Consider the following 52,982-nt stretch of genomic DNA (forward strand, 5'->3'; position numbering starts at 1 on the left):
GAGAAAAAAAAATGAAAAAGAAAATAGAAAAAAAATAATATGAAAAGAAAGAAAAAATAGAAATAGGAAAGAAAAAAAAAGAGAAGAAAGGAATAAAAAGGGGACAAAATGCCCTAAAGCAAAGTGCAGCTTAATAAGATCAATGCATAAGTGTTGTGAAATGAAAAAAAAAAGAAAATACATGAGTATGTGAAAAAGTGAAGAATGGGTAGTTAGATTAGAACTCAATTGTATAGGATGTCATAGGTTAGTGGAAAGTTTAAAGCTTATCAAAGATTCAAATTTCAAGCTCACTTAACCATATATGCATCCTACCTTAACCCTAGCCCCATTACAACCAAAGAAAAGACCTCATGATAGATGTATGCATGCAGGAAATATATGTTGATTGATTAGATGAGGAACAAATCTTGGAAAGCATGATTAGGAGAAAATTGAGAGAATCAACCCTAGACACTCGAGTGAATAGAGTGTAAACACTTCCGGTGAGGGTTTGAAGGCTCTAATTCATGATTCCCGGCTCTCACGAGCATGCTTCATGCAAAGTTGCATATATTGCACTTGATGCTCAAAAATTGGTGAATCCCATATATTGATCGCCACCGTGCCCTATATGCTTGCATATATCTTAGGAAGGTTGATTTGTTCCTAACCAAGTAGATGGTAGCACTAGTCGTAGTTGCATTCACGTAATTAGGTTGCACCTCATGAGTCTTATACCTCTATGATCCTTCGGTCTTTTGAGTTTCTCTTGCATTTCTCTAAGCATGAGGACATGCTAGAATCTAAGTGTGGGGAGGTTGATAAACCCCATTTTGAGGGTTTATCTTGTAACGATTTTAGGGGTTTTATCAATGATTCCACACGCTTTTCATGTGAAAATACAAGACTTTGTGTTTCTTTCCTAACTTTTGCCTCATGGATGAAAACATGCTTATTTTGCACTAAATTAGATACATTTCTAATCTTCTCTTGATGCCGTTCGATGCCGTGACCTGTGTGTTAAGTGGTTTCAGAATATAGGGCAGGGATGAACCAGAAGAGAGAAGGAGAATGAGCGCGAAGGAAAGGAGCATGAGAAAGTGAGCTTTGGAAACTTCAGCAAGGGCGCGTGTGCGTACTTGACATGCCCGCGTGGATTGCGCAGCTAGAAGTCAAAGCCAGAAGCCAAGCCACGAGCCGGCTTGTGTAGCGGCTAGGCCATAACCCCCATGCGCGCACACCCGTACGCTGCGCCTCCGTTCACATTGCAAGATGCCCCAGTGGCGCGCACGCATGCTTTGCGCGTACGCGCCGATGCTCGAACATGATTTTTTTAGAAGTCACGTGACCTGGGCGTGGAGACAGTTGGAGATCTCATCTTGGGGGAAGTGCCTTGGCGGGAAGAGCTTAAGAAGACCAAGGGTTGAAGGGTTAAGGTTTTTTGGCTCATTTTTAGATGGTTCTAGATTTTTTTGGCTATTGTTAGTTACACTCTTGGGTAGAGAGAGAGGGAGACTCCAAGCTCTCACTAGGGTTCATCTTCATCCATTTTCTGAATTTCCAAATCACACTTTGGTGAGATCCATTGCAATTCTCAATTCATTTGTTCATGTTATAGATCTTCTTCTCCAATCTCAATTAGTGCTTGTAATTGCTCAATCCTCATAGATCCTAGATTCAACTTTGTAGTTTTGGATTTTTTTCAATTTCTTGAGAAGTTCATTTCCGTTGTTGTTCTTTGTTAATTGTTGTTAGTTTCTTGTGTTGAAGCACTTTCAATTCTACTTCCTTCTCATTTTTTTTACTATGCCTTTTATCCTTGCTCATTAATTGTTTGATAAAATGCCAACATTAGTTATGGAGTAAAAGTTTCTTACTTGGCATAGGGCTTGAGTCATTAGAAAGAGTTGAATAGTTTATGTCAATTGTTGATTTGGAATTAGAAATTGCTAATTGACTTGGAGTGCACTAAAGCTAGATTTCCCTAAGGTGAAAACTAGGACTTGTGACTCAAGTTAGTTACTCTCATTTGACTTTCCTCTATACCTAGGGGTTAACTAAATGAAGCAAGGCCTAATTGTTGTCATCATTGACGGGATTATAAGGATAGAATTTCTAATGCCAACCCTAGGCCAAGTCTTTTATAAATTGATTGCTTGTTTGCCATTTATTTTGCTAAACCTTCAAAAGAACCACAACAAGGCTTCCTAATCGATAAGATGCATGCTCTAGCAATTCCAAGGGAGGACGACTCGGGGGACTAGTACTCTCGGTTATAGATTGTAGGATTGTTTGATGCGAAGTTTGAATGTCGATTAGACTATACTCATGATTATATCCGTTATTGAATTCTATATCGGCATGATAAATTTCGTTTATCATGCACCGGGTCGTCCAAGTAATACCTGAGCGAGTCAGGGTCGATCCCACGAGGATTGTGGTTTGAAGCAAGCTATGGTTATCTTGCAGATCTTAGTCAGGTGAGTAGGAGATGTTGGTATGTTTGTTTAATTGCATAAAAGGAATAAAGAGAAAAAGGTTACTCAGAACTCAGAAGTTTTCTGAACCCCATGGTTAGTGCGGATCCAGTCTGATTGAAGATGAAGCTCCTGTAGTTCATTCTCCTTGGTGATCCTACTCAAAATTCCACAGAGAAGGTTGAATCTTCTGGATCAGAGGATGCCACGCCTTTGGGTTCTAACCTCTACCACAGAGACCCTAATCTTCCCGTACTTCGGCTGAACCGGTGTATCGAGAAGTCCCCAATGAAGTCGTGGATTAGCCGTCTAAAAGATGTATAATCAAGCTGGTGGTTCATTATTATCCGATGAAACTCACTCTGAACCCATGTAGAATGTGATAACCTTATGCCAGTTCAACGCATTCATATTGATGAAGAATGAAGATACATCTTAGAATAGAGAATCAAACACGAATTGAGAAAGAACAATAGTATTTTTATTAATCCATAAAACTCAGCAGGGTTCCTCCCCTCAACCTAGGAGGTTTAGAAACTCATACTGATAGAAAATACAATGATAAATGTGTAAAGTGTGCGTCCCCCCTTTGATGAGAGGTGTAAAAGTTTTTAAATACTAAACTAATGACTAAGGATTACATAAGAAAGGGTAAAATAATCTTTTAGTGCTAAAATCCACTTATGGGGCCTACTTGGTGAGTGTTTGGGCTGAGCTTTGATAAGATCCACGTGCTAGGAGGCCTCTAAGGCTTTGAACACTGGCTAGGGGGTCCTCTTTGGGCATTTGGACGCTGGTCTCCTCCTTTGGGCGCTGGACGCCTGGAGTGGGGCAGAAGGCTGGCGTTGGATGTCAGTTTTGGGCCTTCAATTCTGAAGCAAAGTATGGACTATTATACATTGCTGGAAAGCTTTGGAAGTCAGCTTTCCATAGCCATTGAGAACGCTCCATTTGGACTTTTGTAGCTCCAGAAAAGATCTTTCTAGTGCAAGGAGGTCAAATCCAAACAACATCTGTAGTGCTTTCTCTGTCTCTGAATCAGACTTTTGCTCCAGCTCCTCAATTTCAGCCAGAAAATACCTGAAATTGCATAAAAACACACAAACTCAAAGTAGAATAAAAAAATGTGAATTTTACACTAAAACCTATAAAAACTTAATAAAAATGAAACAAAACATGCTAAAAACTATATGAAAATGATGCCAAAAAGCATATAAAATATCCGCTCATCAGCTGCCACTTCTCATTCTTGCATAGAAGGAGATAAAGCCCTTTCTCTTCCTTCATTAGTGGCTTAAATAGCACAGTTCTATGATAAAGATGGAGCTTTGAGAACCCCAAACCCAAATGCAGAAACCTCTAGTCTCTGGTCTCCTCAGGTATTTCTGCCATTCTTAGTTAATGGAGTATTGTATTCCTTTTTAGGTCCTATGGCAACCAAAGAACAAATTGATTCTGCGAAAACATCAAGACTTCATACTTTACTGGTTGAGTTTTTAAAATTGTTCCCCCAAGGGATTTGAGTCCTCTTTTTTTGACCTGGTGTTCCGAGGGTTACCTGAAACTGGAGGTCGATCTCGGATGAGATCTTCTGTACTGGTCGAAGATGACGTGTCTGGCTGGCTGATGACGGTCGGAGCTATTGTGTCCGACTTGTTGGACTTGCTGCACTGCTGATCCTTGGCCACCGGAGGATGGAGGGTACCTGCAAGAGACTCCGATGCTTAAGTTAGCACGGGTATTAAGCAGGTTTATTGTAGAATCAGAGTATGAGTTATACCTGGGTGCTCCAGTGTATTTATAGTAGTGTGGACTGACCTTTATGATAAGATAAGTTAGTTATCTTATCTTATCTTTATCTTATTTGGGGTGAAGTCAGCTTATCTTCAAGGGAACTGCCTTTATCTTTATAGGCTTAGATTGCCTTTGGATGTGGGTCGTGTTCCTCTATTTGGGCCCTTTGTTGGGATTTCTTGTCGATTTGGCCGACCTCTTTGAGAAGAGGTCGGTCGCTTTATCGCCAATCATCCCAGGTCGGGTAGCGCGACCCAGGGTATGAACAGTGCCACTGCTTGAGCTCGGTCTTTTGTCGAGGTCGAGTCTTTGACTTTGGTCCTTTGAAGCCAAACTCAAGCATTTTGTCGCTTTCTTTGTAGAAGCTTTTGAATGTAGAACATTTTTCCTCTAAATGCGCGCGCTTCGGGAACGTGCGAGGGTTTAATGTTTTCATTAATTTTAACATTAATTGCCCCATTTCCCTTTGGCTCTTTATTTTGATTTTGAAAACCCAGAAACGGTTTCTCTCCTTCGCCCTTTTCGTAACTTCTTTTCTCCGCTCTCTTTGCTCTCTGTTTTTCGTTTGCACTTTCTGCTTTCTTGTGTTGTGGCGTTTGTTTGGCAATTTTTCTGGGCAGCTTTTATTTCTGCACCTCCATTTTTCTTCCTCGAAGCTTCTTTCGTCTCCAGGTTAGTCCCATTTCGTGCTTTCTCTTTGTTTTTGTGATGAGGTTTTGATTTTGATTTTTCTTTAGAGAAAGTTTGGATCTTTCTGTTTCCACCGTGCCTTATTGTTGTTGAAATGTGCGTTCTGGGGGTTTCTCCACCTTCTGCATGATCCTTTTTGTTTTTGCTTGATGCTTTTAAGGCTTTGCATGTTCCTTGTTGGCTCTACTCTGGTACCGCTATCCGCATCTGTTCCTTGCTTTATTTGACGGTTGCTTTCGTCTAATTCTGAAAAAGGTTGTATCTTTAATGGTTTCTGTTTGGCATGCTTGATGTTTAGGGATGGTTTTTGCTGGCTTAGACTGAAAGGCAATGTTTTTGAAGACTTTTGTGTTTTAATCTGATGGAAAATGCTTGCTGTTTGAAGCCTTCTTTTCTTGTTTTAAGAGGTGCTGAGGTGCGAGAAGCATATTTTTACCAGAAACCTTGCTTTATTATTGCCTCCAAAGGATGCCCCAGGACTTTGGTTTGAGTCTTGGGGTTTTCCTTTTCTATGTGTTCGCCTGTATCGTATTGAGTTGTTTTCTCCCTTGTCCGAGATATTTTTAGTAATCTCATCTTCTTTTCTTACTTGTAGGATTAGTTGGCCTCATGTCTTCTCGCAATAACATTGTAGAGATGTCTTCCAGAGTTCCCGAGGGGATGTCCGATTGGCTGGACTCCCTTGTCTTGTTGTGTGTTTCTGTTGTGGATGCTGAATTTTGCACAGAGCTGAGGAAGCGCCATAGGATTTGTGGTAACAGTGCCCGCGAGGGGGATTATGAGCTTGTTGCCCCTGATTCTGATGAGAGAGTTTGTTTTCCGACTTCCATCGAGGGGGAGCCTCCCTTCTTCTATGCTTATGAATACTTCTTCAGCCAATTAAACGTTACTTTTCCTTTTATTGCTTTTGAAACTGACCTGTTGTGGTCATGTAACATTGCTCCGTCCCAGCTTCACCCGAATTCCTGGGGTTTTATCAAAATATTTCAACTACTTTGCCAAGAGTTAGGCATAACACCTTCTGAAACTCTTTTCCTTTATCTTTTCGTCTTGGCCAAGCCCAGAGGTTCCTCCAAAAAGAAAGCTTCCTGGGTCTCTTTCAGATCGGCCCAGGGGCATAAAGTTTTTGCCATGTATCATGAGTCATTTAAAGATTTTAAGAACTATTTCTTTCGAGTTTGTGCTGTTGAGGGGGTCCGCCCCTTTTTTCTTGATGAAAATGATGAGCCCGCTTTTCCTCTAGAGTGGCAAAAGAATGTGAGAGTGCCACGTTATACATGGGAGATGCTTAATGAGGTTGAGCGGGCCTTTGTAGTTGTTCTTAAAGATTTGTGGGGGAAACCTCCCCATCTGGATATGAAGAGATTCTTGAGTGATTTATCTTTGGTTCGAACTGCTTTGGGTACTGTCTGACTTGTTTTTATACTTGCTTCTGAGCTTTTCTTCTCCTATGTTGTAACTTGTCTTTTGTGGTTGATTCTATATTTTCAGAGATGTTGAAAAATAATGATTCTATGAAGGCCTACAAGAAGGCAAAGAAAGCAACTGCTGCTCTAAACATCTCGGCCAAGGCGGCCGGAGAGGGATCTTCTTAGGTTCCAGTGATGCCTCCTGTGCCCAGTTCTCTCGGACCGAGGAAAGCAATTCCTATTCCTCGGGTTCGTCTGGTCGATCCTCCACAATCTTCTGCTACAGCTTCTAGTGCCCCTCCTAGTAAGAAGCAAAAAACAATTGAGCCTTTCAACCTTGATGCTCCTAACTTTGATGCGGTCGAGTTTGTAGATCAACAAATCGGCCCTTATGGTGTCCTCCCTATGGACGACGTGTCGCTTCTTCGTCATTTTGATTATATAACTCGGAGTAGTATCAAGATGGCACACATGGGAGCGGCCCTATATCGAACTGCTCAAAGTCTTCCTCTCCATGCCACTAAAGCTTTTATGGAGGAGGCCAAACAGGAGTTTGATCGGATGAAAGGCTTGAAGGAGGAGCTTGAAGTGAAGGTGGTCAAGTTGGAAAAAGATTTGGAGAATGAGAAGGCGAGTTCCATCTCTCTGGCGGCTTCTGTGAGGCTGGCCAAGGACACGGCTATGAGACATAAGGATAGTTATGTGACATCTTACCAGGAGGTGTTGCGCCTGAGGGAGGAGTTGGAGAATGCCCGAGCTAATTACTCCGAACTCCAAGGTCATCTTGTTGGTAGTGTAACTGCTCCCTATGAGAACCTGAAGGAACAAGTTCGGGTTATTGCTCCCGAGGCCGACCTGACCCTCTTTAGCTTAGATAACGTTGTCAGGGATGGCAAGATTATCCCTGATGACGAGGATGATGATGATGATGTTGAACCTCCCCCTGTGTCCTCTGCCAAGGTGTCAACTCCTGCTGTTCCTGCCGAGGTCGGCCCTCCCGCTTCTGATCCTGACTGTCAGATCTTAAATCGGGATGATGGTACTGTAGATGCTATTCCTCTCCAGACTCGCCCTCCATCTCCTCGGACTGATGCTGCTAAAAAGTCTTCTGACCCTTAGCCCATTTATTCTGGATATTTATGTAGTTGGCCCGGCTTGTGGGCTTTTTAAACTCTTTATGTTTTGTTAACTGCTGGTACTTTCTCGTTTGCTTGCCTAGCAACTTTTTGTTTTGACAAACAAAAGTAACTTTCCAGCTTTTGAGGTAGATTTTGGTGGCCTCTGAAGCTTTATAACTTTGTAGATTATATCATGCTTTTGCACTTAACTTGGTATTTTTTTTGTTTTCTGAGGATGTTGGAACCCTGCCGCTCGTCCTCTTCGGATTTGCTTTATTGTTTGTAACTTGGATCTTTTGAGGTTATGGCTATGTGGGTCCGACTTGTTTTTCGATTTTCTCACTCTTGCTTGTATTTCTAACGATTTATAACCGATTTCTTCAAGTTGGTTCTCCAAGTTGTTTTGGTAGTCCTTTGTCTCGTCTTTCTCAGGGGTTACCTTTGTAACTTGCTTTGTAGTAGGGCGACTTCTTTACGTCATCCTTTTCTAAGTTATTTTTGTAATCCTCTTTCTTGGATCTTTGTCAGATCTCTTTAAGGGATTGCTTTTATAAATTTTTAGTAGTAGGAGTCCGACTTCGTTATGTCGGTCTCCTTTAAGTTATTTTTGTAATCCTCTTTCTTGGATCTTTGTCAGATCTCTTTCAGGGATTGCTTTTATAACATTTTAGTAGTAGGAGTCCGACTTCATTATGTCGGTCTCCTTTAAGTTATTTTTGTAATCCTCTTTCTTGGATCTTTGTCAGATCTCTTTCAGGGATTACTTTTATAACTTCTTAGTAGTAGGAGTCCGACTTCGTTATGTCGGTCTCCTTTAAGTTATTTTTGTAGTCCTCTTTTTTGGACCTTTGTCAGGTCTCTTTCAGGGACTACTTGTATAACTTTTTCATTTTGGACTGACTTTGTTATGTCGGGCCCTTCTAAGTTAAAGTAATCCTCTTTAATAGGGTTGGCCAGACCTCTTTCCAGGGTTTACTTATAACTTGGGTTGACTTGGTCCAACTTCTTAACGTCGGCCAGTCTTTAAGTTATTATTTTAGCAATCCGTAAGACCTCGTCAGGTTCTTTTTTAGATCACTTTCGATAACTTCTTGTATTATTCTGTGTTCATCTTTGCCGATTTGTAGAAAGTGGTTGTCATCTCTAGATCGTCTTTTGGGTGAATCGCGTTTTCACCTTTATCGGACGGTTATCTTTATCGTGATCGTGCAGTGAAATTGTTTTTCACTTTCTGCTGATCTGTTGCTTTATAATCGGACGATGAATGCTTCAGATTAATGCGTCTTGAAATCTTGTAGAATATCTAAAATATATATTTTATTCAAAGGAAAGTGCAAATATATACATGTGGGAATTTTTCATCCCTTTATGTCGAATAGTGTTTGAGTCTCAACTTGGTGCCTCATTAAAAACCTTTTCAGAAAAAAGAGTGCATCCAATAGTGAGATCTTTTACTTTTCTAGCTGTAGTACCTTCTTAGGTTGCAGGCATGCCATGATTTGGGAAGCACTCGTCCATCGAGTTCGGACAGTCTGTAGTAGCCCTTCCCAAGTACTTTTATAACTCGGTAGGGTCCTTTCCAGTTTGCTGCCAACTTTCCTTCTCCTGGTCGAGTTGTTCCAATATCATTTCGGATTAGGATGAGATCGTTCTCCGTAAAACTTCTTGGCACTACCTTTCGATTATATCTGGAAGCCATTCGACGTTTTAGTGCTTCTTCCCTGATCCGAGCTCTTTCCTGAATTTCAGCTAGTAGGTCGAGTTCTTCCTTCTGGTGTTCCGAGGGTTACCTAAAACTGGAGGTCAATCTCGGATGAGATCTTCTGTACTGGTCAGAGATCACGTGTCCGGCTGGCTGATGACGGCCGGAGCTGTTGTGTCTGACTTGTTGGACTTGCTGCACTGCTGATCCTTGGCCACTGGAGGGTGGGGGGTACCTGCAAGAGACTCTGATGCTTAAGTTAGTACAGGTATTAAGCAGGTTTATGTAGAATCAGAGTATGAGTTATACCTGGGTGCTCCAGTGTATTTATAGTAGTGTGGGCTGACCTTTCTGATAAGATAAGTTAGTTATCTTATCTTATCTTTATCTTATTTGGGGTGAAGTCAGCTTATCTTCAAGGGAACCGCCTTTATCTTTATAGGCTTAGATTGCCTTTGGATGTGGGTCGTGTTCCTCTATTTGGGCCTTTTGTTGGGCTTTCTTGTCGATTTGGCCGACCTCTTTGAGAAGAGGTTGGATAGCCTGACCTGAAGAGGTCAGTCGCTTTGTCGCCAATCATCCCAGGTCGGGTAGCGCGACCCAGGGTATGAACACCTGGATATCTCGACTTACACCCATATATAAGCCGAGTTGGGAATCTTTAAATATTGTGCATGCTTTTGAATTAGCTACCTTTGATCTCTCTTATATTGCTCCTTTACTAGGGGCCAATTTGTACTTCTGGTGCCTTGCCACCAATGACTTTCATTTTTCTTATGGAATGATGGGTCTGACTCTGACGGATATTTCAACCCTGATCGGTTTACCAATTGATGGTGAAATCGTGTCATGGTCGATCGATTATCCTAAAGAAGATTTTGATATCAACTTTGACTCGAATTTCATATTGAACTTCATTCAAAACAACATGGATACTGACAGAGATCTTGTTTCTGATAGTGAGCATGTTGCTTTCCTCTTATTTTGGCTCAATATTTTGTTTTCTGCTCTAAGTCAGCCAAATTTAAAAGAACAACTACTTTTCCATGACCATTATGCTCCATCACAAAAACTCATCGACCTTCCTGCCTTGATCCTAAGTCAACTTTATGAAACTCTTTCTTTGATTGTTGGTAAAATTTATCAAGGAAATCCTTCGATCAACCCTTTTAGTCCCCTTTGGGTTGTGAATTTGTGGCTCAAACCCGTTCTTGAACCTCATTTCACAACCTCTGACTTGAAGGTTCCCAATATTACAATTGACGGTATTCATCTTTTCTAGCTTTTTTGGACGAAACCAAAAACCATGTCTCTCATTGGTGCTTTTCGATACTTTGTTAGGCTTCTACTTGACATTAATGAAGACAACAATGTTTCTTATTTCCCAAATCTATTCACATTTCAACCCAGTTATGTTTCATGCCTTAAATCTTTTACTAGCTCTCAACTAGAAAACTGAGTAATAGTTGATGATATGTGGGCTAGGATCTTAACTCCTTAAGTTGGTTTACCTCATGAGTCAACATGGGCTCTAAAAAAAACTAGTTGTTTATTCACCTTAATATGTAGTTCCACAATTTAGCTTAGCCCAAGCCTTACCTTCTTCTTTGTCTCTCGGCCTTGAGGCACAAAAGATTCACTATGAAGTGTCAGAAACAAAAGAATTTGACGAGATGTTAGAGATGAATCACCAATAGATGTCAACTCAATATCGACGTCTGAATATCAGTAGTTTTTTATCAACTCTTAAATTTCATACATGGTGGTCAAAGTACTTTTCTGCCCATTGTACATCTGTCGATCAAGTCCTCTCGAATCTGGTCTTCTCTCTTGCATAGATAGCGTCTAAGAAAACCAGAGGTAAGTAAAAGAAATCTTTTTCCCAAGTACGTAGTACTTTCATAAGCATAATTTCGATACTCAACTCACTTTATCTTTCAATTCCTTTACTCAACTCACTTAGTACTTAGTATTTTCCTATTATTCAAGTTACTGCTAGCCCATAATTAGTTGATGAAAATTGGGATACACAAGGTAGAAGTCAGAGCAAAGGACGATTGAGTGGTGCAACCCTTACCTCCAATAAGCATTATGTAAATCCCGGTTAAATAGTAATTAAATAAGTAATTAATTAAATATGGGCCAAAGGGTTGGAATAATTTAGAATTCATTATTTGAAATTTTAATGATGATATTTGGATTCGGAGAATTTTTTCAAGTGAAAAAAATGTAATTATTTCGGAAAAATGCGTAAAAATGCGTACTGGTATTTTAGCTGGTAGTACCGGCTTAAGTCTGTCCAGTATTGCGTATGAGAAAAATAAAACTGCTGAAATGACCAGAAAAATATTTAGAATATGAATAAAAACACCAATCCTAAAAGTTTTGGCTGAAAATTGGGCCAATGGGATAAAACAAGTGAACCGGAACCAAGTGGATCTAAACCCACGTATATATAACACTTCAAACTCACCAATTTCAGCACATTTTCACATTTGAGAGAGGGAAAGCAGGTTGAGAGGAAGAGAGAAAAGAAGAATACAAACCCTAACTTTTTTTTATCTTTAATCCTTCATTACTTTTTCTCCGGAGCTCCGATCATCGCACCGTTTGCGACCACGCGAAGCCCGTCTCCTCCTCTTCATTTCTATTCAATAATTTTAGTAAGCATCTCCCTCACAAAACTTCATTTTCTTTTTTCCCATGAGAATCACATTTTTGGCTTGTGTGTTCATGAAATTTGGTAATTCTTGTGTTTAGGGGGAGCCCTAGCTTGAGTTGTAGCTAGGTTTCATCACCAATTTTAGTGGATAAAGGTAAGAGTCACTTTTTTCATGTGTTCATGAAGTTTTATGAAGCCTTAGTGATTTAATATTGTGTATATTATATGAAAATAGTGTAGATTGGTATTAGAGGCATTAAGTTGATCATTCGTGGTGCTTGAGCTTGGTGGAGGTGAACTTGGAGTCTAAACTTGGTGAAATTTAAGAATTGAGGGCTTGATCTTGGCTTTCTAGAGGTATAATTTAAGTTCCATTTAAATACTATGTAATGTGATATGAAATCCTAGGCTTGATGCCCCTAGGAATAAGCTTGAATTGTATAATTGAATGGAATTGATATGCTGAAATTGATACATTGTTAAATTTGATTTTGGTTGATGATTGTGTGTTTATGAATTATGAGTTGAGTTGATGAATTTTGGGCTAGAGGCCGTGAAAGGTAAGCTTGATAAGTTGATGAAATACGTTGAATGTTTATGCATGAAATTGAGATGTGAAAATGATGATTTAGAGGTAATGTGTAAATTAAGTATGATTGAACTTGGTTGATAGTAAAGGAGTGAAAAGGGATAGTTGGGAGGAATTATATTGATGTAGAAAGCTGATGTGGCATGTGAACCTCTTGAAAATTGGTAAATTCTATTTTTGGGTAGCAACTGGTTTTTGGCCAACTTTGACGGGCTGTAACTCGGTCCTCGAAGTTGAAAATTGAACAAATTAGATTTTATAAAAATTTATTCAATGATCTTTCCAATGGTTTAAGAATGGATAAAAAATGAGTTTTGTATAAAAAGTTATGAAAGTTTAGAGTTTAGGTTGAAAAACTGAATTTCCGCAACATATTAGCTTTTTGAAAATCTGGCAGTCATGTGTACGTGACAATGTCACACAACGCGAGTAAATGGTTCTGCTCAATACTCTCACGTACGCAAGTGTGGTCTACATATGCGACAATGCCATTTTTAAAACCGTCAGGACTTGGTGCTTTCAAAGAACCCATGCTGTCTATGACTTGTTTAACTTCTAAAAAGGACACTAGTTGAGTGAGGCAGTCACACGCTTCCTGACTAAGCACAGGAGAAGGGACCATACCTATGTAATTGACGTCAACTTGCTCAGTGGAACAAAAGAGATTTTTGTAGAACTTTAAAGCCTCACTTTCCAAGATGTTAGGATCCATAGCCCAAGAACCATCATTAATGAAAAGGCCATGAATCTGGTTAGATTTCCTTTCTGCATGTGAAAAAACTTAGTATTACGATCACATATTTCACCCACTGCTCCTTGGATTTTTGAACCAAAAAAGCTTATCCTGGGCCAGAATAGTGTTTAGCGCCACCCTAGTCTCTTCTTCCTTCTTTCATAGGACATCATCATCACAAGTTTCTAATTGATTCTGAATAAACTCCAACCGATCTTCAAGTTTGTGTTTATTGACAAAAATGTTGCCAAAGGTTTTAGAGTTAAAATCAATAGAATCCCTCCTAACGAAAGTCAATTTACTCTGAAAGCATCCATCCAAAAGTAAAGATTTCCAAGCTCTCTTGACAAGCAGTTTATAGTTTGGGTGCGAGTCCCAAGAAGGTTGGAATCTAAAAGGTCTAACCCCCTTCTTTGCCAACTTACTCAAGCACCTAACTAAAATAGGATAGTGTTCTGAATGGAGATGGCACAAAACCTCAACATGAGCTTCCGAGAAACGCAACCTCCAATTACTATTTATGAACACTCTATCCAATCTCTTTGCAATATCTTTACAACCCTGAATTTTTTGGAACCATGTAAACTTACTTCCTGTTGTAGCTAAATTGAATAGATTACAAAAATCTAGCGTGTCATACAAAAAGATACTACGAGATGGATAAAAATTGCCCCCTCTAACCTCGTAAGGAAAAACAATCTCATTAAAGTCACCTAACACTATCTAAGGACCCAAGAAATTGAAAGAGATATTCCTAAGAGGATGCTAAAGTAAATTTCGGGTAGTAGGCTGAGGGCTACAATAAATGGTGCTACAGACCCAAAAACTCCCCCTCTACCAACTATAACAGTCACACATTGATCAATGATTGATAAAACAAAATAAGAAAAACTAGTTTCAGAAGACAAAAACCAGATACCACTCTTATGCCCAATGGCTTTAGAGATACCCACCAGATAGAAACCCAAATTATGCCAAAAATCCTTCATGCTATTAAAAGAGATGTGCATTTCAAAGAGAATTAAAAAAAGGCTTGAATTTTCTTACTAAATCCTTGCAGTGAACCCGAGCCATCCTATCGGAAGCTCCCTTCATATTCCAGCTTATAATATTTAAAAGGACATTATCCATAAAAAACCACTGGATACAGGGGATGGAGCTTTATCATACTCCAATCAAGCCTTGGGTCCTCTATTCCCAAGCTTCTTGGATACTTCCTCTGCGGCGATAGGTTTCGCTTGAAGGCTAGCACCATGATTTTGAAGCAGCACTTCCACTGGAGATCCTTGCAAAGAACTGGGTCTCTGGCGTTTGTGCATGTTCGTTAGCAAGGATACACTAGGAGAAGAGGATGAAGTTGCGTTAGTACTCCTACTAAGAACAAGAGGCTTGGACCCTATGTTGGGCTTCATAGAACTTGGAGTATGTTTATCCATAGATGGGCCAACTTTGCCTGTGCCTGATTGGTTCACCCCTCCTTTCCCAGGAAGATGTTTATCCATTAATGGGCCAGTCTTAGGAACTTGGGCCAGCTTTTTTTTCATTTTCTTTTTACTGGAACCTATCCCTCCTCCACTGCATGGCTTAAAGTGTTGTTATGTGAATCATGCAAGGATTCAGGCACATGAACTGGGACCTAATTCTTCGCGGTATCCTTTTTCGAAGAGGAACCAAATTCAAAATTTGGAAACTTGGCCATTGCTAAAGCTGGATTGATGACCGGTGGTGCACCATGCATGTTAGCTATGCTCTTTTGATTTTCACATTCATTCGAAAAATGGCCATAGCAATTACAAGATGAGCATATTATGTGAAGATTCTCATATTCTACCTTATACACTTCATCATCAACTCCAATTTTTTTTATCACTGGCTTATCAAGGTTGATTTGTATACATCCCCTTGCATATTTGCCTCTCTCTGCGGACTTAGTAGCTAAATCCACACGAATAGGACTCCTTGTGGATGCTGTAATGTGACGCATAGCTTCCTCATTGTAGTACCATATATTGAGGCTAGAAATCCTAACCTATACCAACGTTGATCCGAAATACGTTTCAGAAGGTCTAAAATAGGTACTCCATTGTTTGACAGCAATGTGACTCTCCAAAATCATCCATGGACCCCTTAATAAAACTCGATTTCTATCCTCTAAGAGATCAAACTTCACCAAAAAATAGCCATAACCCATATCTAAAACCTTATAACCACCTTTAGTTTTCTACACAAATTTGAGCTTATGTGTGATGGCTGTATAACTAAAACGCTTCCCTAAAACTTTGATGATAATTACATCTTTATAGAGTTCAGAAAGAGTTTCTCGTGCTTCAAGCGTGAAACAAACCCAGGGAATATCATAATCTCCTTGTCTAATTGTGACTATTACCATCTTGTCACCTATGAGGTTCTTCGCGGCGTTCATAGCCTGGACACAATGGAACCAACCACCTTATCCCCGAAAGAGATCTTAATAAGGCCGTCATTCTTCAAAAAAATGCTCTCCTAGTTCTCCTTGTCAATCCCATGAACCCCCTCTATAACACCAGATGCATCCTTCCTGTAACGACCCAACTTCTAGCACATCATGATCATACCAAAAGTAAGGTGTTACTAACCTAATTCCTTTATTATCTATTTAATATTGAGCCTTTACATAATAATCTATTGACAGTTTTCAAAAAAGTTAAAACTTCTCTATCAAGAACAAATAACGCATATTCACATACTTAATATTAATAATATATTATAATATTACATACAAAACCAAATACAAAATCTACACTTCGGAATAAAACTTCAACTAACAAGGCAAGGGGAAAAAAATAAATTCTAACAACAACTCAACTTACAAATGTATTCTTCTATACTCTTGCAGCTTCGCAATAAGCCTTCGCACCTGTAGTTGAAAGGGGTGAAAATAGGGGGTAAGAACTTGGGAGTTCTTAGTAGGGTTGGGGTCGATAATTAGGTTCATTTTATTCTTTGTTACACAGTAAATCCATAACAAAATACATACAATCTTTAATAGATAGCTAACAACAACTAACAACAGAACACATACAAACATAATAAATAAAAGAACACAAAAGTCAATCAATTATATAGCACACACAATCACAGAATTACACAATACAGAGATATGCACAAACAAGCATGATGCATGTCTAGCCCTACGTAGGCCATGAGTTCATGTGTCGGTTGCCTACCTGCTCCCGACATTACCCGGGTACAAGTCCCAAATATGGCTTTCCAGATGCATACACTGTGCATATAATAAGTCTTACGTCCAGTCCGCATACAATGTGTCTTTTAAACGTGTTGTAATATACTTACATCTGGAAAACAGTTCACAATGTGTGAGTGTCCCACTGTACATTTGGCAATAAGGTCCGAACAACAATCATGTTTCATATGCTCTCATGTGGCAAACGGTCTTTTAGAGTCATTTTATCTTTGGCCTCTACTTTTCTGTAACAGGAATTCCTTTATTTAATGTATTTTTTTCTTTTCTATTCTCTGCGTTCCTGTATCAGAAGTTCTTTAGCTTCTTTTGGTCTTTATTCTTTATTCTACTGTGGTAGAGATCCTCAGATCCCTTTAATCTTTTTCTTTTAATTTCTTTCTTTTTCTTTTCTTTCTTATCATTCTCTTTTACTTTCTTACATTTTCACAATATAAATAATTTTTCCACTCTTCCCTCACCTTTCCTTAAATATCTTAAGAAGAGGATCCAAAGGTTCTAAGATTAGCTTTGTCTTTCTAAAGCTTTTAGGAAAGATTACTGCTAACCACTTTTAATCACATTATCTCTTTTATTAATAAGATAATTATTTAAATAAAATAATAATAATATAATATTTTAAAAACTAGGAGTTCAATTATGACATTTAATTCTTAAAGCTTTTGAAAATTCATTTTGACCCCTATTCTTTTCAGAAATTACACTTTAATCATTTAACTTCTAAAAATTCTCAAATTTCTTTTTAGTTAACTTCAACTCCAAAACTCTTTTTTAATTATATTTTGGTCACAAAATAATCAAAACATGAGGGTTTTGTGTTCTTCAAAGAATCAAATTAAACTCATCAAAAGTTCATCAAACTTACTTGATTTTTAACTAGTTTTTCAACCTTTTCTGTAACTGCTTTTTTTTAATGTTCAATTCTAATTCAAAGCTAACAAATCACATGAATTTCATCATGTTTCCAGCTTAGAATCACCTCATTCTTTGCATAAATTAGTTCAATTTTTCAAGCCTTCCAAGAAACCAAAATTACAAGTTATAAAACTTATGACTGCGCATCATGTTGTGTTTTTCTATGCTTTTTCACATCAAAATTTGATTAATCATGCTTAATTATTAAGTATTTTTGTGCTTAAGTCATAGATTACTTTCATCTCTTTGAGTTGATCTATTTTGTAGAAAATGGTAGAAAAAGGAGTAAAAAGCGCAAAACAAGCATGAAAGAAGAAAGGAGCTTAAAAGCTTAAGCAAAGAGGAGAAGAAGCAAGGGAGGAGGCATTGAAGGCGTTGGTAACGCCAACGCTGGCCTAAAAACACCAAGGAAAGCTCATGCAACTCCCCACGTTAGCAACGCTAATGCCAGGCCACCAACGCCAGGCATAGCATTAGCGTTGCTAACGCTGGCACCAACAACGCCTGCGACCCTTGGCAGCCTGACCTTGTCTTCTTCAAAAGAGCATAACTTGAGTTACAAAGCTCCAAATGAGGTGATTCTAGTGGCATTGGAAAGTAAAAATCTAGAGCTTTCCAAGCACATATGGCACTACATTGTGAACACTAAATTTGAGGGAGAAAACGTACCTCAAGAGTGCAAAGATTAACATAGAACCAACCTGTAGTAAGGCCAGCTGACCTCTTCAACTTCCATGGAGTATAACTTGAGCTATAGAGCTCTAAATGATGCGCTTCTAAAAGCATTAGAAAGTAGACATCCAGGCCTTTCTACCAATATATAATAGTATGGGGGTTCATTCAAGTTGGAGCTTCAGAATCTGGTGTTGTTAACGTCAATAACGCTAGTAACAATGCCAATAATGTTGGAAACGCCACCAATAACGTCTGCGACCCTGGTAGGCTAACCTTGTCCCCTTCAAAGGAGTATAACTTGGGTCCAATTGATGCGCTTCTAGTTGCGTTAGAAAGCTGACATTCAGAGCTTTCCAACAATGTATAATAGTCTATAGTGAACATGAAATTAGAGTACAAACATTAGGCATCTTTAAGACCCAAAAATACCAAGACCAAGCAACTTCAACGTTACCAACGCTGCTAATGCCAGCAACAATGCCAGCTTCAAAGGCGTTGCCAACACTGGCAACAATGCCAGCATCAACATTGCCAACGCCAGTAACGCCAGCACTAACGCCACTTCCAAGGACGTTACCAACGCCAATAATGCCAGGGACAACGTCAAGATGGGCATGCTTCAGCGTTAATAACGCTAACGCTGCCCCAATAACGTCTTCGACCATACACGAAGTTGAGATTGGAAGAATTGGCTGGCATGCGTACGCACGATTCAGTGTGCATACGCACAAGAACACTTTCTGGCAGAAATTATATGGGCGTTGGCAACGCTGAAAACTGAAGGCGTTGGTGCCAATAACGCCCAAGTGACCCCTGGAGCTCCGTTTTGGTTCAATTAAATTACTTCAATGTCCATCCATCCTCAAGCAAGCAAAGCCCATAAATCTCAACCAATCAAGGCCACAAGAATCATCTAGAATAGTTAATTTTTATTTGATTGTAATTTGCTTTCAATTTCATTTAAGTTTATAATTTAGGAAAGCCTATATAAAGGCCTTAGTTTCATAGAATTAGGATCCGGAGAGGGGAATAAAATCAATTCCACTAGGAGAGTCTTCGGACTCCTCTCTTCCCTTCCACACATCTCTTCTCTTCCATTTTCTTTCATACCCACTGATGCCAAGGCATCTTAGGCTAGTTTCACTAGCATTTTTCTGTTAGTTTTAGTTGTTTTATGCATTTTCTTGAGCTTAAAGTAACCAAGAATGGTTAAATGAATAACAAAGCAATGAACCATCCAAACAGTATGATTTTGATGCAAATTCCATGAGTTTTTAGTTATATTACTTGAATGCTATGAATGGAAGATTTCTCATGAAATTTTGCAAGACTTTGATGCAATTGTTTGGATGATTTCAGGGAAGAAGAGGCTAGGCAAGGAAGCAAAAAAATCAATAAAGGAAGCTTGAATATCACATGTGGAGTTTAAGTTCCAGTTTAAGCTTAAACTAGAACTTAAACTACCAAGCCATATAATGCTGGAAATGGCGTTTAAGTTCCAGTTTAAGCCTAAACTGGAGCTTAAACGCCAGAATCATGAAGGCTAAGAAATGCTGGAACTGGCGTTTAACCTCCAGTTTAACCTTAAACTGGAAGTTAAACGCCAGAATGAGAATTTCACCAAGGGAGCATTTCCACGTTTAAGCTCCAGTTTAACCTTAAACTGGAGCTTAAACGTGTTCGACACAATTTCTCACTAGGAAGCATTTCCACGTTTAACCTTAAACTGGAGGTTAAACGCCAGAAGTAAGAAAGGCACCAGGAGCATTTCCACGTTTAAGCTCCAGTTTAACCTTAAACTGGAGCTTAAACGTGCTCGACTATTTCTCTCCTCCAGGGTTGCTTTCTCATTTCCACGTTTAAGCTTCAGTTTAACCTTAAACTGAAGCTTAAACGTGTTCGACCCAATTGCTCCTCCAGGGTTGCTTTCTTCATTTCCACGTTTAAGCTTCAGTTTAACCTTAAACTGAAGCTTAAACGTGTTCGACCCAATTGCTCCTCCAGGGTTGCTTTCTTCATTTCCACGTTTAAGTTTTAGTTTAACCTTAAACTGAAACTTAAACTTCAACTTAAACGCCACTTTTTGAAAGGGGTTTCTGGGCCAAATATATTGAAGTTTAAGTTAGCATTTGAGCACAAACATTAACTTAAACGTATTATGGTATGAAACCCAATTGAATATCATGGTTTATGGGATTGGGCCTGAAGAATTGATGAGTCTGGAGCTTCAATTTGTTGAGTCTTGTGTCATTACTTGTTTATCACTAAGTTTGCTCAATGAATGTTACAGAATTGGATCACAGCCTCATCAGGATTATGGACCATAAACCCAAAGCAAAAGGAAATCAGGGAAAGGCCTCAAAGCCCAAGAAACACAACAGAAGCTCAATTTAGAAAGTGTATAAATAGGATAGAATTTAAGTTAGTTAGGACTTTTACTTTTACACGGAGAACTTTGGATCATTTTCTTTTAGTTTTGTAATTGAATTCAGAGCTATGACTCACTAAACCCCTTTCATTGGGTTAGGGAGCTCTATTGTAATTCAATGAATCAATAATAGTTTTATCTTCTTCTTCAATCTTTTCTCTTGAATTTTGTTAGAAAGCTTCTCGATCTAATTCCATTGGGTAGTTGTCTTGGGAAAGAAACTACCCATAATTGGAATCCTTCGGAACCTTGGGAAAGGAATGGAGGATTCATGCTAGAGAAGCTTTCTCACAGTGAATTGGATTGGGGTTTGGATGGATATTGTGACATGTAATCCTACCAAATTGTGGTTCATGAAACTGTGTGGTATAATCAGTGATCGAGCATCATCTCTTCTTATGAACATTTAAACCAAGGGATTGGGAATTTGTTTGTTTTTAGAGAGAATTGGTGAGCCAAGGGATTGGGATCCAATCATATAAGATTGCCAAGCAAAATTCAATGAATGCATTGGTTGAGGAAGGGATAAAAGTTGTTTTGATTCGGAGATCTCAATATCTCCTAACACCCAATGAACTCCCCATTCCTGATTTACCACTTTCTCTTTACATTCTGCAATTAAATTCATGCAATCACCCCCATCCCTTTTAATTTCAGCAATTTAGCTTCTCGCTCTTTAATTTATGCAATTTTACATTCCGCAATTCTCATCTAAATCTTGATTCCGCTCAACTAGAACATACTTCTAATCCGAATTGCTCACTCAACCAATCCTTGTGGGATTCGACCTCACTCTATTGTAAGTTTTTACTTGACGATAACCGGTGCACTTGCCGGAAGGAATTTTGCCGATCGTGCAATTTCCTAAATCGTAGCATATCAAGTTTATGCAACATCAAGTTTATGGCGCCGTTGCCGGGGATTGGTTTTCGATTGACAATTCTCAAATTGGAAGTTAACTAGATTGAGCATTTTTCTTGCTTTGTTAATTCAGTTCAAGTTGCTTGTTGAATTTTAATTTCTGCACTCTGTTACATGCTTTCTTTCTTTATGCCTTTAAATTCAAGCAACTAACTCACTGACTCACTAACTATTTGAATTAATTCCTCAACTGCTCTAACCATACTCTTCCATTAACCAAGAGTATTTCACTTGTTTGGTGCCTGTGCTGTGTTCTTGTATGACAGGTAGGAGAGGAGAGACATCAACTCCTCCATATACCGAACCAGAGAGGACCCTTCATAGACTTAGAAGGGAAGCAAGAGGAAAGAGAGTACTGAGAGAAGAGGAATCTGAAGGAGAATCTGAGGACAATTTTGAGGAAGCTTTAGATCTCAACATGGATAGAGAAGTTCACAACCATGAGAGAGCTGATGGAAACAATGCCATTCCCGAGAGGAGGGTTCTTGGTTCATACATAAACCCAACCTCTGGGAATTGTGGTAGCAGCATTCAGAAACCACCCATTCAGGCCAACAATTTTGAACTCAAACCACAGCTAATATCACTTGTGGAGGATCATTGTTCATTTGGTGGGAGTGCTAATGAAGATCCAAACCAACATCTCACAAAATTCCTGAGAATTTGCGACACTGTGAAGTCCAATGGAGTCCAGGAAGATACCTATAAACTGCTCTTGTTCCCATTTTCACTTAGGGACAAGGCAGCTAAGTGGCTGGAATCATTCCCAAGGGGGAGCCTAACAACCTGGGATGAGGTGGAAAGCAAGTTTCTGGCACGTTTCTACCCTCCACAAAAGGTCAATAGGCTTCGATCTGAGGTTCAGACGTTTAGACAACAAGATGGTGAAACTCTCTACGAGGCATGGGAGAGATTCAAGGATTTGACAAGGAAATGCCCACCAGACATGTTCCATGACTGGGTGCAACTGCATATTTTCTATGATGGACTTTCTTATGAATCAAGGAAGGCTGTAGACCATTCATCAGGAGGTTCATTGAACAGGAAAAAGACTGTGGAAGAAGCCATTGAAGTGATTGAGACAGTGGCTGAGAATGAGTACTACTATGCTTCAGAGAGACACAACACTAAGGGAGTCATGGAGCTGAACCATGTTGATACAATTTTAGCCCAAAACAAGGTGTTTGCCAAGCAACTAGCAGAGCTCACCAGGAAATTAGAAACAAAGCAAGTGGCTGCGATACACACACAAGATCAAGAGGAAGTAAGCATTGAAGGAGGTGATTGGGAAGAGGCCAACTATGTGGGAAACCAACAAAGGCAATCATATGATCCACATTCCAACACTTACAACCCAGGCTGGAAAAACCACCCAAACTTTGGGTGGGGAAACCAGCAAAACCAACATAACAAGTCCACATACCAAAACTCCAACCAAAGATCATACCAAGCCACACAAAACACTTACTCCCAACCATCATATCATGGCCAAAATAATCAACCTACCCAACCTAATCCGAACCAACAATTTCAAGATCAATTAAACAGGATAGAAGGAATGCTGGCAAACATGGGTCAGGACATAAGTGAGTTGAAAAGCTTTAGGGATGATGTGAGATCTACCTTAAGGAACCATGGTGAAAAACTCAAGAGGATGGAGTCTCAAGTAGGAGAGCTATCTCAACAGGCCCCCAAGTCAACTGCAGTGTTCCCTAGTGACACAGAAAAGAATCCTAAAGGGGAACAAAAGGGAGTGAGATGGGAAGAATGCAAGGCCATCACCATATTGAAGGAAGTCTCAGAAGAAGAAGGAATCAGACCCTCAGAACAGGAGCCAGAAATCTTGAAGGAAGGTGTGGAAGAAGCTAAGCAGGAAAGTGAAACTGAGCAAGCCAAGGAACTGCAAAAAGGCATGCTGGAAACATACCAACCAAAAGTACCATTTCCTCAGAGGTTAGGAGGAGGTAAAAAAGGGAAAACCTATTCAAGGTTTTTAGAGACATTTAAGTCTCTCCATATCAATATTCCCTTCCTTGAGATTCTCCAGCAGATGCCTACACATATCAAGTATTTAAAGGAATTGCTGAGCAAGAAAAGAGTTTTGAAGGGAGGACAAACTGTAATAATGAACAAAGAATGCAATGCCCTCATCAAGAAGGACATAGTCTCTAAGAAAACAGACCCAGAAAGTTTTCATATCCCCTGCATCATAGGGGAAACAAAAATTGACAGAGGATTCTGTGATCTAGGAGCTAGCATAAATGTGATGCCTCTGACTCTTATGAAGAGGCTACAACTGAATGAGGTGAGATCCACTGATGTAATCATACAACTGGCTGACAAAACTCAGAAGCAAGCTGAAGGTGTAGTTTAGAATGTGCTGATGAAAGTGGGAAATTATTTCTTCCCCGCAGACTTTGTCATTATGGACATGGAGGAAAGCTACCTACACCCTATCATTCTGGGAAGGCCATTTCTAGCCACTGCTAGAGCGCTCATAGATGTAGAACAAGGAGAGCTAATTTTGAGAATACATGATGAACAGCTCATTTTCAATGTTTTCAAACCTGCATCTGAGCCTGAACCAGAACCTGAAAAGCCTAAGGATGATAGTAGCCATCTGTGTTTGGAGGAAAGCAATCCAGCAGCTGAAACTCTGAAACAGTCCTTGGAAGGCAAACAAGAATTGCAAGAGTTAAAGCCACAAGAATCAATAGAAACAGATCAGAAGGATCCTCCTGGCATAAGGGTCAATGAAGAAATCCTCAAGAGAAAGGGAAGAATTGTAAAGAAATTGCCAAGAGGGTGGAGAAACAAGAAAATTCCCACTGGAGGTTTCTCTCCGGGAGATAAAGTGATATCAAGTCATTATCTGCCAATCCCACCTGGCCTCAAAACCATTCCTTCCCAGCTCCCTCAAGTGTTCACAATCAGGAAAGTTCTTTCTATGGAACATTTGGAAATCATGAAGGAATCAAATGAGGACGTTTTCATAGTGAGAGGAGAGGACATCAAGCACTACAATCCACCCTAACAAGGGGCAACCGTCAAGCTAATGACGTTAAAGAAGCGCTTGTTGGGAGGCAACCCAACCTGAGGTAATACTCCCTTGCTGTTTCTTTTATTTGTTTCAATAAAAAGGTGAAGTACTTTCTGTGCATTGCAAAGAATTAAGTTTGGTGTTTCACACCAAACAATGAATTCGTGGATCAATAATTCAAAGGGAAATGTGTGACTCTAAGTTTGGTGTTCCACCACACAGATCAACTGAACACAACAACCTTTGAATTATATGAAAGGAACAACCATTCTAAGCAATCACAGAAATGCTTAAAATCCTTAGCAGCAACTTCATTCCAAGGAGAACTCAAGGATTCAAAGAACAGAGAAGTAAGTAGGAGACTAAGTTTGGTGTTCACACACCAACTTAAGACTCAGACACTTGCCCATACATAGTTGAGCTAACCACTCAAGTGCTTGAGAAGCAAGCAACTTCATCACTCTTTGCAGGAAAGGAAACAAGGATCTGAGAAAGAACATGAAGCAACAACTAGGAGAAGAAGGAGAAATCAAATTGTTTCCTGGCAACAAAGAGAAAACAAGAAATTTCACAAGGTGGTGGTGTTCCTTGACCATTCTTTAAAAGGCAAACAAAAGCATGCTTGTTCGGGTTTAAACTGTAATTGTTGAATCTTTCTGGAATGTGAAGTTTCTAGTATGTTTGTCTGTTTATTGCTTTGAATAAAGTGGATGCCTAGATGTTTGGATATAACTTCACCTTCTTAAACAAATGCTTGCCATGCTTGTTCTGTTTCAAAAAAAAATAAAAGAAAAGTTTGAACAAAAGTAATTTGGCTCAATTAGTGACAAATCAAGTAGAATTAAGTGGTGGTATGCATGCTTGATTGTTTAGTCAGATCACTGGAAATAGAGTGTAGAATTATCATTTTTTGTGTAGAAATTGAAAACTGTCTATGGATCTTGATGAATAAATGTCTTTGGCCATGAAAAAGAAAGAAAAAGAAGAAGAAAAAGCCACTAAAAAAGGGCAACCAAAAAGCAAAAAAATTGAGAAAATAAGCTAGGCACCAATGGTTTGAACTTCTGAGACAAATGCCTGTGGTGTTTGTGTATTAAGGATATGCTTGGATGAATAGGTTCTGAGGAGTGTTTCAACACTTGGTAACTTGGGTTAACTAACCCGGGATTATCAACCAAAAGTCCATTATCAAGAGCAACCTAAATACAAAACATTTAGTCACACAAAGAGGTGCTGGGCACCAATGTCTCAAGAAGAAATGTGAACTAAAATGCCTGTAGTGGATATGTGTAGTGCACTGATAAGAAAAAGAAAATGCCAAAGGCTTGTGCAACACATGACACTAAGCAAACAAGGAGCAAAGGAGCTCTAAGAAAAAGAAAAGAAAAACAAAGAAGGAAAAAAAAAGTGCCAAGGACATAAGAATAACAAGTGGCCATAGCAGTGTTTGATGGATGCAATAAAAAAGTGATAATCTTACCTGATAAGAATGAAAAAGTGATGCTGCAACTTTCTGCATAAAACCCTTCTGATGAACTTCAAATGCTTCTAATATAGCCAATGTAATTGCTTTCTGTTTCATACTTTCTTCTCAAATAACTCAGGACTTGCTTAGGGACAAGCAAGTATTAAGTTTGGTGTTGTGATGCCAAGGCATCTTAGGCTAGTTTCACTAGCATTTTTCTGTTAGTTTTAGTTGTTTTATGCATTTTCTTGAGCTTAAAGTAACCAAGAATGGTTAAATGAATAACAAAGCAATGAACCATCCAAACAGTATGATTTTGATGCAAATTCCATGAGTTTTTAGTTATATTACTTGAATGCTATGAATGGAAGATTTCTCATGAAATTTTGCAAGACTTTGATGCAATTGTTTGGATGATTTCAAGAAAGAAGAGGCTAGGCAAGGAAGCAACAAAATCAATAAAGGAAGCTTGAATATCACATGTGGAGTTTAAGTTCCAGTTTAAGCTTAAACTGGAACTTAAACTACCAAGCCATATAATGCTGGAAATGGCGTTTAAGTTCCAGTTTAAGCCTAAACTGGAGCTTAAACGCCAGAATCATGAAGGCTAAGAAATGCTGGAACTGGCGTTTAACCTCCAGTTTAACCTTAAACTGGAAGTTAAACGCCAGAATGAGAATTTCACCAAGGGAGCATTTCCACGTTTAAGCTCCAGTTTAACCTTAAACTGGAGCTTAAACGTGTTCGACACAATTTCTCACTAGGAAGCATTTCCACGTTTAACCTTAAACTGGAGGTTAAACGCCAGAAGTAAGAAAGGCACCAGGAGCATTTCCACGTTTAAGCTCCAGTTTAACCTTAAACTGGAGCTTAAACGTGCTCGACTATTTCTCTCCTCCAGGGTTGCTTTCTCATTTCCACGTTTAAGCTTCAGTTTAACCTTAAACTGAAGCTTAAACGTGTTCGACCCAATTGCTCCTCCAGGGTTGCTTTCTTCATTTCCACGTTTAAGCTTCAGTTTAACCTTAAACTGAAGCTTAAACGTGTTCGACCCAATTGCTCCTCCAGGGTTGCTTTCTTCATTTCCACGTTTAAGTTTTAGTTTAACCTTAAACTGAAACTTAAACTTCAACTTAAACGCCACTTTTTGAAAGGGGTTTCTGGGCCAAATATATTGAAGTTTAAGTTAGCATTTGAGCACAAACATTAACTTAAACGTATTATGGTATGAAACCCAATTGAATATCATGGTTTATGGGATTGGGCCTGAAGAATTGATGAGTCTGGAGCTTCAATTTGTTGAGTCTTGTGTCATTACTTGTTTATCACTAAGTTTGCTCAATGAATGTTACAGAATTGGATCACAGCCTCATCAGGATTATGGACCATAAACCCAAAGCAAAAGGAAATCAGGGAAAGGCCTCAAAGCCCAAGAAACACAACAGAAGCTCAATTTAGAAAGTGTATAAATAGGATAGAATTTAAGTTAGTTAGGACTTTTACTTTTACACGGAGAACTTTGGATCATTTTCTTTTAGTTTTGTAATTGAATTCAGAGCTATGACTCACTAAACCCCTTTCATTGGGTTAGGGAGCTCTATTGTAATTCAATGAATCAATAATAGTTTTATCTTCTTCTTCAATCTTTTCTCTTGAATTTTGTTAGAAAGCTTCTCGATCTAATTCCATTGGGTAGTTGTCTTGGGAAAGAAACTACCCATAATTGGAATCCTTCGGAACCTTGGGAAAGGAATGGAGGATTCATGCTAGAGAAGCTTTCTCACAGTGAATTGGATTGGGGTTTGGATGGATATTGTGACATGTAATCCTACCAAATTGTGGTTCATGAAACTGTGTGGTATAATCAGTGATCGAGCATCATCTCTTCTTATGAACATTTAAACCAAGGGATTGGGAATTTGTTTGTTTTTAGAGAGAATTGGTGAGCCAAGGGATTGGGATCCAATCATATAAGATTGCCAAGAAAAATTCAATGAATGCATTGGTTGAGGAAGGGATAAAAGTTGTTTTGATTCGGAGATCTCAATATCTCCTAACACCCAATGAACTCCCCATTCCTGATTTACCACTTTCTCTTTACATTCTGCAATTAAATTCATGCAATCACCCCCATCCCTTTTAATTTCAGCAATTTAGCTTCTCGCTCTTTAATTCATGCAATTTTACATTCCGCAATTCTCATCTAAATCTTGATTCCGCTCAACTAGAACATACTTCTAATCCGAATTGCTCACTCAACCAATCCTTGTGGGATTCGACCTCACTCTATTGTGAGTTTTTACTTGACGATAACCGGTGCACTTGCCGGAAGGAATTTTGCCGATCGTGCAATTTTCTAAATCGTAGCATATCAAGTTTATGCAACATCACCCACTTTGTAAATATTTTAGTTATGAATTACTTACTCTTTCCATTGGGAAAGAGAGCTCTATTGCTATTTGATGGATTAAATTATTTTTATTCTTCTTCTCTTCATCTCTCTTTGATTTACTAGAAAGATTTTGTTCTTCATTCAAGCATTTAATTGTCTTGGGAAAGAAATTGAATGTACTTGGATTTTGTGATTGCCTTGGAAAAGGAATCATAGAACCATGCTTGAAATCTTTCTCACATTGGATTAGGTTTGGGGTTGGTCGGATATAGTGACATGTAATTCTCCCAATACTTGGATCTATGAAGGTGTGTGGTATAATCAGTGACCGAGCTTCATCTCTTCTCATGAGCAATTAGATCAAGAAATTGGGAATTGTTCAAGTTTAGAGAGATTGAATTGTCAATGAATTGAGATTCAATCATTCATGATTGCTAAGAGATCAATGACTTGCATGATTGAAGATGAGATGAAAGCATTTGATCCGGATAATTCAATATCTATTTATCTCAAAGCTTATTTTATCTTTAGTTCTTATATTTACTTTATAGTCATTTTCTTTCCAGCACTTTACTTTCTTGTACTTTACTTTTCTTGCCATTTACTTTCTTGCACTTTATTGCTTTCTTTACTTTTATGTCATTTACATTTCTTGTTGCTTATCACCCAATTGTGTTTGTCTAACTAGAATAATCAATCAACTATTGCTTGCTTAATCCTTTAATCTCTATGGGATTTGACCTCACTCTTTGTGAGTTTTTACTTGACGACAATTCGGTATACTTGCCGAAGGAAGATTGTAGAGATACAAATTCCATGATACAAAAACATCAAAATTTTAACACAAAACAAACATATAATCACTCAATTTCAATCATATCATAGGCAGCCACCATTCAAGCAACATAAACACATTCAAATCACAATAAAATTTACCAAACCCTACCCTAGCTCACTGTCCTCGCTGTCCTCTCAGAAGAAAACGTCAAAGATCGGCTATTCCATCTTTAGGCTCACTTGGCCGAACATGCATGGAGGGGCAGCAGCTTCGCCGTCGAATCCTTCCAAACAAAAGTGACGTCAACATGAAGAGGACGAAGATACGAACACTTTAATCAGATTAGATTCTCGATTGGAGTTACAGAGTTCAAGAAATCGAACTCGGAAATTTTGGGGGTTTCACAGTCTCTCTCTCTCTCTCTCTCTCTCTCTCTCTCTCTCTCTCTCTCTCTCTCTCTCTCTCTCTCTCCAAATATACTTTTGCACAGTTGTTTTGATGATTAATGATGTTGAATTATTGGTTAAATCATATATATGGAGGAGTTGGTTGTCGCATTATAAGACTGTTAAGTCAGCGATTCAAGTTATAAATATCTTAAACGAATAATTATAAAAGTTTGATATATTAAAACGCAAGTAATAATATATAGGGATAAATATATATGAGTAACTAATATAAATGACATTAGTAACATAATAATAAAAGATATACGATAAAACATTAGCAAAGCTAAGTTCGCCGAGGAGTATCGATATTTACTCATACCGGCATATTTTGAACTTGAAATATTAATTACCGAAATTAAATTATAAAATATTTATTATATTACTAAAATTATAATTTCAATTACATAAAATATCTTATTATAGCAAAATTATATAATAATCTTAATTAATATAAATTCAAGGTCTCATAAAAATTAATTTAAATATCTTTAACAAAATAGTTTCTAAAAATAAAAGCTCCAATAAAATAAGTCATAAATTATTCATAATTAATAATTCAAAATATATTGTTTAGCAAAATATCAATCACTTAAATTAAATCATATAATTTTTACCATTCATAAATTATCGAAAGTCTAGTTTTAATCATACAAAATATCGCATTTAATAAAAGTATGTATATAATAATTTTAATCAATTTAATAAAATAGGACGTAAATAATTTATCATAGAAATTTTAAAATTACAGATTGTTACACTTTTCCACATTCTCCTCCTTATTGCTTCCTCTCGATTCATCGGATCTCTCTCCGTGTTTTCCATTCTCAAGTCTCAACAAGTGCTCCGCCCCCGCTTTTCCCATTCTCTCTGCTCGCTTCCATCATGCCTTTGTATTTCAGTATTACAAAATCTGGACCCTTTATATAAATTGTTATAGTTATTAAATTACCAAAGAAGATTGTGTACTATTTTATATTTTAGAGATATTTTAATGGGCTATATTAGCAGTTGAAACATTAAAAGAAGTGTTGTTGTTAGTTATGAGTTTTATATTTTGATCTTTTTTTTATGTAATTTAAATTAAAAGTAATTTTGTTTTGTTTTATCCAAATAAAATTAAAGAGCATTTTTTTATATTTAATTTTTTTAAATCTATCCAAATATCAAACAATTTTTTTATTACAAAATATCTTTTTAAAAAAGATAAATTTAAATACTTTTTTTAAAAGTCAATTCAAACTGATCTTAAATAATTTAAAAAAAAAATGGACATCAAAATCAATATTGCCTTTATAAATGGTAGTTACAAATTGAATGGTAATAAACTCTTCACTTTATCATTTTATTAATTTTTTATTTTAGAAGATTTAAATTATTATATATTGTTAAATATATATATTATTTAATAGTCAAATTAGTTCTTGAAAAGTTAGTTATTCTTTAAATTCATCCCCAAAAATTTTTATCAATCAAATTGGTCTTTTAATGATTATAAATTAATTTTTTTTATCTTTTTATCACTTTATTAACAATTTCTATTAATATTGGATGATGTAATGTGGAATGTTAATTAACAATAGACATAACACTAAATAAGTTCAATTAGACACTAATTAAATATGTTTAAGAAAATATATTAATTTAGCCTTTTTTTAATTAAATAAATTCTAATATCAATATAACTTAACAATACTAAATTAACAATTTTTTATAAATATATTTATTTGATATTTAATTAAATATGTTAAATATCATGTATATTTTTAATTACAATAATGCTCATGCAATTTTCCTAACTAAGTCAACCAAGTTGTTTTTCATCACGCGCCCTCCCCCTATTAATATAAAGCTTCTTTCTCAATGTAGAGCTTCTCTTTCTCAACGTAAACCTTCTCTTCGTTCTCTATCTCAATGTAGAGCTTCTCTTTCTCAATGTAAAGCTCTCGTCGTTCTTCTCTAATCTCGTCGTTCTTCTTCCTATTCTTCTTCGTTTTCTTCTTCGATCTGTATTAAAATTATCTTCTTCGTTTTTTTCTTCGTTTTCAGATTTTAATATCGTATCAAAACAATGAATGATTCAACTTTAAATCAGTTGAATGAGAGCGATTTAGATTACTCTTCTGAATCGAATCAAGCGCACAAGGTTTGGATTATTCCATTTTGAATTGAATTGAATAGAATGCAATCGCTAAATTCTAGATGCAGGTGTTCTAAATTTGAATTTATATAATGGACAATGTTCGGTTCATTTGGTATTATACAATGGTTTTGCTTTAATAATATTTTCAGTTCATTTTACAGTCCAGGTATGTTATGGATAAACAATTTGTCCTAAAGTTTGGGATGACTTTCAAGACACTGGAAGAAGCTGGAAAGTTCTACAAAGATTATTCCAAACTTGCCAATTTTTCTACCAAAATAAGAAACACAACTCGAAAGGAAGATGAGATTAAGAATCAACTAATTGCATATAGTAGAGAGGAAAGTGGAAATCCAAGATATCTTCAACTCTGAAGACAAATCCCTCAGCTCCAATAAACTATCCAGCCATGATTTATGTACATATATTGAAAGAAGTCAGTCTTTGGATAATTTCCAAAGTTGTTATGAATCATTCACACTCCTGCTGTCCAGATCGAGCACAGATGCTCAAACAACACAGGGAGCTAAGCATGTTTGTGTGTTGCATTATTGAAATAACGAGAAAGCGAGAGTCAGACTGAGTAAAACATATCAGTTATTCATAGCAGTAGTGGGCAGTCATCACGAACTAAGTTTTATCAAAACAGACGTGAGGAATTACATTATAAGGGAAGTACGGAATGCTTCTGAACAAGATGATGCAAAAAAATTTGGCAAGTACTTATTAAGAATGAAAGAGAAGAATCAAAATTTCTTTTTCGAGCTATAACCTTAAAGGTGATCACTCCATCAAAAATGCATTTTGGGCCGATGCAAGAAGCAACGCTGTAAAACTTGGTTAATTAATATATAATTAGCACATAAATTAAAAATATATTCTAGAAAATTTGAAATATAATTTTTATGGTTTAATATGATAGAGAAAATTAAAACAAAAATTTCGACACTAATTTTAAAGAATTTGGTCTAAGATTGGGTCAAACGGGCCAAACTGGGCCAACCGGGCCCGTATTGGGCCCAAGGCACAGCCAAGTCTCATTAAACAAAAAGAGCTCAGCAACCTCTCTCCTCTCTCTCAAACATAGAACATGCTAAAAGGGAAAGGAGAAAGCTTGAAACCCTTGCCCCTTCCAACTTCATTTGATCACAACTTTTGATCCGGAGCTCCGGCCACGCGACTGCGTCGCCAAGCTCTACAAAGTCCACAACTTTATTTATGAGGTAAGCCACATTTTTCCTCTAGATTTCTAGCCCTTTGAATTCAAAATTCTTGAGAAAAAGTGTTAAGATTTTGAGCTCTTTGATGTTATAGGATCTAATTAGCTTGAAGAGAAGGCTCAATCTCACCCCTTTGATCCTTGGTATAGTAAGATTCTTAACCCTAAGTGAAACACTTAAGATTTTGTGATTAGTGATTGAGTTTGTATGTGTGGGTATATGTTATGTGTATTAGGAAGTGTATATATGTATGTTGGAGCTTAACTGAGGTCTTGGAAAGCTTGGAGTGGGCTTGTGGTGCTGAAAAATCTACTTGAAAGGTGTTGGAGTCTTGAAGGTTGAGGAAAGTGAAATTGGAAGTGTTCCATGTTGAGTGGAGAATCGGCCAAGGTATGGTTTCAGTTTCCTGTATCTAAAATATAATGTAATGTGAAAACTTAGGCTAGAGACCCTAGGATAGGCATTGATTTGAGATGTTGTTGATTGATTATAATGGATTATATGGATTATGTGATTATTGATTTTTGAAGGTGGGATTGATGTTTTTGTTGATGATGCATATGAGTTGTGTATGATGATACTTGGTATGTATAAAGATTGAATTGAAGTTGAAATTTATGCTTGATATGGATAATTGGTCTTGTATATGGAACATTGTGGAATTGGAAATTTTGGTCGTGAGGTTTGATGAAAATGGAAGGTTGGTATTTGATAATGTATATTGTGAATTGTGAACTTGGATTATTAAGTTAGAATTGATGAAATAGAGAATTGGTGTGTTGTGGAATGAATAAGGAAGTTGGAATGTGGTTGAGGCTAAATTGGTAAAGTTTTGGTTGAATTAAAAGAGGTTTAAGAAGAGTTTGTTTTGAAAATTGAGGCTTATTGGTTTGGAAATTATGGTTTTTGGCCAACTTTGGCGAAGCATAACTTGATCTCCGGACCCCCGATTTGTATCAAATTTATTTAGAAATAAAATTGAGTCTGAGATGTTTATGCATTTTAAAGAACGAAGGAAAAATGTTTTAAAACGAGGAAGTTATGCTCGATCAAAATTTAGTGTCTAAACTGAAAAATCTGGGCTTAGCAGCTTTTTGGTGCTGCTGCAATATATATGTACGCATACATTCTATACACGGGCAAAAATGCACGCTCACGCGTACGCGTGGGTGACCTGGGGATTTTGCGTACGCGAAATCCTCATGCGCGACTAGTCGATTCTGTCTGGTCCGCATACGTACGTGATAAACGAAATTTATCATGCCGATATAGAATTCAATAACGGATATAATCGAGAGTATAGTCTAATCGACATTCAAACTTCGCATCAAACAATCCTACAATCTATAACCGAGAGTACTAGTCCCCCGAGTCGTCCTCCCTTGGAATTGCTAGAGCATGCATCTTATCGATTAGGAAGCCTTGTTGTGGTTCTTTTGAAGGTTTAGCAAAATAAATGGCAAACAAGCAATTAATTTATAAAAGACTTGGCCTAGGGTTGACATTAGAAATTCTATCCTTATAGTCCCGTCAATGATGACAACAATTAGGCCTTGCTTCATTTAGTTAACCCCTAGGTATAGCGGAAAGTCAAATGAGAGTAACTAACTTGAGTCAAAAGTCCTAGTTTTCACCTTAGGGAAATCTAGCTTTAGTGCACTCCAAGTCAATTAGCAATTTCTAATTCCAAATCAACAATTGACATAAACTATTCAACTCTTTCTAATGACTCAAACCCTATGCCAAGTAAGAAACTTTTACTCCATAACTAATGTTGGCATTTTATCAAATAGTTGATGAGCAAGGATAAAAGGCATAGTAAAAAAAATGAGAAGGAAGTAGAATTGAAAGTGCTTCAACACAAGAAACTAACAACAATTAACAAAGAACAACAATGGAAATGAACTTCTCAAGAAATTGAAAAAAATCCAAAACTACAAAGTTGAATCTAGGATCTATGAGGATTGAGCAATTACAAGCACTAATTGAGATTGGAGAAGAAGATCTATAACATGAACAAATGAATTGAGAATTGAAATGGATCTCACCAAAGTGTGATTTGGAAATTCAGAAAATGGATGAAGATGAACCCTAGTGAGAGCTTGGAATCTCCCTCTCTCTCTACCCAAGAGTGTAACTAACAATAGCCAAAAAAATCTAGAACCATCTAAAAATGAGCCAAAAGTCCTTAACCCTTCAACCCTTGGTCTTCTTAAGCTCTTCCCGCCAAGGCACTTCCCCCAAGATGAGATCTCCAACTGTCTCCACGCCCAGGTCACGTGACTTCTAAAAAAAATCATGTTCGAGCATCGGCGCGTGCGCGCCACTGGGGCATCTTGCAATGTGAGCAGAGGCGCAGCGTACGTGTGCGCGCCCATGGGGGTTATGGCCTAGCCGCTACACAAGCCGGCTCGTGGCTTGGCTTCTGGCTTTGACTTCTAGCTGCGCAATCCACGCGGGCGCGCCAAGTACGCGCACGCGCCCTTGCTGAAGTTTCCAAAGCTCACTTTCTCATGCTCCTTTCCTTCGCGCTCATTCTCCTTCTCTCTTCCGGTTCATCCCTGCCCTATATTCTGAAACCACTTAACACACAAGTCACGGCATCGAATGGCATCAAGAGAAGATTAGAAATGTATCTAATTTAGTGCAAAATAAGCATGTTTTCATCCATGAGGCAAAAGTTAGGAAAGGAACACAAAGTCTTGTATTTTCACATGAAAAGCGTGTGGAATCATTGATAAAACCCCTGAAATCGATACAAGATAAACCCTCAAAATGGGGTTTATCAACCTCCCCACACTTAGATTCTAGCATGTCCTCATGCTTAGAGAAATGCAAGAGAAACGCAAAAGACCGAAGGATCATAGAGGTATAAGACTCATGAGGTGCAGCCTAATTACGTGAATGCAACTACGACTAGTGCTACCATCTACTTGGTTAGAAACAAATCAACCTTCCTAAGATATATGCAAGCATATAGGGCACGGTGGCGATCAATATATGGGATTCACCAATTTTTGAGCATCAAGTGCAATATATGCAACTTCGCATGAAGCATGCTCGTGAGAGCCGGGAATCATGAATTAGAGCCTTCGAACCCTCACCGGAAGTGTTTACACTCTATTCGCTCGAGTGTCTAGGGTTGATTCTCTCAATTTTCTCCTAATCATGCTTTCCAAGATTTGTTCCTCATCTAATCAATCAACATATATTTCCTGCATGCATACATCTATCATGAGGTCTTTTCTTTGGTTGTAATGGGGCTAGGGTTAAGGTAGGATGCATATATGGTTAAGTGAGCTTGAAATTTGAATCTTTGATAAGCTTTAAACTTTCCACCTAACCTATGACATCCTATACAATTGAGTTCTAATCTAACTACCCATTCTTCACTTTTTCACATACTCATGTACTTTCTTTTTTTTTCATTTCACAACACTTATGCATTGATCTTATTAAGCTGCACTTTGCTTTAGGGCATTTTGTCCCCTTTTTATTCCTTTCTTCTCTTTTTTTTCTTTCCTATTTCTATTTTTTCTTTCTTTTCATATTATTTTTTTCTATTTTCTTTTTCATTTGTTTTTTTTTTCTCATTTTATCAATGCATAAGGTTTTACATCTGACCAATACATGAGTATATACCCAATTTCCAATATTTTCAATAACAATACAAAGCTGCCCCTTTTGTTCCCCCAATGTCCCAAGGTTTCCACGCTTGAATGATACTCACACACACACTAGCCTAAGCTAATCAAAGGTCCAGATGAGGACAATTATGGTTTTCCGCTTTAGGCTTGTAATGTGCTAATTTAAAGAACAAGTGGGTTAAGCGTAGGCTCAATTCTTGGCTAACAAGGGAAGATAGAGGGTAAGGCTATTTGGTAGGTGGGCTAATGAAGTGATGGCCTCAATCATATAAATGCATGAATACAAGGAATAATGGATATATAGACTCAAACGAAGCAAGGATTACACTCATAGAGAGAAAACAATTGCACACAAGAAGGAGAATAAGTGACTATAAGATGTAGCCACAAAACAAGGCTCAAAGCTCACTAGCTTGTGTTCTTAACTCAAAATTCATGTTCCAAAATACAGTTCTTCAAGCGAGTTTGGCATCAAGATATTCAAAATTGGCAATGTCAAGGTTGCCCCAAAGTATTAGTTTCCTAAGAGAGAGTTTCATTGTTCCAACCAAGTAAACTTATCATGCAAATGATATCAAAGAAAACCTAATCATGCAACCTATCCTACTACAAAGGAGTTCAGAAAACGAAAATTTATTTGGGTGTTACCTACGGAGATCGATCGGCCGACCTCCCCAAACTTAAAACTTAGCACGGTCCTCCGTGCTAGAGGTGATGCGCAATGGGTGGCAATGGCCGAGTCCCGAGTGTCCTTCATCTCCGTTATCATCGGTACTTCCGCTCGAAGTTGCGGTGGATGTGGAGATATCTGGTTCCTCCATGGGTGGGGTGACAATGCTTAGAAGTTTCTTCACGTGAGCATATCGGCGTTGGTTACGCCTCTCATAACGGCCCAACTTCTTGTGAAGGTCTTCAAGGCGTTGGGTGGCTGATTTTTGTGGCGTGGATGATGTAGTGGTGTTGCGACTTGGTGTGGGCAGTCCAATGTCCTTGGTGACCTCCGGAGGCTTGAGGCACCTCTTGGTCGGAATAATATCGCCCTCGACCGGGATTGAGGTTCTCCTATCCTTAGTCTCTCGGTGGACGCCGGCTGCCGCCACTAATTCGGTCACCATAGCGGGGAATGGTAGATTTCCCTTGGCATGAATGCGCCCCATGGATTGGCGAATGGCATGCGAAATGTCGACCGGTTTCTCGGTTAAGATGCACCATATCAATAAGGCAAGCTCGGCGGTAATGGATGACCCATGGGTGCTTGGGAGCACGTAGTGAGCTAGAATTTGGGCCCATGCCGTGGCTTCTTGAGTGAGGAAGCGTGCATCTAAACCTTTTGGTCTTTGCTTTATGGTCCCCCGAATCCAACATGCTTCGGGTGAGGCAATTACGCGGAGGACTGCGTTCCAATCGAACTCACGGTCGCTGCATGCTGTCAAGACTTCTTGATAGGCATCATATCCATCCGCTAACGGTCCAGTCCCAAGGACTCCTCGGATGGCTTCCACTGTGATTGGCACTTGCTTCCGGCGCACAAAGATTGATGTGAGAAGGGGTGAGTGGTAGTTGGTGTAGAATTCCACCACCCATGATAAATTGACCTCCTTGGGTTACCTCAAGAGGAACCTCCATTGCCTCCGGTCAATGTGTGGCATCACTATCGGAGTGAGGTGGGCCGGGAGGACTAGAAGAGGCTCTGGGTGATAATTCCTTTCAATCACCCTTGAGTAAACAAGTTCGCAGTAGCGGTTAGAGAACTTGTTTGGATCCTTCGGAGGGTTGTCCTTCTCTAGAACATCAACGGGGCCCTTAGCCTTCTTTAGGAGTGGCTTGGCCGTTAGTTCCTAGTGTGCTCTATTGGATGCTGGCTTCTTCCGGGCTTTCCCGTCGCTCTTTTTGATGACCATCCTGTGATAGTAAGGAAAGGAGATAACATCAAACCCAAAGAAGCGTAATTGAATATGATTATGCAAATGAGAAATTGTGCCGTAAGAATATGGGTATCCTTATTACATGACAGCTGCAACATGTAACGAAGATAACATGTGATGAGCAAGGCAAATCATTGGCATGTGGTATAGGGGTAATGTAGGCATGCAGGGAAAAGGCATGAGAAGCATACACCCTCAAATACCAAAAGTGGGAAGCAATTTATGAAATGTTGAGTGGGTGGATTGTAGAATGTGAAGGTGCACCCAAAAGTGACTAGTTAAGAAGCAAGAGTCACAATGAGTTCAAAAAGTGTCATGTATGCATTTCTTCAAACACTTGGGGTGCAACCTTTTGTAGTATGTAAATAGATGGGGGGAAGCAATGTAACATTCCACAAACCAGCATTAATCACTACAATGCACAGTGGTTATAAGAAAATCATGCAACACATCTCATCCATCAATGCAAGAGAAGTTATGACCCAAGTACCTATGAAGCGTTAAATGGAAAAGGAGCCAAAAAACACCCCAAAGAAGTGAGGGGCTCAAAAGAGGGGGGGAAGAAAGAGACTACCTAAAAGAGAATGAAATTAACTGACTAAGAAGCAAAAGAGAGAAGTAGAGCAAGAGGGGAGCCTAGTATAGTACCTTGAGAGAGATGGAAAAGGGTATGGGGGAGGAAGTTGTGGGTTGGAATGATGGGGAATGGAGGGGGCAATGTAGGGGCCACCGGAGGTGGGTGGTCACCGGAGGTGATGGTAGGGGGTGGTTGTTTGAGAGGAGAAATAGTGGTAGGTAAATGGGTAGTAGAGGAGGTAAGAAGAAAAAGGGAGAAGAAGAATGAAGGGAGCAAGTGTGCTCCCTATTATGTTGACGTTGGTCACCCACGCGTGCGCGCACGGGGCGCGCAAGCGCAAGGAAGTGGGGTGGAGTGACGCCGCGCGCGCGCACAGTGGTGCGCGCGCGCGGCAATGTGATTATGCCCCAGGCTTGAGATGGGCTTGGGGTTGGCTTAACTCTCTGGAATATGTACCAAGATTGCACAGGGGCAAGGGACGCGTGCGCGGCATGGGCGCGTGTGCGTGCCTCACGTTGCGGGCATGTGGGCGCGTTGGCGCCTAGTGCGCGCACGCGGCAGAGGTGGTGGGCTGGTGGCTTAGTGCAGGCGCGAGAGTGGCCTAACTCTCTGGAATATGTACCAGGAGTGCACAGGGGCGATCGGCGGCTGATGAGCGGATAATTTATACGCTTTTTGGCATTGTTTTTAGTATGTTTTTAGTAGGATCTAGTTACTTTTAGGGATGTTTTCATTAGTTTTTATGTTAAATTCACATTTCTGGACTTTACTATGAGTTTGTGTGTTTTTCTGTGATTTCAGGTATTTTCTGGCTGAAATTGAGGGACTTGAGCAGAAATCAGATTCAGAGGTTGAAAAAGGACTGCTGATGCTGTTGGATTCTGACCTCCCTGCACTCAAAGTGGATTTTCTGGAGCTACAGAACTCGAAATGGCGCGCTTCCAATTGCGTTGGAAATTAGACATCCAGGGCTTTCCAGAAATATATAATAGTTCATACTTTGGCCAAGAATTGACGACGTAAACTGGCGTTCAACGCCAGCTTTCTACCCAAATCTGGCGTCCAGCGCCAGAAAAGGATCCAAAACCAGAGTTGAACGCCCAAACTGGCACAAAAACTGGCGTTCAACTCCACAAATAGCCTCTGCACGTGCAACACTTAAGCTCAGCCCAAACACACACCAAGTGGGCCCCGGAAGTGGATTTATACATCAAATACTTACTCATGTAAACCCTAGTAGCTAGTTTATTATAAATAGGACCTTGTACTATTGTATTAGGCGTCTTTTTGACCATCTTTGGATCCTGGATTGTATTTTGATCCTGTGATCTCGTTTAGGGGGCTGGCCATCTCGGCCATGCCTGGACCTTCCACTTATGTATTTTCAACGGTAGAGTTTCTACACTCCATAGATTAAGGTGTGGAGCTCTGCTGTTCCTCAAAGATTAATGCAAAGTACTACTGTTTTCTATTCAATTCTTCTTATTTCGCTTCTAAGATATCCATTCACACCCAAGAACGTAATGAAGGTGATGATTATGTGTGACGCTCATCATCCTTCTCCCGTATGAACGCGTGCCTGACAAACACTTCTGTTCTACATGAATTAAGCTAGAATGAATATCTCTTAGATCTCCTAACCAGAATCTTCGTGGAGTACGCTAGAATGATGGCGGCATTCAAGAGAATCCGGAAGGTCTAAACCTTGTCTGTGGTATTCTGAGTAGGATTCAATGATTGAATGACTGTGACGAGCTTCAAACTCGCGATTGTTGGGCGTTAGTGACAGACGCAAAAGGAGGGTGAATCCTATTCCAGCATGATCGAGAACCGACAGATGAATAGCCGTGCCGTGACAGGGTGCGTGAGCATATGATTCACTGAGAGGAGGGGATGTAGCCACTGACAACGGTGATGCCCTTGCATACAGCCAGCCATGGAAAGGAGTAAGACTGATTGGATGAAGATAGCAGGAAAGCAGAGGTTCAGAGGAACGAAAAGCATCTCCATTCGCTTATCTGAAATCCCTGCCAATGAATCTACATAAGTATCTCTATCCCTTTTATTGTTTATTTTAATCTAATAAAGTATCATGTTTAAATCCGCCTGACTGAGATTTGCAAGGTGACCATAGCTTGCTTCATACCAACAATCTCCGTGGGATTCGACCCTTACTCACGTAAGGTATTACTTGGACGACCCAGTGCACTTGCTGGTTAGTTGTATCGAAGTTGTGACAATTATGAATTAAGATCAAAGCACCAAGCTTTGGAGCCATTACCAGGGATTGTTCGAGCCTGGACATCACAATTTCGTGCACCAAGTTTTTGGCGCCGTTGCCGGGGATTGTTTGAGTTTGGACAACTAACGGTTCATCTTGTTGCTCAGATTAGGTAATTTTCTTTTTATTTTATTTTCAAAAATTTTTTTCAAAAAATATTTTCAAAATTCTCTCTTCTGTTTTCGAAAAAAAAATGTTTTCAAAAATATTATTTTTTCTTCAGAATTTTTAAGAATGAATTCTAGTGTTTCATGAAGCATGCCAAAGCCTGGCTGGCTGTAAAGCCATGTCTAAATTCTTTTGGACTGAGGTTTTGGATTAAAATTGAATGAATTACATTCATATGTTTGCTGAAGCTTGGCTGGCCATTGGCCATGTCTAGTGTTTTGGACTGGAGCTTTCTTTGAAAAGCTTGGCTGGCTAGTGAGCCATGTCTAATTCCTGGACTGGAGCTTTAGACTAAGAATGCAAGATTCCTGGAATTCATATTAAAGATTTTGGAATCCTTATTTTTCTTTTTTTTTAATTATTTTTCAAAAAACATAAAATAAAAATCCAAAAAAATTAGAAAATCATAAAAATCAAAAATATTTTTCTGTTTCTTGTTTGAGTCTTGAGTCACATTATAAGTTTGGTGTCACTTGCATATGCATCTTGCATTTTTCGAAAATTTCATGCATTCATAGTGTTCTTCATGATCTTCAAGTTGTTCTTGGTAAGTCTTCTTGTTTGATCTTGATGATTTTTTGTTTTGTGTCTTTTCATGTTTATCATATGCATTCTTGAATTCTTAGTGTCTAAGCATTAAAGAATTCTAAGTTTGGTGTCTTGCATGTTTTCTTTGCATTAAAAATTTTTCAAAAATATGTTCTTGATGTTCATCATGACATTCAAAGTGTTCTTGGTGTTCATCTTGACATTCATAGCATTCTTGCATGCATCACATGTTTTGATCTAAAAATTTCATGCATTGCATAATTTTCATGTTTTTCATAAAAATTTCAAAAAAATAAAAAAAAAATATCTTTCCCTTTTTCTCCCATCAAATTCGAAATTTGAGTTGACTTTTTCAAAAATTTTTTAAAAAAATTCAAATTGTTTCTCATGAGTCAATTCAAATTTTCAATTTGAAAATCTTATCTTTTCCAAAATCTTTTTCAAAAATCAAATCTTTTTCAAAATTCTTAGTTATTTTCAAAAATTTCAAAAATATTTTTGAAAAATCTTTTTCTTATTTTTATATAAAATTTTCGAAAATAACTAATCAATTAATGTTTTGATTCAAAAATTTGAAGTTTGTTACTTGCTTGTTAAGAAAGATTCAAACTTTAAGTTCTAGAATCATATCTTGTGATTTCTTATGAATCAAGTCATTAATTGAGATTTTAAAAATCAAATCTTTTTCAAAACTAATTTCAATCATATCTTTTCAAAAATACCTTCTTATCTTATCTTTTTCAAAAATATCTTTTCAAAATATCTTTTCTAACTTCCTAACTTCTTATCTTTTCAAAATTTGTTTCAACTAACTAACTAACTTTTTGTTTGTTTCTTAACTTTTTCAAAACCACCTAACTAACTCTCTCTCTCATTTTTCGAAAATATCTTCCCCCTTTTTCAAAATTTCTTTTTAATTAATTAATTATTTTTATTTTTATTTTTAATTTAAAAAAATTTTCGAAAAAAAAAATACTAACAATTTTCAAAAACTATTTTCAAAAATCACTAACTCTTTTTCAAAATAATTTTCGAAAATTATCCCTCCCGCATCTCATTCTATTTATTCATTCATATCCTAACATCTCATCTCACATCTCTTCCATTCGTACAGTTGTGTTTCTTCCATTATATTACATTCTTTGTCTCCCCCTCTTCTTCCACTCACACAGGAATCCCTATACTGTGGTATAAAGGATTTCCATTATTATTATTATTTTTCTGTGCCTTCTTCTTTGTCATATGAGCAGGAGCAAGGATAAGAACATTCTTGTGGAAGCAGATCCAGAACCTGAAAGGACTCTGAAGAGAAAATTAAGAGAAGCTAAAATACAACAATCCAGAGATAACCTTTCAGAAATTTTCGAACAGGAAGAGGAGATGGCAGCCGAAAATAATAATAATGTAAGGAAGATGCTTGGTGACTTTACTGCACCTAATTCCAATTTACATGGAAGAAGCATCTCCATTCCTGCCATTGGAGCAAACAACTTTGAGCTGAAACCTCAGTTAGTTTCTCTGATGCAGCAGAACTGCAAGTTTTATGGACTTCCATCTGAAGATCCTTTTCAGTTCTTAACTGAGTTCTTGCAGATATGTGATACTGTTAAGACTAATGGAGTAGATCCTGAAGTCTACAGGCTCATGCTTTTCCCTTTTGCTGTAAGAGACAGAGCTAGATTATGGTTGGATTCTCAACCCAAAGACAGCCTGAACTCTTGGGATAAGCTGGTCACAGCTTTCTTAGCCAAGTACTTTCCTCCTCAAAAGCTGAGCAAGCTTAGAGCTGATGTTCAAACCTTCAGACAGAAAGAAGGTGAATCCCTCTATGAAGCTTGGGAAAGATACAAACAGTTGACCAAAAAGTGTCCTTCTGACATGCTTTCAGAATGGACCATCTTGGATATATTCTATGATGGTTTATCTGAGCTATCAAAGATGTCACTGGACACTTCTGCAGGTGGATCCATTTACCTAAAGAAAACGCCTGCAGAAGCTCAAGAACTCATTGACATGGTTGCTAATAACCAGTTCATGTACACTTCTGAAAGGAATCCTGTGAGTAATGGGACGCCTATGAAGAAGGGAGTTCTTGAAGTTGATACTCTGAATGCCATATTGGCTCAGAATAAAATATTGACCCAGCAAGTCAATATGATCTCTCAGAGTCTGCATGGAATGCAAGCTGCATCCAACAGTACTCAAGAGGCATCTTCTGAAGAAGAAGCCTATGATCCTGAGAACCCTGCAATAGCAGAGGTAAATTACTTATGTGAACCTTATGGAAACACCTATAACTCAACATGGAGAAATCATCCAAATTTCTCATGGAAGGATCAGAAGCCTCAACAAGGCTTTAACAATGGTGGAAGAAACAGGTTTAGCAATAGCAAACCTTTTCTATCATCAACTCAGCAACAGACAGAGAACTCTGGACAAAACGCTTCTAATTTAGCAAATCTAGTCTCTGATCTATCTAAGGCCACTGTAAATTTCATGAATGAAACAAGGTCTTCCATTAGAAATCTGGAAGCACAAGTGGGCCAGCTGAGCAAAAGGATCACTGAAATCCCTCCTAGTACTTTCCCAAGCAATACAGAAGAGAACCCAAAAGGAGAGTGCAAGGCCATTGACATAAGCGCCATGGCCGAACCTACAAGGGGAGTGGAGGACGTGAATCCCAAGGAGGAAGACCTCCTGGGACGTCCAGTGATCAATAAGGAGCTTCCCTCTGAGGAACCAAAGGACTCTGAGGCTCATCTAGAGACCATAGAGATTCCATTGAACCTCCTTATGCCCTTCATGAGCTCTGATGAGTATTCCTCTTCTGAAGAGAATGAGGATGTTACTGAAGAGCAAACTGCCAAGTTTCTTGGTGCAATCATGAAGCTGAATGCCAAATTATTTGGCATTGATACTTGGGAAGTTGACCCTCCCTTGTTCATCAATGAACTAAGTGATCTGGATCAACTGACATTGCCTCAGAAGAGACAGGATCCTGGAAAGTTCATAATACCCTGTACCATAGGCACCATGATCTTTAAGGCTCTGTGTGACCTTGGTTCAGGAATAAACCTCATGCCCCTCTCTGTAATAGAGAAACTAGGAATCTATGGGGTGCAAGCTGCTAAAATCTCATTAGAGATGGCAGACAGCTCTAGAAAACAGGCTTATGGACAAGTAGAGGACGTATTAGTAAAGGTTGAAGGCCTTTACATCCCTGCTGATTTCATAGTCCTGGATACTGGAAAGGAAGAGGATGAATCCATCATCCTAGGAAGACCTTTCCTGGCCACAGCAAGAGCTGTGATTGATGTTGACAGAGGTGAAATATTCCTTCACTGGAATGAGAACTCCCTTGTATTCAAAACTCAAGGATCTCCCTCTGCAACCATGGAGAGGAAGCAGCAAAAGCTTCTCTCCAAGCAGAGTCAACCAGAGCCCCCACAGTCAAACTCTAAGTTTGGTGTTGGGAGGCCACAACCAAACTCTAAGTTTGGTGTTGAACTCCCATATCCAAACTCTAAGTTTGGTGTTGGAGAGTCTCAACAAAGCTCTGCACATCTGTGAGGCTCCATGAGAGCCCACTGTCAAGCTATTGACATTAAAGAAGCGCTTGTTGGGAGGCAACCCAATGTTTATCTAATTCTTATTTTTATTGTTTTTCATGTTTTCTTAGGTTCATGATCATGTGGAGTCACAAAATAAATATAAAAATTGAAAACGGAATCAAAAACAGCAGAAGAAAAATCACACCCTGGAGGAGCATCTGTCTGGCGTTCAGCGCCAGAACAGAGCATGGTTCTGGCGCTGAACGCCCAAAATGGGCAGCTTCTGGGCGCTGAACGCCAGAACAGGCATGGTTCTGGCGTTCAACGCCAGAAATGGCACACAAATGGGCGTTGAACGCCCAAAATGGCCACCAACCTGGCGCTGAACGCCCAGAGTTGGGTACAAAGGCATTTTTACATGCCTAATGGTGCAGGGATGTAAATGCCTTGACACCTCAGGATCTGTGGACCCCACAGGATCCACTCAGGATCTGTGGACCCCACAGGATCCCCACCTACCTCCACTCACTTCTTCTCACCACTCTCTTTCACACAACCCCATAAACACTCTTCCCTAAAAAGCCCTTCACCAATCACCTCAATCTCTCTTCCCCATTAAACCTTCACCACTCACATCCACCCACTCTTCCCAATAAACCTACCTCATAAACTCCACCTACCTTCAAAATTCAAAACCAATTTCCCACCCAAACCCACCCATATGGCCGAACCTTAACCCCCCCTCCATTCCCTATATAAAGACCTCCATTCTTCACCAAATTCACACAACACAACCCCTCTATACCCTTCTTGGCCGAACCACATCTCCCTCTCCCTCTCCTCCATTTCTTCTTCTTCTTCATCTATTCTTTTGTTTATTGCTCGAGGGCGAGCAATATTCTAAGTTTGGTGTGGTAAAAGCATAGCTTTTTTGTTTTTCCATTACCATTGATGGCACCCAAGACCGGAGAATCCTCTAGAAGAGGGAAAGGGAAGATAAAAGCTTCCACATCCGAGTCATGGGAGATGGAAAGGTTCATCTCCAAAGCCCATCAAGACCACTTCTATGATGTTGTGGCCAAGAAGAAGGTGATCCCTGAGGTCCCTTTTAAACTCAAAAGAAATGAGTATCCGGAGATCCGACATGAAATTCAAAGAAGAGGTTGGGAAGTTCTAACAAATCCCATCCAACAAGTCGGCATCCTAATGGTTCAAGAGTTCTATGCCAATGCATGGATCACCAAGAACCATGATCAAAGTAAGAACCCGGATCCAAAGAACTATGTTACAATGGTTCGGGGGAAATACTTAGATTTTAGTCCGGAGAATATGAGGTTGGCGTTCAACTTGCCATACATGGAAGAGAACGCACGCCCCTACACAAGGAGAGCCAACTTTGATCAAAGGTTGGACCAAGTCCTCATGGACATATGTGTAGAAGGAGCTCAATGGAAGATTGACTCAAAAGGCAAACCGGTTCAACTAAGAAGACTGGACCTTAAGCTTGTAGCTAGAGGATGGTTGGAGTTCATTCAATGCTCAATCATTCCCACTAGCAACCGGTCTGAAGTTACTATAGACCGGGCCATCATGATCCATAGCATCATGATTGGAGAAGAGGTGGAAGTTCATGAGATTATACCTCAAGAACTCTACAAGGTGGCTGACAAGTCCTCCACCATGGCAAGGTTAGCCTTTCCTCACCTCATTTGCCACCTATGCAATTTAGCTGGGATTGACATAGAGGGAGATATCCTCATCAAAGAGGACAAGCCCATCACTAAGAAAAAGATGGAGAAAGCAAGAGAGCCCAGTCATGGAGCTCAAGAGGCGCAAGAAGCTCATCACCATGAGATTCCGGAAATGCCTCAAATGCACTTTCCTCCACAAACCTATTGGGAGCACATCAACACCTCCCTAGAAGAATTGAGTTCCAATATGGGACAACTAAGGGTGGAACATCAAGAGCACTCCATCATGCTTCATGAAATAAGAGAAGATCAAAAAGCAATGAGCGAGGAGCAACAAAGACAAGGAAGAGACATAGAAGAGCTCAAGGACATCATTGGTTCCTCAAGAAAGAAACGCCACCATCACTAAGGTGGATTCATTCCTTGTTCTTACTTTCTCTGTTTTTTTCGTTTTATAAGTTATGTGCTTATCCATGTTTGTGTCTTCATTACATGATCATTAGTAGTTAGTAACTTTGTCTTAAAGTTATAAATGTCCTATGAATCCATCACCTCTCTTAAATGAAAAATGTTTTAATTCAAAAGAACAAGAAGTACATGAGTTTCGAATTTATCCCTGAACTTAGCTTAATTATATTGATGTGGTGACAATGCTTCTTGTTTTCTGAATGTATGCTTGAACAGTGCATATGTCTTTTGAAGTTGTTGTTTAAGAATGTTAAATATGTTGGCTCTTGAAAGAATGATGACTAGGAGACATGTTATTTGATAATCTGAAAAAATCATAAAAATGATTCTTGAAGCAAGAAAAAGCAGCAAAGAACAAAGCTTGCAGAAAAAAAAAAGAAAAAAAAAAGGGGCGAAAAAATTAGAAAAAAAAATAGAAAGAAAAAGAAAAAGCAAGCAGAAAAAGCCAATAACCCTTAAAACCAAAAGGCAAGGGCAAATAAAAAGGATCCCAAGGCTTTGAGCATCAGTGGATAGGAGGGCCTAAAGGAATAAAATCCTGGTCTAAGCGGCTAAACCAAGCTGTCCCTAACCATGTGCTTGTGGCGTGAAGGTGTCAAGTGAAAACTTGAGACTGAGCGGTTAAAGTCAAGGTCCAAAGCAAAAAAAAAAAAAGAGAGTGTGCTTAAGAACCCTGGACACCTCTAATTGGGGACTTTAGCAAAGCTGAGTCACAATCTGAAAAGGTTCACCCAATTATGTGTCTGTGGCATTTATGTATCCGGTGGTAATACTGGAAAATAAAGTGCTTAGGGCCACGGCCAAGACTCATAAAGAAGCTGTGTTCAAGAATCATCATACTGAACTAGGAGAGTCAATAACACTATGCGAAATCTGAAGTTCCTATAGATGCCAATCATTCTGAACCTCAATGGATAAAGTGAGATGCCAAAACTATTCAAGAGGCAAAAAGCTATAAGTCCCGCTCATATGATTGAAGCTCTGTTTCATTGATAGTTTGGAATTTATAGTATACTCTCTTCTTTTTATCCTATTTGATTTTCAGTTGCTTGGGGACAAGCAACAATTTAAGTTTGGTGTTGTGATGAGCGGATAATTTATACGCTTTTTGGCATTGTTTTTAGTATGTTTTTAGTAGGATCTAGTTACTTTTAGGGATGTTTTCATTAGTTTTTATGTTAAATTCACATTTCTGGACTTTACTATGAGTTTGTGTGTTTTTCTGTGATTTCAGGTATTTTCTGGCTGAAATTGAGGGACTTGAGCAGAAATCAGATTCAGAGGTTGAAAAAGGACTGCTGATGCTGTTGGATTCTGACCTCCCTGCACTCAAAGTGGATTTTCTGGAGCTACAGAACTCGAAATGGCGCGCTTCCAATTGCGTTGGAAATTAGACATCCAGGGCTTTCCAGCAATATATAATAGTCCATACTTTGGCCAAGAATTGACGACGTAAACTGGCGTTCAACACCAGCTTTCTACCCAAATCTGGCGTCCAGCGCCAGAAAAGGATCCAAAACCAGAGTTGAATGCCCAAACTGGCACAAAAACTGGCGTTCAACTCCACAAATGGCCTCTGCATGTGCAACACTTAAGCTCAGCCCAAACACACACCAAGTGGGCCTCGGAAGTGGATTTATACATCAAATACTTACTCATGTAAACCCTAGTAGCTAGTTTATTATAAATAGGACCTTGTACTATTGTATTAGGCGTCTTTTTGACCATCTTTGGATCCTGGATTGTATTTTGATCCTGTGATCTCGTTTAGGGGGCTGGCCATCTCGGCCATGCCTGGACCTTCCACTTATGTATTTTCAATGGTAGAGTTTCTACACTCCATAGATTAAGGTGTGGAGCTCTGCTGTTCCTCAAAGATTAATGCAAAGTACTACTGTTTTCTATTCAATTCTTCTTATTTCGCTTCTAAGATATCCATTCGCACCCAAGAACGTAATGAAGGTGATGATTATGTGTGACGCTCATCATCCTTCTCCCGTATGAACGCGTGCCTGACAAACACTTCTGTTCTACATGAATTAAGCTAGAATGAATATCTCTTAGATCTCCTAACCAGAATCTTCGTGGCGTACGCTAGAATGATGGCGGCATTCAAGAGAATCCGGAAGGTCTAAACCTTGTCTGTGGTATTCTGAGTAGGATTCAATGATTGAATGACTGTGACGAGCTTCAAACTCGCGATTGTTGGGCGTTAGTGACAGACGCAAAAGGAGGGTGAATCCTATTCCAGCATGATCGAGAACCGACAGATGAATAGCCGTGCCGTGACAGGGTGCGTGAGCATATGATTCACTGAGAGGAGGGGATGTAGCCACTGACAACGGTGATGCCCTTGCATACAGCCAGCCATGGAAAGGAGTAAGACTGATTGGATGAAGATAGCAGGAAAGCAGAGGTTCAGAGGAACGAAAAGCATCTCCATTCGCTTATCTGAAATCCCTGCCAATGAATCTACATAAGTATCTCTATCCCTTTTATTGTTTATTTTAATCTAATAAAGTATCATGTTTAAATCCGCCTGACTGAGATTTGCAAGGTGACCATAGCTTGCTTCATACCAACAATCTCCGTGGGATTCGACCCTTACTCACGTAAGGTATTACTTGGACGACCCAGTGCACTTGCTGGTTAGTTGTATCGAAGTTGTGACAATTATGAATTAAGATCAAAGCACCAAGCTTTGGAGCCATTACCAGGGATTGTTCGAGCCTGGACATCACAATTTCGTGCACCAGCGGCGCGCGCGCGAGGTGTGCTAGCGCGTCGATCTGAGGATCCGTCAAGGAGTGCGTACGCGCCCTGTGCGCGCACGCGTGAGCGGCCTGTTCCTCAGGCATGGTGCGGGCGTGAGAGTGGCCTAACTCTCTGGAATATGTATGGAGGGGTACTTCTTGCAATCCACGCGTCCGCACACATCGCGCGTCCGCGTGGATGGTGGGGAATGCTTCATGGGCGCGTGCGCGTTTGGTGCGCGCACGCGCGGAAGGGTGCCTTTTTTTCAAAGTTGCATGTTCTCGCACCACTTTCAGCATTCAAACCCTCCAAACAACCACTTGAGGTACTATAGAAGGATAGTTTGACATGATAAAGTACCAAATGAACTCAACAAATGAAACAAAATTTGAAACGAAATCTAGCTACAACTTCATCGATCACCTAGCTACCAAACATGAAGTCAAGTAGTAAGCAAGTATCAATCAAAGAAGAATTCAATGGCTATGTACAAATGGTGGATCTTACCATGGTGGGGTGTCTCCCACCTAACACTTTTGTTTACCGTCCTTAAGTTGGACGTCCACTAGCTCAAAGCTTTTGTTCAAGAGATGCATCCCTCAAAAGGAACACTTCAAATTCCTTGGAGTTCTTTCTTTGCTCACCATGGTACAATTTGAGACGGTGCCTATTTACCTTGAAAATGTCCGGACTTGATGGGTGGCGCAAGTGATAGACCCCGTAAGGTTCTACTTTCTCTACTTGGTAAGGTCCATCCCATCTTGATCTAAGCTTTTCCGGTAGTAATCTCAACCTTGAGTTATAAAGGAGCACTAGGTCACCGGGTCCAAATTCCCTTCTCCTAATGTTCTTGTCATGAATGGCTTTCATCTTTTCCTTGTAGAGTCTAGAATTGTCATAGGCTTCTAATCTCAAGCACTCCAATTCCGCCAATTGAAGCTTTCTCTCTACTCCGGCTCCACCCAAACTCATATTGCATTCCTTTATGGCCCAATAAAGCTTTGTGTTCGATTTTTACCGGTAGATGGCATGCTTTACCATATACAAGTCTAAAAGGGCTCATGCCAATGGGTGTTTTGTAAGCCGTTCGATATGCCCAAAGTGCATCGGAGAGTTTAGCGCTCCAATCTTTCCTATTCGGCTTCACAATCCTTTCCAACACATGTTTAATTTCCCCGTTAGACACCTCGGCTTGGCCGTTTATCTGGGGGTGGTAGGCCATGGCAACTTTGTGTATGATGCCATACTTTCTCATGAGGCCGTCCATTTTTTTGTTGCAAAAATGGGATCCTTGATCACTTATGATTGCTCTTAGGGAGCCAAAACGACAAATGATATTATTCCTCACAAAAGAATAAACAACATGGGCATCATCCGTCCGGGTGGGGATTGCCTCCACCCATTTTGACACATAATCGACGGCTAATAAGATGTAGAGAAAGCCATTGGAATTTGGAAATGGTCCCATGAAGTCGATTCCCCATACATCAAAGATTTCACAAAAAAGCATATTTTGTTGGGGGATTTCGTCCTTCTTAGAAATATTTCCAAACCGAATGCATTGGGGACAAGATTTGCAATAGAGGAAAGAATCTTTGAGAAGGGTTGGCCACCAAAATCCGCAATCAAGGACCTTTCTTGCCATTCTTTGGGGGTCGTAGTGGCCACCTCCTTCGGAAGAATGGCAAGCGTCCAAGATTGCTTGGAATTCGGTTTGAGGTATGCACCGTCGCACTATTTGGTCCGCTCCACACCTCCACAAATAGGGATCGTCCCAAACATAGTATTTGGATTCGCTTTTCAGCTTATCCTTTTGATGTTTGTTGAGATTGGGAGGGAAGGTGCGTGAAACCAAGTAGTTTGCTATTGGGGCATACCAAGGAACTACTTCCGAGATTGCGTGCAAACTATCTAGAGGAAAGGAGTCATTGATAGGAGTGGTGTCGTCGTTTATGTGTTCGAGGCGACTTAGATGGTCCGCCACTAAGTTTTGGGAACCACTCCTATCTTTGATCTCCAAGTCAAATTCTTGTAACAAAAGCACCCAACGAATTAATCTCGGTTTTGATTCCTTTTTGGCCAACAAATACTTTAGTACCGCGTGATCCGAGAACACTACTACCTTGGAACCAAGAAGATAGGCTAGGAACTTGTCCAAAGCAAAAACAATAGCTAAGAGTTCCTTCTCGGTAGTAGTGTAGTTGGATTGGGCTCTGTCTAGTGTCTTTGAAGCATAAGCTATGACATAGGGAATCTTACCCTCGCGTTGTGCTAACGCGGCTCCTATCGCATAATTCAAAGCATCACACATGATTTCAAATGGTTGAGCCCAATTCGGTCCTCGCACAATAGGAGCTTGTGTCAAAGCCACTTTAAGTTTGTCATATACTTCCATACATTCCTTTCTTAGCTCAAATTCAGTGTCCTTTTGCAGTAGTCGAGAGAGAGGTAGGGCTACCTTGCTAAAGTCTTTGATGAATCTCCGGTAGAATCCTGCATGTCCAAGAAAAGAGCGGACTTCCCTCTCGGAGGAGGGGTAAGGCAAACTAGA

General features: G+C 39.2%; 2 non-coding genes across 2 annotated transcripts; both read right to left on the reverse strand.

Moving 5' to 3' along the window:
* Nucleotides 1-22,180: 22,180 nt before the first annotated feature.
* LOC112731854 (small nucleolar RNA R71) lies at nucleotides 22,181-22,284 on the reverse strand. The gene has a single exon (XR_003167609.1). It is a non-coding gene; the product is annotated as a small nucleolar RNA R71 (small nucleolar RNA).
* A 21,459-nt stretch (nucleotides 22,285-43,743) lies between these two features.
* LOC112730963 (small nucleolar RNA R71) lies at nucleotides 43,744-43,851 on the reverse strand. Its single transcript, XR_003166762.1, has one exon. It is a non-coding gene; the product is annotated as a small nucleolar RNA R71 (small nucleolar RNA).
* Between the last annotated feature and the right edge of the window lie 9,131 nt (nucleotides 43,852-52,982).

The sequence above is a fragment of the Arachis hypogaea genome, chromosome 12 (genome assembly GCF_003086295.3).
Source record: "Arachis hypogaea cultivar Tifrunner chromosome 12, arahy.Tifrunner.gnm2.J5K5, whole genome shotgun sequence".
In the NCBI taxonomy this organism is placed as follows: domain Eukaryota; kingdom Viridiplantae; phylum Streptophyta; class Magnoliopsida; order Fabales; family Fabaceae; genus Arachis; species Arachis hypogaea.